General features: G+C 41.0%; 1 protein-coding gene across 1 annotated transcript; it reads left to right on the top strand.

Annotated features, from left to right (window-relative positions):
- The first annotated feature begins 29,692 nt into the window (after positions 1-29,692).
- Positions 29,693-44,547, top strand: HMGA2 (high mobility group AT-hook 2). Its single transcript, XM_077839961.1, has 4 exons — positions 29,693-29,809; positions 32,287-32,373; positions 40,859-40,909; positions 44,431-44,547. Exons 1-4 carry the CDS (start codon positions 29,693-29,695, stop codon positions 44,545-44,547), a joined length of 372 nt encoding a protein of 123 aa, XP_077696087.1.
- Positions 44,548-72,089: the final 27,542 nt, after the last annotated feature.

Raw genomic sequence — 72,089 nt, 5'->3', positions numbered from 1 at the left:
TCCCATTGGCTGGGTCAGGGCAGGGGATGAACTAACGCAGCTTGCAAGAGCTCAGCAGGCAGCTGTTGAGGGGTTGTGGCGCATGTCTCTCCCACTGCTGCCAGCCCTCTTTTCCTCCTCAGCCACAGAGGAGTGCAGCCTCAAGCTGCAGTAAGTGCCCTGCGGTGAGCCGTGGTCCATTGCCCGCACCCAGGAGTTCAAGGTATGTATCCCCGTTTCTGAGTGCTGGGAATGGGGCTGCTGGAGGGGATGGGGGGAGAACGAGATGAACCCAGCACCCGGCCCAGCCACCTCGCAGAGTCGGGGCGGGTCTGGCCCAACAGCACCGCCCCAGCACCCCCTCAGTCCCAGTAGCGCTGCCCCCCCCAGCCCAGGACAGTCCTCCGAGTCCGCCACTGGCCCCAGCAGCCACGGACTCTGGGCAACTCCCTCCCCGCAACCCTTCCCCCTATCATTGCATCCCTACCTATCCCATCCCCCCTGCACCCTCATCCCTCCACCCCCCATCATTGCAGCCGTCCCATTCCACGCTGTCCCCCCACACCTACCCATCCCAGCTCAACCAGCAGCCTGGGGCACAGAGCAGAACCCCCTCAGTGCCAGGTGGCCAGCCTTTGGCCTCTTTGCTCAGGGGCCCAATCTTCACGCCAGCCACAGCAGTACTGCAGCCCCCTGGGCGAGGGGCCTGTGCGCACAGGATGTCTCCTGCAGCTGGGGTGACCAGGTGTCCAGTTTCCATCTCCCACATTCAAACTATTGCAGCTCCTGGCCTTCTCCTGGTTCCTGTTTGGGCCTTGCAGTGAAAATGAGTACGTGAGCGAGGGAGTGGGGGATGGAGTGAGCAGGGGCGGGGCCTCAGGGACGGGGCAGGGGACAGGGTAAGGGTGTTCAGTTTTCTGGAATTACAAAGTTGGCAACCCTAACCAAGCACTTTGTATGGACAGGCTCTGAGCCAGGCCAGCAGGGAGGGGCAGGACAGAGTTGGCTGGGCAGAGGCTGCACCCCCAGAAAGACTATACTCCCCACTGAATCTCACTATACCACCAGCCCTGTATCCCCAGAATTTGAGGGACCCTGAATCTCACTGAACCCTGTCCCTGGAAAGACTCCCAACTCCAGTGAATCTCACTGTACCATTCTCAGAAGACCCTCCCCTATTTTGATGTGGATGTCAAAGGCACCTCCAAAGCATTAAACGTGGCCTGGAATGGCCCATTAAGAGCACTAAACATTGGCTCGAATACACCATTCAGGGCAGTCAGTAGGGCCCTAAATAGTACATTTGTGATACTAACCAGAGAAGCCTCGTGACCCATGATAGACAAAAGGAGTGAGAAGGGGGAAAAATAGTCGTAAAGAAAAAATAGGGCCCTTTCTGACTTCTCGATGATCCCAAGCCCAGTTCCACTGGAACCCTTTGAACTCTGCTTCACGTGGCCTTGATTGGGAATATTCTTTTCAATATTTGACCCTTTCTTCTTTGCCATTTTATTGGTGACTGTATCTTAAATCTTTGGGATACTCAACAGAAAAGAAATATGTGGACAATATGGTCCTGACTACAACACCCCTTTATTGAGCTACAGTTGTGTTGCATGAAATCATTGCAAAATAATAAAAAAATGGTTGGAAGACAAATACCATAGATACAGTCCCTAGAAACCACCACTCACTTTAATTGAGAGCAGCTGCAATATTGCAAAAGCACTGCAAAGGTTGCAGTTCATATTCTCCCTCCCTGACTTTTCTAAGGGAGCAAAAATCCATTTAGACCATATACATTCGGGACTGTTTTTGTGTGCATTTTTTTTAAATTGCTCACAATCCGTTTAGATCATAGAGGGTCTACAGCTTGAGGAGCAATGTCTCTGCCATCCTCTCTATTTTTATGCTTGCAAAATTATACATGCAGTGTTTTGTGCCTATAAAATCTCCAGTCAAATGCACAAATGGGCATCTGCCAACCCAGATCGGTGCTGTCTGTGTAACTATTCAACTTTCACAGGCAAAATGGGTGTGCACAAATTGAATATTACTATAGAAATAAAATAGACCAGAAAATGTTTATTTTCTATCTCCCTTTTTAGAGTCTTGTTTAAAAATGGATTTTAATGTTATCCCATTATTATTACCTCTGGGGAAAAAAACGTGAAATCAGACAGTTCTCTCCGTGCTCATATCTGTAGTAAAGCAATTGTTAGAGCAAGGAGAGAGTTAAAACCTGGTGTTCTTCACTCTCACCAATGCCTTGATGTGGGACTACAACATCTCCCTGTGCCGAAGTGGTCAACTGCAAAAATATTCCTGTGTGTATATCTGGAAACGTTAAACAATTACTGAGAAACAAGTATTAGACAAACAACTTAAGCAGCCCAGGTGCACAACTTACACTCATAACAATGCTAGAAAAATAAACCATTTAATTCTCCTTAAAACCCAGTCAGATGATCTTCCACTTAGCCTTTTGGACAGCAACAGAACTGGCTTTGCATACCTGGCACACCCCTAAAGACCAAATAAAAGGGGTGCAGCTCTGGGGGTGGTGGTGGAGGGTGGACTATCTAATTTTCTTTATACACACAGAAGCCCTCAGAGGAAACACCGGCCACATCCTGCCAATCGAGGGAGGTTCGGGTAGTTAGTCTGAGGCAGTTTTTCTATTGTATTTAAGTTTAAAAAAAGAGTGCAGATAGCAATTTGCAGAAGGCTATTGGCGACAGTGCAGAAGAAATATCCTATTGCGGCTTAGCTTGCAGATTGATCCCTCTAGTTTTGGGCATGGCTGTAACTACCTCATCAGACCTGTGCCAGGTTTCTCTTTTTCTTAAATAAGAAAAGGAAAAAGAAATTTCATTTTGTTTTCAAATCTAGGGCTCCTCCATCCAAGGATCGTGAAGCACTTTATAAACACGAATTAATTCTGCCTCATGCCATCCTGATAAGGGAGAGCAATAGTACTATTCCCTTTTTACAGGTGGGGAAACTGAGGCAGAGAGAAGCTAGGCAACTTGCCCAAGGCCACACAGGAACTGTGTGGCAGAGTTGGAAAAGGACCCCAGATCTCCCTGACTCTCCAAAATCATGATTGGTGTGGAGAAAGTAAATAAGGAAGTGTTATTTACTCCTTCTCATAACACAAGAACTAGGGGTCACCTAATGAAATTAATAGGCAGCAGGTTTAAAACAAACAAAAGGAGATATTTCTTCACACAATGCATAGTCAACCTGTAGCTCTCTTTGCCAGAGGATGTTGTGAAGGCCAAGACTATAACAGGGTTAAAAAAAGAACTAGATAAATTCATGGAGGATAGCTGGGAAGGGTGACAGGGGATGGATCACTTGATGATTACATGTTCTGTTCATTCCCCGTAGGGCACCTGGCATTGCCCCTGTCGGATGACAGGATATTAGATGCACTTTTGGGCCGGCCCAGTATGTCTGTTCTTATGACTCCAAGCCCTGCATTTTAGCTCTACTGTAAGTTCATCCTTCCCCTCTAATGATCCATTTCCCCTGCTAATATTTCAGAGGAGCCCTATAACATGTGGTGAAAGGGTTCATAATGAGATTTTCTTCTGTGGAATTTTTCTAGGGTTCCGCCACCTAAACATTGCTTTGGGGGTGGGGGGCAGAAGGACCCTCCCTTCACCATGTCCCACAAAAGATTCTCTGATGGAGATGGGACAACTTGGGAGGTCTGTGCAAAGAACTATATTTTGCTGCATACACTCCTGCTGTTAACAAATTGCTCCAATGGGAGGACCAACCAACTAACTCAGTTGACATACTAAAACGGATTCTCTATTTTATAGAGATGGAACCTCACAGTTAACTCATCTGCTAGACTGTGAAAAATGAGAAAAGATAGAGCACAGGCTACATGGGGGAGAGAAAACAACAGCTAATGGGAAAGATTTTTTTTTCTTCCTCTATTGCCATCGAGGGAGGTCAATACGTCTTTCTCACTGTGTGCTCATTTTTCTATATCAGTCTTCAATCTTTTCCCTCTTCACTCACTCCATATTTGGCTCTGTAACATCAATGATAACTATAATCCAACTTACTCAAACACTTCAGAGAGGGGAACAAAAAAAAAAGATACCCAGACAAGTTATTGTAGGAATCGTCAAAGGAAAGATATTTCATGCAAAATCCACAAAGGAGTACTCAAGAGAGCCCTATAGATTATTTGGATCCAAATTGCATTCTGTGAAACCTGGGCCCACTGCAGTGTTGCCACACGTGCAAGTCAAGAACTGCCTGAGCAAGCCCGCAAAAGTGGCCATAAAACGGCAGGCACTGATTTTTTGAATGCTCCCTTCAGTCAACTTTGGCAGCCTATGAAAGTTACCTAAGAAATAAGCACTCACATTGATTCCTGGAGTAGCTAGTCCATCATATAACAACCCTCTTCTCTCCCCATCCTCCACCAAAATTGTATTGCCTCTGGTAGTCAGCTGTCTGCTATGACTAGGCCTCTGTCCCACCTCTGATAGTTCAGGATTGCTCCTGACTGAGTAATTTTTGCTTTTAGGCTTGCCGCAATGTTGCCAGGTCAATGAGTTTCACATGGCCTTGGACAGCTTTTGAAAGCTGGTCACATTTTTAAAAGGAGTCATGGATAGTTCTTGTGGGAGGACTTTTTCTTACAGTGTAGCCACATTTGGCAGCTAAGTGAGGATAGGAAATAAGTCAGTCACAGCTCGTGTCTGAAATTTGGAGGTGAGACCAGGCGCAGAGGCACAGCTCTGGTGGCTAATATGCCCAGGAGGAATCCAGAAGGAAGGTCCAGCCAATGAGAGTGAACAGATTGGGACTGTTTGATAATGTTTTCCTTTTAAATTAAGGTATGTAAAATAATGAGGCTTGAAAAGATTCAAATTTTATTGGTAAATGTCAGTGAACACTGATTTCACCCCACACACCCAAACTGATGAAAAAATACTTCCATCAGTAATCAAAATTTACAAATAGGCAAAGTGAGAAAAATGCTACTTGAGAACTTTTTAGAGTTTGAGTTGAGGATATTTACTTTCTATATTTTGACCTGAGATGTTACCAATTTGTGGTTTAAGAGTTTTAAAGCTTTATCTTTTTGAACTTCAACATCTGCTGTCACTAAATAATTATTATACCCCCTTTTGTCTGATTCCCACCCAAAATTTTATGCAACTGAAAATTTAAATACATAAAAATTGGGAAAAAAACCTTTTAACCCACAATTTTGCACAACGGTGACAATTTAATTAAATAAAAATCTAAAAAATTCTTAAAATAACTATAGATATTATCCATCAAAATTATTTTAAAAAATCAAATTCTGCCAAGCCTAAAAATAATGAACAGCAGCGAGAAGATAAATAGGACACATTTGTTCACCTTTTCTCATAATACAATAACAAGGGGGCAGTCAATGAAATTAAGAGGCAGCAAAATTAAAACTAATAAAACAGTACACATGTATTCTGGGGAATTTATTGCCACAAGATGTCATTGTGGACAAGAGCTTGGCAGGATTAAAGAAAACAACTAGATATTTATATGCATAATGTCAGGAGTTAAAATAATCCACAAAAGAACAAGATTTGTGGAATAGATGTAAACCCTCCTGCTTCAGGGTATAAGTCTAATGGGAGCTACGAAGACGATTTCCCTGAGGACAGTGTATTTCATAATTGCCTAGGGCTGGGTTTCTTGCAGCTTCACGTGTTGCTGGCCACTGTTGGAGAGAGGATGCTGGATTAAATGGACCATTGATCTGATCCATTATGGCAATTCCCATGTTTGTTTTATCTGGCCCATGCTCATTAATTAGTACTGCTTTTCTGTAGCAGTTTTCAAAGCTATGCTGTGGCATATTTTTGTCAGTCTCTCAGGCGGCATTGACCAGCAGGGGCAGCATAGGTTAAAACACTGTGATTAGCTCTATGAAGAGCACAGTTACTCAAAGTAAGGGGAAAATAACCAACCCAAATCAAACTCTATGATAAGTCTCTCCCCGCCCCGCTCCTAAACAACACAAAACAAAAACAACCAGCCAGCCTCAGACCCCCTTTTCCCAAGTTTGTGGGAAACCCAATAAGCCAGGTTTGGTTTTTTGTTGTTGTAATGTGTTAGCTGTAGAAATGGTGGTTTACAAAAGTCGTTGTAAAATTGAACCCAATACACAAAATTCACAGTTAAATCACAATAGCATTTTAATTTTTCTTCATGGTCACTCTCTAAAGATAGTAAGTATTGCTCTTGAAATCTGTGAGATACGTTTTTCCCTTGTGTGGTTCTTGTCTCTGTAGCTGATGCTTGTCTGAGTCCTGTCTATCCAGTGAGTGATTCTACCTACTGCATATGATCGTCATAATGGGTTTTTTTGTTTTTTTGTCTGCTGATCCCCATTTTAGGCTGTTCTATCTTTGCTATTGTTTAGCTAGGGAGTTGTGTTGAATACCCCTGAGAAATATCACTGTACAAAATTAGTATAATATAATACAGTCTTGTCAGAATTGTATGCCCTTTCATACGAGTAAATCCAATGACAGGGCCTGATTGTGCATCTCTTATTCACAGAGATTGTTCCAGTGAAGTCAAGGAATACTCACTTATATGAGGAGGTACTCTCCACGTGAGTAAGGGATGCACAACTGGGCCCCTAAAAATTAAATCCTAAGCAAAAGATGTAGGTATTTTAAAAAACATAATATTTGAATTAATTGAGAGGTTTGAGTTGCCCTGTGGCTGTGGACTCACTCAGCAGTGCAGACCTTTGGAAAAAAAGTTACTGTTCCAACTTTCTTCTCATCTGATTTGCATTACTGTTCTAGCCACTTCATCCCCTATTTGGACAGAATGTTGAGGATTCACAAAAATACCCTGGGGTAGATTGTGACTTGGGCTACCCACCCACCCAGGGGAGCAAAGACTCTCCTTTCACTTCTACACAGGCTGCCCCAATCTGGGGTCCAGGTGCACAGGGGCAAGTGAAGCTAGATGCCCACTTGCTCCCACTTTGACTCCACTCCTGCCCTCAACTTGCCAGCCAGTGCAACTCACCCACCAGGGTGGGAAGGTAATAAGTTACTGTTGGTATATGAAAGCAGTAAATTGCTAAGCCCAGGCAGGAAGCAGGAAGGGATTCACGGCTGCTCTGGCTCAGGGAATCACAGTTCCTTCCCTGAAATGCTGTTGGGGTGACATGGCCGTGCATTCCTCCTTACAAGGGGCTTCCCTTTGTGACAAAATCTAGCCCATATCTCTTACATAGTGCACGGCTGCCCTGGGTCTCTAAGCACTTTCAAAGATAGGTAATTATTATCCCCAATTTACAGAGGGGGAAACCGATGCAGAGAAAAATACAACTTGTCACACAATAGGCAAGACAGGGACAGAACCGAGCACACACAGCTACCAGTCCAATGCCTTAAGTCCCAGCACACACTGCCTATTACTCACAAGTGAATTTGGAGAAGAGGGTCTTCCATAGCTTCTTGTTTCCAACCAAGCATAATAGGCTTTTTCTACAATATTATATATGTATGTTACAAGTTAATCAACACAATAAATCATTTATAAAACTAGGGAAAAGACAGATAAAATGCCTCGTGTCATTTAACTTAAACTTGCTATTCTCTGCAATATCCACCTCCATCTCAGAGGAGAACACGAAATAAAAAGGGTAACGGTGGAATAGAGAATACTTTGCTTCCCCTTTGAAATAGCATCTCTCAATAGGGTAATGAAATGCTTTACATCACCCTGTGTCTCTGCTCTGGGTGCCCCTGTGTGTCTGCAGGGCAGATGGGGGAAAATAGCATGCAAGGGGTATGCTCCCCAATCCCCTTGGTACACCTATTTAGGACCTAGACAGAAGGCTGATGCTAGCTCTCCCTGTGCCCCAAAGGGACATGGCCAGTACCTGTGTTCCTTGAGGGGGACTGTAAGCTGTACTTTTAGAGGAGAGCTCTGCAGAGCTCTCCCTCCACTGTTCCCTGATGCTTTCTGTCTGTGCCTGGCCTGCACAAGCAAAATACCTCAAAGCAATTCCACTTGGCTGTTTTTCCCCCTAGTGCTCTAGAGAGAAGGATCACAATGTGGACTATAGGTCTGACTGTGTATTACAATTCAAGTAAGATTTCAAAATTAATTGATAAATGGGTGAAATGGAGGGAAATATTTCATTAGGAATGCCAGTTATTGTTCCAATGTATCAATTAACTAATGAGACACTAACAAGAAAGCAGGGATGATTAAATTACATACTACTGCTTCTTCAGAGTTCAAATTACCCAAACCTTCACCCTCTTGCACCTTCACTTTTTTGAGGTTAAAAAGTTAAATAGTGACATGTGTCATCATAGTCACAGGGCTAGATTCTGCTTTTAGTTACATTGGTGTATATCTGGAGTAAATCCATTGTATGTCAGTGAGCAGAGCCCAGATTTGCTTGTGTACATGAGACCAGAATCTGGCTCATAAAATATGAAATTTCTTTTTCTTTTGATCTAATCCACAATGTAGCTGGAAACAAGAAAGCCATATGAAGCCTCAGATCATACAAGTCAGTCTTTAAATATATCAACTTTCTTTTACGATCTGGGTGGCCCTCACCATGTCTGGGAAAACATTAACCCAGTGGCCCTGGTAATGCATCACCTGCTTTTTTCCAGACTGCTGTAATCAATTTGTCTTTATGCACCACATTACCAAAAGACACTATTAAAATTCGTATCTGTGTGTTCTCCCCAGAGTATAAACCATCAGAGATCACCAGGGTTTTGGAGTTTTTTTGTGGAGATGCAAAAGTTTTAATTACATTTAAAGAGGGATCAAATTTCTTCTCTACAATCGTTTCAAATATATCTATTAGATTCATAGAGGGATATTTTGCCTTCAAAAACCTTGATTGACCCCCAAATACAGGCTTTTATTTAAATTTCCCACAGCCTCAAAACTGTTCTAGGTAGGAGAGCGTTGCCTTTAATCAGTACTTTCAAACTCCATTGGTAATGTTTGAGTTTTTCTTTTAAAGGCTTAAGATCACTTCTGCTTTAGACTCTAGGCTAGTAATTCAGGGAGCATAAGAATACATTTTGGCCTCAAGGACCTTAATTGCAATTAGGATAATTTTTAAGATACTTACAGTATTCATTAAGAGCTGAACCCTGACATCATTATCCTGGCAAAACTACTGAAGTCAATTAGTTTTTCCCAAGGAAGGAATGAGTAAGACCTGAGTAAAGCCTTTAAGATTTGGCCCCAAGATACATATTCCTTGCTATCAATCAGGGGGGAGACAATACCTTTTGATCTAGCAGAACTTGGTTTCACTGTTGCACTAACATTTCTTGGCACAGTGGTGAAGGAAGGAGACTCAGCTCTTTCTCCAGCTGCTTCTCCCTGCTAAGCACACTCCCAGAGGAGAGAAATATATCAAAACGGATGTCTTTGGATTGGGAACCTTTCCCTTTTGTACTGGAAGCCTCTTCTCTTCAAGAAGCACCTTTTGAAAAGTAAATAGCAACCTGAAAATAAAAGAAATTGATTAGAAGAGAAAGATACTGTTAAAAATAATCCCATAAAGAACATTATAGTAAACAGCCTCTGAGCAGAAGTTGCCAGTAACACAATGGCAAGTACACATATGTGTGCTTCTTCACTCACTCCATCATACCCACCACCTATGCCCAAGTGTGTATTCTGTATAAGTGGAAATCGAAGGGAACCCTGGATTACTTGTTGTGGGGAACAAAATTCTTTAGAACTCAGACCCTGTAATCCTTCTCTTTAGACATGTAAATGTGGTTTAGCTTTTCTCGTATTCCACTTTAATGACTCCAAGTATCTCCTTTTATTATTACTTGTTGTAATATTACAGTTCCTGTCTGTTCTATGTACATTGTCATAGTTCTTGATTTAATAGGGCTTTGTGTATTTACAAAGATCTAATGACAACAGCAAGAGGTACTGTCAGTAAATAGTATCGCTATAAAGGTGGTAAATTCTGTTTGCCTTATTCATACTGGACTCGTGCATTTTATTACTACTGCTGATTCTACACCCATAGCACATTTCATCTTCCAAAGACTTAAACAAGAGTTAGCCATCACAGCAATCCTGTCATGTAGGTATTATTATTGCTATATCCATTTTACAGATGGCTCTCAGCATTTTTATAAAATGTTACATGACTCATAGCAGCTTGTCCTCCCCACAGAGCAAAATTACTGACTAAATAATGACCTTGGAAGCAGTCCACCTTCCCCAAACATACTGACCCTCAGCAATCTTCCTCCATCTGCTTATTCCCCCAAAACCTGAGGAAGTAGATCAACCTTGCAGCATGCCCTGAAGGTTAATACATTTGGGCTACATCAGACCTAGGAGGGGACTGAATTCCAAAAGCAAAAGAGAGTGTCTCTCTTTTAAACCAAGGGGGCTCAAGTTTGAGCACCGTTGCTGCTTGCATCTGTGGCAGTATCTCACAAGGTGATTTATAACCTATAATAGGTCAAAACCAACACCAGGGGCGCTTTCTCACAAATTAATGTGGTTCTCTACTGATTCTGTCTTTTCAAATATGGTGAGTCCTGTAAAATAGAGCCCACAGTCCATATACACGCAGTGTTTGATTCTGCAAGGTGCTGAGCACTTTGCCCTGATCCAGCAAAGCACTGTAAGCATGTATGTAGTCCCATTGAAGAGGCTGGGACTATCTGCTTTGCTGGATCAGACCCATAGCACTTAGCACTTTGTAATATGGAGCTTTCAATGAAGATAAGATGGCTTGGTTGGACAATATCACATGTTTAGAAATACTGAATAATGCTATGTGGATTGTATTATAGCCTGGACAGCTTGGTTATTTTTCATTGGTTATTTTTATTGTTTAGCTAAAGTGATTAATTTATGAAGATTGCATTTAGGATTATTTAAATACAGGCCAACTCCAGTTCTCTGAGTGCCCCAAGCACGTCCAATCAGTTTAGATAAATGAATTTTGGATCTGAGGAACAAACATATTTTGGATCATGCAACATTCCAATAGCTGGGGTTTGGTTAATTCAGGAGTTACCTGTAATTTATACTCAAAGGATCTTATACAAAACTTGCTAAGTGTTCTCTGCAGCCCCACTGTCACAGGAGTGAGTGAGTGGGGCTGAGCGAGCAGGGCTGCAGAAGGCTCCCTGCACGACCATGCGGCTGCTGATACTGGATCCCGGCAGGCACAAGGTTTGGGGGAGGCTGCGGTCCTGGCGGAGCACAGCAAAGACCACTGGGCTAGGGCCTCAAGAAGGAGGATAAGCCCTTGGCTGCAAGAGAGAACGATCCTATGCTGAACGGTACCTGCCCAAGGATGGAACCATTCAGCAGCAAGGTGGTCTCTCCCATGGTGGGGCATGTCTTCCTCCTTGTAGCCTTGGCTCAGTGTCTCCGCTCTGCTCCACCAGGAACCCAGGCTTCCCTGCACCTTGTACCAACAAGATTTATGTGTCACTGGCCCCATGACCATGCAGGGAAACCACTGCAGCTCCGCTGTCACAGCTGTGCTCACTCGCTTACCAGCCAGGAGTGTGGGAGCTGTTCAGCAGTGGGATGACCTTCCCTGTCACTGGGGTCTCATCCACCTTCTTGCAGCCTGGCTGGAGATCTCTGCTCTACTGGGCCAGGACCACAGCCTTGCACCTGGGTGTCTTGGGCTCCTCAGCCACGCAGGGTGCCCCCTGCAGCCTCCTGTCAGTGCTTCCTTAGCCCTGAGCCCAACCCTACTGTCCCCCTTAATTTCTTGCACCTGTAAAAATAAAATTTTGATTCAAATCAAAACGAAAAATGTAAAATAAAAATAGATTGTAATCGTCAAAATTGGGGGGCAGGAGAGAATCAAATTCTGCCAAGCCTAAGGATAAGCAATCAGTGTTCCACCTGGACCAGTCTTAAGTTCAGAGTCCAGTATCTGCTTGCAAACTGTCAGGGACTGTAAAACTTTATCTCTCTGGAGAATTGAGAATCTCTCTTTTCCAGTGCTATTAGGCATTAGTTGCTAGCCTTGGTCAGTTACAAGGTAATAGACCTTAGAATGGCCACATTATTATGTACTGTAAAGTTATTTTAGGTAATATTCTGAGGTTTCTAATAAGTGTTATTACATTGTTTTTCCTTCCATTAAGGTCTGCATAGCTGAACTTATGATACTAAGGCAGCCTGACTTTAATGGTGGAGTGATATGAAAAATAGCATCAATTAAAAAAAATCTAAAGCATATCTAAAAAGAAGTTTCTGTGAAATATGTAGCACATGAGAGGGCCAATCCAGCCCTCTTTGAAATCTATAGGAATTTAGACATTTAATTATTGTGTGAGCAGACTGAATAGGAACAAGATCAGGCCCAAACAACACATGATGCTATGTTGTGGTATAAAGATTTGTATTAGCATTGTTTGGGATGACTTGCATAATACACTTGTGGATTTACTGCTCATGAGTAATGCAGTCAGCCTAAACACACACCAATGAAAATGGAGAGTTTTGCCTGAGTAAGGACTAAGAACTTTATCTATCTCTGTATTTATGTTGCCCTCCTCACAGAGGAGTAGTATCTGAGCACCTTCCAAGCATTCAAAAATAGAAATAAAAATAAGAACCTCTCTCTGTCTATAGGATAAAGAGCTTAATTTATTTCTTTTAGGGGAGGTGGGAAGGCAACTCAAATATGAGAGTTTTGCATTTTGTTCTGAATTTAGATAGTGTCTATGGCCATTCTTATCTTGCAGGAATTAATTCCACATTCTGTATCTTGATTCTTTGAAAATAATTTCTCCTATCCCCCCACCTTATTGGTTGAGAGTTTGATGGTTCCGGTGGGACATACCTGTCTTAGGAAGTCATGGTCATGATGGAGAAGTGATCTGTCAGGTAAGTAGGGCCAGTCCCAGGGAGGGCTTTGAATACGAGGACATAAACCTTGAACTGGACTCTGTGTTCAGTGGGGACCCAGCATACAGGAACTGGAGTACTGGGATGGTGAGTTCACAGTGATTGACATTGCTAGGCAGATTGGCTGTGCTGTCTTTATTTATTTATTTTTATTTAAAGAAATAGAGCATTTTCAAGACATGTGACTTTGGGTATGTCCACACTGGAATAAAACACCCGTGGCTGGCCCGCTTCAGCTGATTTGGGCTCGTGGGACTCTGGCTGTGGGGCTATAAAACTGCAGGGTGGACATTTGGGCTCAAGCTGGAGCTGGCTCTGGGACTCTCCCCCCTTCCAGGATCCCAGAGCCCAGCTCCAGCCCAATCCCACACATCTACACTGCAATTGGCCACTGGACAATCAAGGTGCTAAAAGAGCAGTCAAGGAAAACAAGGCCATTTTGGAGATGCTATATGAATTTTTTTACATCTGGCTTCACTGCAGAGGATGTGAAGGAGATCCCCACACCTGAGCCATTCTTTTTAGTTGACCTATCTGAGGAACTGTCCCAGATTGAGTTGTCAATAGAGGAGGCTTTGAAACAAATTGATAAATTAAACAGTAATAAATCACCAGGACCAGATGGTATTCACCCAAGAGTTCTGAATAAACTCAAATATGAAATTGCAGAACTACTAACTGTGGTATGTAACCTATTGCTTAAATCAGCTTCTGTATCATTTGACTAGAAGATGGCTAATGTGATGCCGATTTTTTTTTTTAAGGCTCCAGAGGCAATCCTGGTAATACAGGACAGTAAGCCTAACTTCGATACCAGGCAAACTGGTTGAATCTATACTAAATAACAGAATTATCAGGCCCATAGATGGACATGATATGTCAGGGAAGAGTCAACACGATTTTTGTAAAGGGAACTCATGCCTCCCCAATGTATCAGAATTATTTTAGTGAGTCAACAAACATGTGGACAAGGGTGATCCAGCAGAGGTAGTGCAGTTGGACTTTCAGAAAGCCTTTGACAAAGTCCCTCACCAAACGCTCTGAAGCAAACTAAACAGTCAAGGGATAAGAGGGAAGGTCATCTCATGGATCCGTAACTGGTTAAAAGGTAGGAATAAATGGTCGGTTTTCACAGTGGAGAGAGGTTAATAGCAGGGCCCTCCAAGGAACTGTATAGGGACCAGTGCTGCTCAACATATCCATATAGGATCTGGAAAAGGGGTAAACAGTGAGGTGGCAAAGTTTGCAGATGATAAAAAATTACTGAAGATATTTAAGTCCAAAGCTGACTGGGAAGAGTTACAAAGGGATCTCACAAAACTAGGGCACTCGGCAAGAAAATGGCAGATGAAAGTCAATGTTGATAAATGCAAAGTAATGTACATTGGAAAACATAAGCCCAACTATACATATAAAATGAAGGGGTCTAAATTAGCTGTTACCACTCAAGAAAGAGATCTTGGAGTCACTGTGAATAGTTCTCTGAAAACATTTGCTTGATATGCAGTGGTAGCCAAAAAAGCTAACAGCATGTTAGTAATAATTAGGAAAGAGATTGATAAGAACACAGAAAATATCATAATGCCACTATATAAATCTATGGAATGGCCACACATTGAATATGACATGCAGTTCTGGTCGCCCCATCTCAAAAAAGATATATTAGAATTGGAAAAGATACCAGAGAAGGGCAGCAAAAATGATTAGGGGGTGTATGGAACAGCTTCCATATGAGGAGAGATTAAAAAGACTCAGACTTGTCATCCTCGAAAAGAGACGACTAAGGGGTGGGATATAACAGAGGTTTATACAATTATGAATGGCCTGGAGAAAGTGAAAAAGGTAGTGTTATTTACCCTTCACATATCACAAAAGCCAGGGGTCACCCAATGAAATTAATAGGCAACACATTTAAAACAAACAAAACGAAATACTCCTTCACACAATGCAAAATGAACAAACGGAACTTGTTGCCAGAGGATGTTGTGAAGGCCAAAAGTATAAGTGGGTCCTAAAAAGAATTAGATAAATTCATGGAGGCCCATCAATTGCTATTAGCCAAGATGGTCAGGGATGTAACCTCATGCTCTGGGTGTCCCTAAATGTCTGACTGCCAGAAGCTGGGACTGGATGATAGGGGACAGATCACTCAATAAACTTCCCTGTTCTGTTCATTCCCTCTGCATCAGATGACAGGATATTGGGCTAGATGGACCACTGGTCTGACCCAATATAGCCATTCTTATGTTAAATGCTGTAGAGCAGTCTAACAGGATGAATTTTGATGTACTTCTTCTTTCTATGAACATTAGGTACTCACCTACCAGAGCAATGGGTGCTGTCTTTGTTCCTGTAAGGATGCGGGGCCTAAAACTTAGGTCTGCAGAGTCTAAGATGGCTGATGTTTCCACAATGCCACCAGGAGTGGCATTCTTTTGTATTGGTCAGCCTATTACATGGTGTAGGCTGGGCTGTAGATTTCCCTCGTCAATGGAGATATTGACAAAGTAGGGTAATGTCAACACCCTAGTAACAAAATATGATTAGCATGTGCCAGGCATTTTCTACTATCCTCTACCATCCAGGAAGGGATGGTGCAGAGTCACAGATGATGGCTCTGGTTGCCATCAGTATTCCCTTGCCTACTTGTGTGAATGGGCTGAATTCTTTGATATGTTTATGATTCTGTATTCAGCCTGCTGTTCTTCATGCTCCAGGCGGCTAACCCCATGCAGTTGATCTTCTGTGTGATATCAGATAAATTCTGCTGTGAGAGAAGCAAATTCTAGGGTTGAGTGGAAGGAGTCTCAGTTTACTATGTGATGTATGCTCCCCATTTTTCCCCAGGCAGGTTATTCACAAACAGGGGTCTGAAGACTCCACGTGTCAGCTTTCACAGAGTTTCTTTCATGGTCTTTCATCATGGAAACCAGGTTTGTCTCGCCTCACAGATGAGTCCAACTGGTTTCCTGATGTTCACTGAAAGCAAGGGGAAGCCAGGCAGAGGCCCCTTCCTCCATACAGATTCTAGACAGCATGGCTTCTTGAAAGAGCCTTGTTGCGAGGGGCTCCTCCAAAGCCAGCCACTCCAGGAGCTATCCCCCAGAGGAGAGTCTGATTAGGCGGGTAACCCACACAAGTAACTGTAGACTGTGGAGACTTGCATAGGGTGGCCCTGCATGTCTAGGTGGAGACAATCTATGGGTACAGTGAATCCTGGCATCCCAATATTCACCTCTGTGATGTAATTAGCATATATTTTGTACAAAGTATGCCTTGTGTGGTATCATTCTAAAAGTCTTGATCTGGTTGACATTATTATCTCATTGGATTGTATATGCTATTGTCATATGTGAAGTTATGAAGTTTGGCTATGTATGTGTTACTAAAACATGTTGTGAGATTGAAAACACCCACAAGCAGCCTTTTGGATACAACAGTAAAAAGGCCAAAAAATGTTCATGGCTTATTGAGGAAATGCACACAAGCACAAGGATTACCCCAGGAACTGTGTACAATAGAAACCTCTCAGAAATAGCACTACACAATGGGAACTGTTTGACCAAGGTCCCAGCAAAAGAGCTTTCCAGCAAGTGGGAAGAAGATATAAAAGGGGGGAAATGATATAATCATAGGACCTCTCTCTCCCTACAACAACACACCTGGAATCACCTGAGGAACAAAGATTGAACTGAGGGAAGTGATGGTCCCAGGCTAGAGGGATTTTTAGCCTGTGTATGAAAACCTGGGAAACCCAAGCTGAAAAGCCAAGGCAGCTTGTGCCTTAAGAATCTGCCAGTCTGTTTATCATTCAGGGTGAGAATTTGCTAATTCATATCCTACCTATCTAGTATGTTAAGCTCATCTTGCAGTTTTGTTTATCTACTAGGTAATCTGCTTTGATCTGTTTGCTATCACTTAAAATCTATCCTTTTGTAGTTAATAAACTTTATTTTATGTGTTAAGCCAAACCAGTGTGCGTTTGACTAAGGTGTCTGGGGAAAATCTCAGCTTGGTTACCACAAGTGTGCATGGTCCTCTTCACATTGAGGGAGAGGTAGACCGAATATTAAACCCATATACTGGCCACATTTGATCAGGGCAGGAGAGTACTGCTCTGGGGTCCAAGGCTGGGAGGCTGGTGGTTAGAGAGCCTGCATGTGACTGCAGCTGGGTGTGTCCCTGCCTGTGTGAATGCTGGTGAAAGTGCTGGCTTGGAAGGCTTTGTAACTTGTCACAGCAGCAGTAATTTTTCACAGTGTGAAAGGGAGCCCAGACTGATGGGTCAGAGGGCTCAGTGGTACACCAGTTCCAGGTGGCACCCTGGGGGGAACCCGTCACAGGTACACCTACACAGCAAAAGAAACCCTGTAGCAGTGAATCTCAGAGCTCTGGGTCAAATGACTTGAGTTCACTTTGTGGAGCTAGAAACAGTAGTGTGGACATTTGGGCTCAGGCTGGAGCCTGGGTTCTGAGACATGGCAAGGGGGGGAAGTCTCAGAGCCTAGGCTTCAGCACAAGCCCCAGTGTCTACAGTGCTATTTTGAATGCTAAGAACCTGAGTCAGATGACCCGGGCTCTGAGATGCACTGGCAGGTTATTTTTTTTGTTTGTTTGTTTTACTGTGTAGATGTACCCTAAAAAGGTAGGACTTCTGCCCCATTTGCAGCCCTACCCACTCACAGATCTGGAACCCTACAGAGGGGCTTCTCTGGGGCTGTGAACTAAAAAAGGGAAACATGCCTCAGAGCTGGATCTCCCCTCTTTTCTGCCTTCCCTGGGCAGATCCCGAGGCTTCAGTTCCCTTTGCTCGTGGGAGCAGAGGAAAGCATGGTGGGCTGAGTAAAGACTTCAGGATTTGGTCTAATAAATGTAAATCTGTATATTGAGCCCGATTCTCCTCTCACTAGTATAACTCCATTGCCTTAAATAGATTTGCTCCAGATTGACACCATGATAAGCAAGAGGAAATCAGTATACTATTTACAAAATATAATCATGTAAATGATTTGTAATTCTGTAGTGGTTGAATTAGAATGCAGTTTAAGAAGTATGTTAGGATGTACACCTCTGCCCCTTGAGGCATGTGTGAATATAGTAACGCAGCTTGTCATGCTGTGTTTTTAAATTTTTAAATCGAAATAACATATAACATTGCATATAATACATACCTTAAATGGCAGATGTGTAGCAAACACATATATACAGGTTTAAGCAGCAAGATATAATTAGGTGTGGTTTTGGTACAAGTTTTGCTTCAGGTTTACTTTGTTCTTTCAGCCACCCATGTTAATTATACAACTAAGCTCATGCCCTGGAGAGTTTTCATTTTTTTGTGATTATATCATGGATGCTTAGTAATATCCTTAGAAAATAATAAAAAACATGAATATTTGGAGATAGGATAGTTAGAACTTTGAATATCTAGGTTTGACCCCTTCTTACTACTTTCAGTCTCACTGAAAAACTTCAAAAAAATTTCTTTGCCTTCAGATAACTAAGCAAATTTACCTCAGTATTCTCTCTCTTGAGAACTATGGCACCCGATATCTTAATAGCTGATCATCTCATAATCTTTAATGTACTTAATCTCATGATACCCATGTTAGGTTATGTACGGAGGCACTATTATGTCCATTTTATAGATGGGAAATGGAGGCAGAGAGATCAAATGACTTGCCCAAGGTCACATAGGAAGTTTGTGTCAGAGCAGGGAACTGAATCCATGTCTCTCAAGCCCAAGGCTAGTGCCATGACAACTGTATCAGCCTTCCTAATTAAGTTGCTCATGTAAGGAATATGGAGGAAAAGCTATTTAGATAGCAAAGTTGGAAAATTTGTAAGTACAACCACTGTAGACCATTTAGGGTGAGCATAATTTTTTCTTAAAGATCATTTAAAAATAGTATCACCAGCGATGCTACTTCATTAGACTACACAGTAGTTAGGAGTGCAAGGGCAGTATAACACTATGAATTTGAGTCATGAGGCTGAAGATAAAAATCCAAGGGCAGATCTTCAACTGCTGCCAAATAGTCATTGCTCCAGCCAAACAATGACCATTGAATCCAGCTGAGGATCTGTCCCTCTGTGTACATTGTTGGCACTTGTTTCATTGAAGCTGTATTATACTAATTTGTAGTGCCTGAGTGGGCAGATCCAGAGTAATCATAGTGAAAGTTTGCATAATAGACATTAATTTGAATAGGAATGCTGACTTTTTAAGACCTTCTGAAGTATCTAGTAAGCATGTACTGCATACCAAATAATTTACTACACAATTTGTAAAACAGAGAGCAGAAAAATATCATTAGCCACTAATTTCTAAACTCTAATGGTAATATGCTTCCATGGTGTAAAATTTTTTCCAGTAAAGTGCTGAAGAGAAGCATTTTTTTCAGCTGAGCTCACTGAAAGTTCAAAGGATAAATATATCACAATGACAAATTGCAAAATGCTATTCATACATGGAGGTAAAAATTGTTCCTTCATTTGTTTGTATTTCACATAAACTGTAATATTGTTATTTCCAAAGAAAATACAGAACAAAATGAATTCTGATTAAAAATACAAGTATTGTTAATGGACCTTAGCAGAAATTTGTCTTAGCTTGAAAAGAAAAGTTAACAGAAGCTGAATGTGTTCTCTTTGGGTGAAATTCATGCCAACACAAAGGGTATACATAGGGCTGTCAGCACCACTTTATCTCTGAATCAGCTCCCTACAAGGTGGGTGACAACTGGATTGGCCAGTACAAGGGATTTCTACAGCTCCTCCATGCTGGGAGAGTGAGTGTGTGTTGTGGGGAGAGAGAGCTAGGTAAAAGGTGACATGGGCACAGATCTATTGGCTTCATCCTGTCCCCAGGTGGGCATGGGAGGGCAATTCTCAATCCAGTCCTCATGAACTGCACCAGCACATTATGGTGCTAAATGGGCAAAGTGTATTTCACTCTTTGACCTTGTTTCAGGTAAAGTTTGTTTTGTACCCCATCAAATCCTGCTTACCTTACCCACATGAATAGTCCTGGGCTTGCAGTATCTGCTTTCGTGTAAGTCCTAAAAGTCTTGACAGGATACAGATCTCTGTCTTTGATTTCTTGTGAAGAACAGGGATTTTCATCTGTCACCCGTTTCATCTTCTCGTGGTAGGTCACAATGAATCAACAAATTCTGAGGATCAAATCAGAAAGATACATTCTAAATGATTAAGTCAAAAAGCAGAGAACATGGAATTCTGAATAAGCAACATTAAATTGGATCTTTGTTTGAAAATTATACAGCAAGAAAAGGTAAGTTAATAATGTTATTAGCATAATACATATAGTACCATAATGTGCTGGGATCAGAAGCGTTAATTAGCACAAGCACAAGTTAAAACCTTAAAAATCAATACTTTCACTACTCAGGGTTTTCTCTCTTGTATTTTACTATTTTAAAAAATCACTTATGGAATTAATATACTATGATTTCTCATTCCAAATAGTTATGTCGGTCTCTCTCTCTCTCACACACACACACACACACATAGCATTCTATAACAACAGGACTATTATAGAAAATGATCTAAAACATGTGGACTGCAGCCAATATTTGGATATGGTGTAATTAATTCTGGAAGGTCTAAAAAGGAAATAATTCAACTCATTGCAGAGGAAAATGTGCTATTCTTAAATACTTTTAATTACAAAGAATCATATCAAAGTATGCAAACTCGCACTCTAAAAATTGAAAAAAGAGCTGATTCTACAGAGTTTGGGGATGGGAGCTTTTGACCAAATTTCCAAAATTGTGTGCAAAAGGACGTGTGCACTTCTGTACCTTTCATCTGGTATCTGTGGAACACCCAGTGTGTAAACTTCAGTGGTTTGCTAGATCACACACTATGCATATGCTTAAATGTTGCTGCTAAATACTATGGTCTTGTGTGACACTCATGACTGCAGAGCTCTATCATTAATTCCTGCAAGCCCAGTGGCCTGCAGCCTCTCCTGGTCACTGGGGCCTGCTGTAGCACCTGCTCTGCAGGTAACTCAAAGACCTCTCTGCACCTCTGCCTCTTCTTCCACTGCTGGATCAGAGTGGGGAAAGAGCACTTGGTGGCCGTAGTTGGGACAGAGATGAAGGGTGCTCAGTACTGGCCCCAGACAGACCCCATTCAGCTTCCTTTCACTCAGCTGGCTCCCAGCTTCCCCTTCCGGAAATCGCCAGCCACATCCAAACTTCCCACTCAGCTTCAACCCTAGACAACCCTCCCCCAGTTCCTCCCCACACAGCCACACTCCACCTTTTCCCAGCCATATCCTCACCCAGCCACTTCACCAAATAATTTCCATCTTCCCTCCAAAAAGCCCCATTCAGTACACAGCTGCCTCCCTAGCTAGCTCCTGGCACCTTTAGACATCCACCAATTTTCACCCATCAACACATCTAGTACCTGCCACTCACCCCAGCACTCTACTCCCTACCCTTAACCGCTGTTAAGTATTCTGCAGCTCCTTCTCTTTTGTCCTTCCTCCTCTGCATTACTTTGGGCTGGATGTGTTGAGCATACGCTGAAGTTTACAAAGATATGCAAATTAGCTGATTTATTGATTTGCATAAATGGTCACACATGAAGCTGCTCAAAACTTGGCAGCTGTACTTAAATGCTTTGCTGGACTGGGGCCTCAAATTGAGGTTTGTGTGGGCCTGTTTCTATGCGCTCTCACAACCCAGGCTTGTATGGCCTTTTGAAAATGTGATCATTAATGTTTGCCAGATCAGTAGTTTTATGGAAAAGGAATATTTCTACCACAATAATTCCCTGCCCAATTAGTAGGGGCAGTACAGAGCTGTCAGTCCTGCTCAGCAGGGCAGAAGACCCAGACCTTTTCAGGCATTTTCAAAGATGCATAGAAACTAATTGATGGACTGCTTCTGTCACCCTTCCTCAAACTGAGTGTACCTTACTCCACGTGAAATAAATAGCAGTATTCACAAAGTAAGGTGCTACTTAGCATGAGTGAGGGTGGCAGAATTAGGCCTTTATTTATTTATTTGCATTAAACAAACAAGAGTCTCCAGCCCAAATGCAAAGAATTAGATCTTCATATGGAAAAAACCTCTTAATTACAGGATGATTCTGGACTAACAAACATATTAATCATTGAAACGGTATTACCAGACAAGAGATCTTCCATTCTTCCTCCTCTCACATCTGCACTAGTGGAAAGTAACAAGCAATGACAATCCCAAGAACATAGATGAGAAACAAAGCTATCCAAAAGAAATCTAATAAACAGAGAATTTAAGATATTAATACAGAGACTTCCTCTTAGAGAGCCTTCTCTTTGCATCACAAAGATTGTACCAGAAATCCAGTGTATAACATTGAAACCTGGTTGCAGCTCTGCATATTTCTTGGGCTGAAGCCAATGGACTTTTGGCCCACAAGGTGGACATACTACACTTTGGGGCTGTGTTTATACAGGAGAATTTTTACCAAAAATAATAAAAATAAAATCCCACACTTGCTAATTCCAGTGCAGCTGCACCAACGTTAGCAACAATGGGATCCTTAGTGTAGACGGCTTTCCGGCTCCGGCAGACGTTTTCAGCATTGTGTCAATTAACCCTGCTTTGAGTGGGGTTAATTGACACAGCGCTGAAAATGGCTCTGGAGATGAAAACTCTTATGTGTAAGGGCTCCCAGGATTGCTAAAGACGGTGCAGCTGCACTAATATTAGTAATGGTGGGAATTTTCTGTAAAAATTCTCTGGCGTTGACAAGGCCTGAGAGTGAGCCTTAAATTTTTTTCTGGGTCTTGTTTGTCAATTTCAATTTTGCTTCCCTCATGCATTATCTCAGCCATCTGCAGATCATTAATTTTTAAGGCAGCAGTTCCTTTGATCATAGCAGGTTGGGTGGAATGAAAGAAAAGAGTGGAAGATTTGCAGTTCACTCTGGTCCCTACAATACATACTCTAAAGGTTCTTCACACATACAGTTTGTGCCCACGCTTTTCTTTCTTGTGCTTTGTATTCCTGCAGAATGAAGGGAGCCTAATCAAACAGGACCAGTGAAAATGAGAGATATGGTTAGTCATAAATGAAGGTGATATTCTCAGGAATCCAATTCTCTTCCTGGAAGGATGAGTTTTCCATGGATAGACAGTCAAGATACAAAAGATGTTGCCTCGGAAGATTATTTGGTGAGTTCCTAGAGTACCCAGTTAAGGTTCCAAGGAGGGCAAAACTGTTCCTGAAATGGATTTATGAGTTTGGCCACTCTGATGACCCACGATACGGGGAATATAGACAGAGCTGCCTCAGCTGTCTGTTCACTGGATAGGGTAGCCACTTGCACCTATAGGGCTAGATCAGTGGTTCTCAAGCTATGGGGTGGGCCTCCCAAGGGAGGTGTGAGAATGTGTCATGGGAGGTGCGAGCTGTGTGCTTTTTTTTTTTTTTTTTAAGAGCTCTGGCTCTTAGCCCCAGGTAGCTGGGGCTCATGCAGAAGAGCCAATTATTCCCTGTTTTGTAGTTGTGCATCTGATTTTTCCTTCCTAAGTGATGTACTTTCACTTCTCTTTATTGAATTTCATCTTATTGGTTTCAGAGCAATTCTCCAATTTGTTATGGTCGTTTTGAATTCTGATCCTGTCTTCCAAAGTGCTTGTAACCCCTCCCAGCTTGGTGTCATCTGTAAATTTTATAAGCATACTCTCCATTCCATTATCCAAGTCATTAATGAAAATATTGAACTAGGACTGACTCTTCCAGGATCCCACTAGATATGTTCTCCCAGTTTGACTGTGAACCATTGATAACTACTCTTTGAGTAGTCTTTCAACCAGTATTGCAACTACCTTATAGTAATTTCATCTCGGCCACATTTCTCTAGTTTGCTTATGAGCATATAATGTGGGACTGTGCCAAAACCCTCACTAAAATCAAGATATATCACGCCTACTGCTTCCCCCCAATCACTAAGCCAGTAACCCTGTCAAGGAAGAATGGTTCGGCATGATTTGTTCTTGATAAATCCATGTCGGCTATTCCTTATACCCCTGTTATCCTTTAGATGTTTACAAACTGATTGTTTATTAATTTGCTCCAGTATCTTTCCTGGTAGCAAAGTTAGGCTGACTGGTATATAATTTCCTGAGTTCCCTTTGTTCCTCGTTTTAAAGATGGATACTATATTTTCCCTTCTCCAATCCTCTGGGACCACACTTGTCCTCCATGAGTTCCCCATGATAATTGCTAATGGTTCCGAGATTGCTTCAGCTAATTCCTTAAGTATCCTGGGATGAATTTCATCAGGCCCTGATGACTTGACTACATCTAAGTAATCTAAATATTCTTTAACCTCTTCTTTCCCTATTTTGGCTTGCACTCCTTTGTCCTTGTTGTTAATATTAATCGTGTTGAGTATCTGGTCACTATTAACCTTTTTAGTGAAGACTGAAGCAAAAAGGCATTAAACACCTCAGTCTTCTTAATGTCAGTCATTAGCTCTCCTTCCCTGCTAAGTAGAGGATCTACTTTTTCCTTCATCTTTCTCTTGAACTTAATGTAATTAAATAACCTCTTCTTATTGCCTTTTATGCCCCTTGCTAAATGTAACTCATTTTGTGCATTTACCTTTCTGATTTTGTCCCTTTTATACTTGTGCTAGTCTTTTGTGTTCCTCCTTAGCAATTTGTCCATGTGTTTCTACTTTTTGTAGTATTACTTTTTGATTTTCAGGTCATTAAAGATCTCTGGATGGAGTCATGTTGGCTTCTTACTCTTCTTCCTATCTTTCTTTTGCATCTCGTGTTGTGTAATATCTCAGCAATTCAGAGCATCTGAGACCCTGGCTAACACAGGTGGGAGTTACTGGCAGTGTGTACTCAGAGAAGGGCTCTTATGTATGGGACTTGTGTGTCCCCATGGTTTAACACAGCATGAGACTGTTGACGTCAGGACATAGTTCAAATTCTGTCTGTTTTCCCAGGCTTTTGAGAAAGGGGAGGACTGAAAAAATGAGTCAGGGAAATTATTTTAAAAATGTATAATCTTACATAAATTTTAACCTATAATTTATAATGAAGACTGGAGGTCTTTTTAAAAATGTGCCCTGGCTCAACCAGAAGTATGGGGCTTGAAACTGGGTGAAATTCTATGGTATTATGGGAGAAGTCAGACTAGATGATCTAATCATCCCTTCTGGCTTTAAAATCTATGATTTTTACTGAGACTGAATAACTAAACACGTAAGCAGGAGTTAAGTAATGTATTTAATCAAATATGTCAATGTTTTAAATGTTACATAATCCAGGATATATGGCACATTTAATACAAATCTAAGTATTTAAATAAATACATCTCTAATTCTTCTCTTCCTAATGATAAGATTGTAAACTCTTTGGGCAGAGACCATGCATTCTTTTCTGAGTGTAAAATACTTATCTCATGATGGCTGCTACCGGAGTCAAATAATAATAATAATTAATTCTTGGGATCATGATCTTTGTTGATAGACTAATGCTTAAAGCTAAGCCAAAACCTTATGCAGTGTTCCCTGGAGGAAAGTAGAGTATTCCAGTCAGGCCATCATCGTTCTTCTTTATGGCTGCTCCATTTAATGAATACAATATCAAATTCAGGGATACAGGGTCTAAGTGGAACAATGATCCTTACTTGACACGATTGGTTAGCTGTTAAAAGGAATGGGTGCCTAGATATCTCCACTGACCACTAGGGTGGAAAACCAGGGACTACATGGCTACTTGGGAACTTGTTCAGCAGTAAGATTAGTGGGAAAGTGCATAAGAAAGTTGTGTAGGAGTATGTAGGCCCATTTAAGGGCCAGGGTGGAACTCATAAATAGAACAGCCTGGGGATAATGCAGAAGACTCCCCACTCTCTTCTAGTGGCCTGTTTAAACAGGAAGCAGAAGCTGAACAGGGTGGGAGGAGAATGGAAGCTGAACAGCCTGCAAAAGGGTGGTGAGATCTCTCCATCTCTAGAAGGCTAGCCTGACGAGGCACAGAGACTTTGTTTGGGAGCTCTAAACCCAGGTCCTGAGGTAATGGTCCGTGAACTGTTATTTCCAAGTGCTCCTTCCATTAAAGAAGACATACTTATTTTGACTAATTTGTTTTGGCTTATTATTAATCTGATCTGTGCAAGATAATTTATTGGTGCCAAGCTGGGGGAAAGAAAGGTGAGGATCACCTTCAATGCCACTCCTGGGCACAGGGGAATGCATAGAATGGCCTGCCTGTTACAAGTATCTTCAGCCAGGGTGGGCAGACAGCATTTGTTCCTCATACTATTGTGTCCTTTGAGAAATATTTGCTCACTTTTTGATTACAGTTTGATGCAAACATATCTGCTTATAAGCAGTTGCCTCAAAAACTTTGCAGCTTGAAATCCATTCTGTGTACTATATGTCCTCTCTGCTTCTGTGTTCAGGTATCGTGGATATGAGAGGCTTGAATTAAAACTAAGCTGTTTGATTAGTCAGAGGCAGATTTCTATTATAAATTCTTCTTTCTTTGGTCCATCAAGAATACCATGTTGATTCAAGTTGTAGCAATTTTCAGGGGATGAAGAAATACACTCAGCTACAGATGAATGATGAACTCATGGCCCTTTATATCTCAGATGGTAACACTTATTTGTTTTCTGTTGTTATTGTTATTCATTTGTATTGCCCAACCAGGATTAAAATTCTATCATGCTATGTACAGTACGAACACCAGTACAGAAAATGACAGCCCCTGCCCTGAACAGCTTTCAAAGTAAGACAATTCTAGACAGTTGTCTGATGTGAATGTTCTCTGATTATGGGATTACATTAATACCTTTGAATCATAGCATTGTCACCAGAACTGTTAAGAACTTGGTGAAGACACACATGACTATTAATAGCCCATATGGGATGAATCAATAAGAACAGTGGTTTTGGAGATAAAAGATCACAGGAATCTTATGTACCATTGTCTTACAGAGACATCACCAAGATGAATGGATGTTATAAAAATTATTTACTGCTCCACCTGAAACTATTGATTTTTATGATCTTTGTTTGAAATCTTGCTCTTTCATGCAACAGTTAAATCTTTTAATGTACTGGATGGACTTGGAGATCTTCAGATTTCTAGAGCCCTGTGTGGATACAAAATTTGTGTCCTCATCCAAACTGCGATCCGCAAACATGGTCCCTGGATATAAAGCAGATATCCACAGATTTCCAGGGCTCTAGATATAACATTTGGATCCGCATCCATCCACAATCCGCAAACATGGTCCCCGGATATCCAGAGATTTACAGGGCTCTACAGATTTCTTCACAATATGAAGAAAACTGAATATCGTTCAAAGTGGCTTTCTGTCTGTAGGATTCTTGTGATAGTCCATCTGTAAAATCTCAGGGCTATCTCTATCTTCATGGCTAGTTGCTTTGTGAGCTCTGTTTCATCGCTGCTTGGCTCCATTGTCCCTGCTGACTGTAGCTTATTTGAGGGGAAAGAGGCAGTCCTGGAGGCAGCTACATCTTAGCCTATTGAGAGCTTTGAAGATATTGACCAAGACCCTGAAGTGGATATGGAATTAGTTGAGGGGTGACAGTAGCCTATGAAGCACTAGTGTGATGCTCCCAGTGTCCTGTTTAGGGAGATAGAAGCCTTCATGAAGCCTTCACAATCAGCTCTATGTAGAGTGAGTCCACCCTTGCCAAGATAAAGGCATGAATAACTGTAGCTAGATCTGCATCTGAGAGGAAAGAATGGCAGAAGATGGGAGAAGACACTTCGGGATGCTAGCTGATGAGTTTGGTAAGATTTTTAAGCTGTGCACCTCCTAGACATTTGGAGGACACACCTTTTGACAAAGGGCTTCAATCAGTCCCTTAAAGTGTTCCTCTTTCCCATCAGTATCAACTCCACCCAATCAAGTTTCATTTTGAGCCAGCTGCACCTCATCCAGGAACTGTTTTTTCTTTCAGAGTCTAGTAGAGATGACAGGTTTCAGAGTAGCAGCCGTGTTAGTCTGTATCCGCAAAAAGAAAAGGAGGATAAATTTGTTAGTCTCTAAGGTGCCACAAGTCCTCCTTTTTTTAGTAGAGAAGAGTAACTGCACTGTCTCTTTCTTAGCAAGTGCAGCTGTAATATTGAAAATTTAGTTAGACATATAGGAGGGAAGGCAGCACCAAAAGGTCAGGACTGTTGCATGTGAGAGGTCTTGTGGAAAAGTGAACCTGGTGAGCCAGCACTTAGTGGTTAATTGTACAGAAGGCTCATGAGAGGTCTAGAAGTACTAGTGTTTGCCCTTTTCCATGGGTATAAGGAGATTATCTATCAATGCAACTAGTGCATCTCTGTGCCATATCTTGTTGTAGACATCTTACTTTTCAATTTATTCTTTGTTATTTGCATCAGAAATGTCACTTATGAATCAGATGCTATTTGCAGGATTCGTACCTTATTGTATGTCTTATACCCCTCACTTGGAGCCTTTGTGCGGAGGTTTGGAGGTTGAAGTGAATGGGGCAGGACAAAGTAAGTCACTGGAGGAAGCAAACAAGTAGCTATTAGAAAGGTTGGTTGACAAACCTTTATGCCTGACAAGCTGTAGCAGAGGAGCTAAGGTGCATTTGTACAGTGCCCAAACTTGGCTAGTTCAGGTTTGAGAGAGAGGACCAGTGGTGCGGGGACACTTTTTATAGTGGGGGTGCTGAAGATGAACACCATATATGTGGGTTATTACTACGTCAACCCCGACGTGCCGGCAGCATCCCCAGCACCCCTAGTTCCAGCGCCTATGGCAGAGGACTGGGGGCAGTGGGAATCCCCGGTCTGTCCCTTTAAACCTGCAGCAGCAAGTTGGGCATGAACGGTGCTGGACACGTGAGTTGGTCTCCGTGTGCTCTAGCCTGCCTCTGCTTCCAATGCTGCTGTATTTCTAATGTTGTATCTGGCCCCGGTCCAGCCCCCGATCCTAGGGTTTTCGCCCTGCCTCCTACTCCTCCTCGATTTTTTTTTTCACACAGCCCCCTCCTATTTTTTCCACCCACGGGCAAAGGTGTTTTTGTTTTTACTCATCCCAGTTTAATCCGTGGGCAGGACTCGCCTAATAATATTTCTAGCCCCAGCAGCTCACATCACACACACGACCACAGCTCTCGCTCGCTCGCTCTCCCTCTCTTTTTGTTTAAATGATCGCTCTTTCTCTGCCGCTCCCCAGCCCCCCATCTCCACAGTGTGCATGACTCCTGGCCGGAGGGCCGAGTCCCCCGTGCCTTTCCAATGTGTCTCCCCTTACTGGGTCCTGAGCCGGTCCCCGGGCGATAGCCACCGCTTGCTTCCCATTTTTGCAAGAAGATATTTCCCTCCCCCCCCCACTTGGTTTGCTCCTGCTCTGCTTGCCGCGGTCCCCCCTCCTGGCATTTGTAGGGCTGCAATTCACCCTCTCTCCCTCCTTCCCCACCCCCCCTCTTGAACTGCTCCGCGTTACTAGCGATCCCTGTTCCCAAAGCGTACGGGAGAGAAGAGAGGAGAGTCCCCCCCCGCGCCGCCGCCGCCGCCACCACCACCACCACCGCTACCACCATCACCTCCTCCTCCTCCCCTTCTCTCCTTTTTGGCAGCACCAGGACGTCCGGTGTGTGGTGGTGGCAGCGGGCGGCGAGCGCTCGGGTTGAATCCCCCCCCCCCCCGCCCCCCTTAGCTCTCAAGGTGCTCGGAGCGATTGTTCCCGGCTGAGCAGCAGCGGCGGCGGCGGCGGCAGGCGGCAGGATGAGCACGCGAGGGGAAGGAGCCGGCCAGCCTTCCACTTCCACCGCTGCCCAGGAGCAACCTGCAGCCACAGCGCCTCAGAAGAGAGGACGGGGCAGACCCAGGAAGCAGCCACAAGTCAGTACCCGCTCCCTGCACGGAGCGCGCGCGCGAGAGGAGACGAGCGTAGCCAGGGACGGGCTCCCGCTGCCACTGGAGTCCCGGGGACCGGACCGGGCGGCGGGGGTGAGGGGCTGCGGGGGGGGGGGGGCGGGGGGAGGCTTTGTTGCGCGCCCTTCCCGGCTGAGCGGCCCGCCGGCGGGGGGAAAGGCGCAGCGGCGGCGGCGGCGGCCGGCGGCGCGGGGTGGGCTGCCGGGCAGAGGCGCTGGCTATTGTGCGCGGCGCGCTGCTGCTGGTGGCGGCGGCGGCGGCGGCGGCGGCAGCGCTGTTCAATGGAAATGTGCGGCGCGGAGCCGGCCAACCAGCGCGCGCTGGGTCATCCCCGAGCCGAGTTTGAAATTGCGAGAGGGCGAAGGGACCGAGCTGCGCTGGCGCCCGCCTCTCGGAGCCTTTGCAAGCTCCGGGGCTGTGGGGGGTCGGGTCCCACCGCCGGCTGCTGCCGCCTCCGAGCTTGACCAGCCCAGCCCCTAGATCGTGGGGCTGGGGGGTGCGGCTGCAAAGTCGCTTGGCTTTTGGTCCCCCCACCCCACCCCCCTTCGTGTGCACGAAGGTGCCCCCCACTCCCGGCGGCGAGGGGGGAGGCTGCTGAAGGGGGGCAGCGCCGCAGTCACAACACCTTTTGCATTTCCGGAGCCCTTTGCCAGGCAGGTCGTTCTTCCACCTCCCGGGGGGGCTGTTCCGGGTTCTGGCTGCGGGCGGGGAGAGCCAGCGCTCCCCCCCTCGCCTTGCACCCCTGGTCAGTTTCAGGGACTCCAAAAAGGGCCCCTCTTCACTTGCAGGACCCGACTGGGGTTGAAGCTTGCTCGACTTGTGTCCCCCCCCCCCGCCCTTCATTTCCTGCAGTGACATTGCCACTCTGCTTCCCCGAGTCCGGCTCTTTTCACCCCCTCTGAAGCGATGTATGCTGCGGGGATTTTGCCTGCGGATGCAACCAATTAAGCTTGCAGCTTTGCAGAGGCAGCACGGGGAAGCACCGAGCTGGAGGTTTTGTTTGCCATAATTCGCAGGCTTCGGAAGTACCGATTGGAAGTGTGTGGGGATTTCTAGTGAGCTCATTTAAACTGACTTCCGCGGGCTTTAAACATGTTTACTCCATTCGTTAGTATCCCACCGCTTCCTTCAAAGCATGTCAGATGATTAGAAAATATTATGGGAGCTCTGAGGTGCAGAACATCCTCGAAAGCATTCCCCTAAACTGGGGGATATGCAGCTGCTCCTGCCCCTCCAGTGTGCTCCTGAAAAATGCACAGAAAATACTTATGGAAAATCACAAAACTGGAGCCCCACGTTTTCCCGCTCTGCCCTGTGATACTTATTCAGCTTTGCGATCTCAGCTTTATCCCCACAAACTCACTTTACACCTGGCTCCGACAACGTGGTCTTGCAACAAAACCAACCAGTAGCATTGGCTCTGCAAGTTTTGAGCATGGCCCTTTTTTTTAGCATTTGAATGGCTCGGAGAGAAAGAAAACTGCATCTCCTAAAACGTGTTCGATCCAGATGTGCACCATGTCTCTGTGGCTTGCAACTGAGAATCGTATCATTTAGTCTCCTTTCCAGACTATCTAAATGTACCAGGGAATTTAAAATCTAAAGGGTTTTAGGATGGTTTAAGTTAACATACTGCATTTAATTAATTTTACCACATCCTGTAATCTGAATGAAATGTTCAATATTTAGAACTAGAAGAGTTTTATAGTATTTATGATTCACTGAATAAATATTTGGAATCCGAACTATTAGTCATTCATATCCATTTTAATGACTAGTTAATTTACTATCAACACAGGGACCAGTTAAGAAAATTGCTAAAATAATCACTGTTCTTGTATAGATGTGTTAAACTTTTTTGTTACAGATATTTTATTTCCAAAAATATATATTGCATGCCAAAAATCTGTTGTAAAGAAATCTTTACATTTACATTTTAACAAAAGACAATTAAGTTTGGACAAATGCAAACTTCATGATAACAAAGGCAAATAAAAAAATCTATTTGTGCCCTTAAGAGAAAACTGCAGATTACTTCCCAGTTTTTCAGTATTGAGCTTTTCCAAAAAATGTTTGTGATAGAAACTACATACCATAGTTGTATACTCTTATGATGAAACGTAAATGAAATGAGTAATTAATTTTGAAAAACCATCTTTCTACAAAATTCACAGTCACCATCCCTGTTAACAATTTGTGTTTTCTGGTATGTTTTACAGTTGTTAGAATATGCAAATTTTCATTATGTTCTTACATAATTACAATTTAAATGAAGTCTCCATTTAATATGCAAACTAGAGTTCTCTACTTCATTTTAAACTTTGTATCATTCATTTACACTTCATGTTTTTAGGTAGCTCTTCAGTTGTTGTTTATACTTAAGGTCTATTTGGGTAGTGTCTTGTGGAGATTCTTGCTACAATAGCATGTTTTCCTGTGTTTAGGAACCAGCTGGAGAACCATCTCCTAAAAGACCAAGAGGAAGACCAAGAGGAAGCAAAAACAAGAGTCCCTCTAAAGCAGCTCAGAAGGTGAGATTATGAGACAGAGAGAGAGAGAGAGAGAGAGTTCTTAACAATTACTGTTAGTTTCATCAGTTACTTTCCAAATTATTCCAGTCATTCAGCCTTTGAACTGTAGAGTTTGAACCATTTTTAATAATGGAGGCCACATATTTTCCGCATTTTACCTTTGTAAGATCAGAGTTAACATTTGCTGCAGAAAGTCCCTAACACAGAACATATGAGGTCAATTTAGTTTTTGTACAGTGCATACAATATGAAATAATATGACATATTTGAGATATTGATTGAGATCTTCTGCAGCTAGCATTGTGGTCTAGAAAGAAAATCAATATTATTAATTATTATTATTATTAATATTATTTTCCAGTTTAAGATTTAAAAAGTCTTCTGTGCATAAAAATGAAAATTCATTTCCTGTACATTTATTTACATTACTACTTCAAACCAAATCTGTCTATTAAAGCTAAGTGCTTTGTCAAACATATGGTAATTAGAAGTAAATCCAATTATGTGTTGATAGAAATATTTCTTGAAATTTACAATTTTAAAATGTGATGGTAAAGTAAACTGTGAGTTACAGTAACAGTCTGCTATGTATTGTTTAGTAATCACTTTCAAAGAGGCTGTTTCTTGAAGCAATATTGGTCTTTTGAACCACTCCTACAATTTGGTGTTGCTAGCAGATACATACCATAGGGGTTCTGAATAGTTTAGCAATTGGACAGACCAGTCCAATGAAGACAATCCTTTTAGTTCATTGATTTTAAATTGCAAGTTCAACCTGAAAAACTAGCTTAATTTAAATTTGCCAATGCTGTGCATTATAAAATCTTGCTAACAAGGCTAATAATACATTTATATGTGACATTTTTTTGGTGAACATAAGAAGTAAATGGAAGTATGTAGTTTTGAAAATAAGTACAGGAGTGATGGTTCTGTGGAGGGTTCCACAGCAGTTAGCACTAATTTACGGGTACTAAGTTGAAAACAAAAGCTTACGAAATCTGGGAGTGAACTGTGGTGCTTAAGTGTATCAGTGTCATTTACTCTTTAGTAGTTATGTGGTAAAATGTGTTTTGGAAGATGGCTGTTGGCTCATCTAATTATGGTTAATTTTAAAATGTGGTTTACTTTGTGCCTGAGGGCACTGACCATGTTAAGTTTGATAGTTTTCAGTGTTATAAATTACCATAGCAACTAGTGATAAATATTAAGTTCTTTCATGTCTGTTTTAAATGTTTTGAACATTAGCTGAAGGAACATTTTTCTATAGTGTTTGAATTTCCAATTGTTTTTTAGTGTCTGAGCTGGGAAAAAACAGTATATTTAATCAATAAATGTATAAGTTGGTAAAAATTGTACTTTTTCGGTTAGATATTTAAAATGTACAAAAACCGCTTTGCTACTCTAATAAGTGTAGGTATTTAGGTTTTTTTCTTTGTATAGTTAAAAATGTACATCAGATTCAGTATTAAAACAGTTTAAATTTAATTCTTCAAAAGAGAGAAAACAAATTTTTATTAGTTTGGAAAATTGAAATTTGAGATTAAATGTTTTGAATATTACTGTTGGAAGAGTAGACATTACTGTGTGTAATATTTGTAGCAAGAATAAAATTTTAAATTAATTCTTCATGGAATTTATATATTTATATATTTAAAAGATATTTCTAGTAGAAATATTAAAACTTGTTAATAAATCTGAGTGATTTAAAATCATCATAAATTAGAAAAGACTTTTTTATTATACAAAACTATATATTATGCAGTTTAGTTATGTTCAGATCATTTTGGTGCATGTAGTTCCTTTTTAGTCTGAATTAAGAACTGAACAAGTTAATAGCACCTTTTCAATTTCCAGAGTTCACCAAGTAACTACTGTAACTAAGGCAAACTCTACAGAATGTTATGTATAATAAAATTTGACCAAGGGGCACATGTCTTATTTACTATTAAAAAATCTTTGATGTTTCCTTAAATATAAGTCTGATGGGTTTTGTTTTTTTTTAATTTTTGTGATGGAATGGTTGTTAAAATATGTATCTTGGGTAAGATGCACAAGTCTTTGTTAAATATTCCGAAGTGTAAAACAGTTGTAGAACTTTTAAAAATAAGTAAATCAATAAATAAAGTAAAAGCTTTGGGATCATGTTTCAACTAACAGTGTGTTGCCCTTTTTTAAAATAGATGTTGTAATATGACATTTGACACCTCAAAGTTTTTATTTTATACAATTTCTTTTCTGATAAATTTCCTCATAGTAAACCTGAATTGAAAAGTTTGCTCATTTAAAAACAAACAAAAACTCATGGTTCAGTTGTTGTTGGTATCACTTTTTAAAATAATGAATTACAGTTGTAACTTTCTGACATATATATTAATTGAAGGGCCTCTATATCCTTTTCCAGTTCTCAAAGCCTTGCTTGTTAACATTGCTAAGACCCTATACATGTAAACTTGGTTGCTGTACATGCAGTTGAAAATTGCTGGAATTTCTATAGAATAGTGTGTGGCCTATGGTTTTCAAAGTGAGCTCATTGAAATGTACTATAGTGTTCACAACATGTAAGATAAACGTACACCACTAGAACCCACAGAGCAGACGTGAGAAGGCACTCATGATTAATTGATCGGGTGTTCTCTTGCAGACCATTACACATAACAATTAAAAATGTATTACACAAACTGTCAGGGAGCTAAAAATACTCAGACAAGTATTGGAGCTTTGTTTTGTTATACTTTAAAAAGTAAATACCCTTAAATCAGTTGAGGCACCATTTTCCGTGTGATCATGATTCTGTGGTGTATTTAAAATTTCTTGGTGTATGGTTTTTTTTTTTTTACTTGCAGAGCTTGTGTTTGGACTTAGTAAACTGGCCTTGGGGCATTTGAAAACAAACTGTGCTTGTTAGGAAATTAGCAATGTGAAACTTGACAATGCATGCAGAATGTTGCAAGACCAATTGGACAGCTAATAATGTAGTAATTACTCTAATTTCAGGTAATACACACATAAAAACTGACTTGCCTATAATACATATCTAGGCTTGGAAAGGTAGTTTTTTATCCGTAAATGTTTGTTGGTGAACGTTGATTTCACTGTTCACACAAAAATCAATGAAAAATATTTCCATCAATAATAATCGAAATGTACATATAGGCAAAGTAAGAAAAATGCTGCTTGATAACTGGAGTTTGATTTAAGGATATTTACTTTGCATAATTTGATGTGATCACAATTTGTGTTTGAACGGTCATAAAGCTTTATCTTTTTTAATCTCAATGTCTGCTGTCATTAAATAATTATTGTCTGACCCTCTCATAATTTCCTACAACCGAGAAAGTTTAAATTGATATAATTTTTTTAAAAAGGCTTAAAACCCATGATTTTGTGCAACAGTGAAAATTTAAATAGATGAAAATAAAAAAGGCTTAGAAACAAACCAATATCAGTCAAAATTATATAAAAATAGAATTTTACCAAGTTTATACATATTTATTACATATATTTATTAGATGAATACATCAGGTAAGCCTGCAATTTACAAAAAAACACCCCATCCTCTCAGTTGCTTTAATTTTCCACCAACAGTGAATGCGAATAACATATTAACAGATGACAAGTAGGAGACAGACACAAAAGGACTCTAATCGCATTGTATTAGAGTGTTCAGAATTACTCTATCATTGGAGCTTATGTCTCTGAACAAGACCTGCTGTCATTCATTTAAACCAAAATTGGAGAATAAATGGAGGACTTCTCTTTTCTAAGGATTATATGTTTGACTTTGCAAAAAGGACAACATATTGACATCCCTCCATTATCTTCTTGGTTGCTCCATACCTATGTTTTATTTGTTAGACTGAGGTAGCACTGTTACCAGTACATCTCTATTTCCCTTATGCATTCAGGGCTTTTCTTTGGTTAAAGAACTATATTTGTGCTTGATAAAATTTCCCATATTTGGAATGAAGAAATGCGCTTTTGGAGTAAAACAATAGAAATAGTTGCTTTGTGCCATAACAGAAAACTTCAGAAATCCCAAGAAGTGCTCTTATGTGAAATTCACCTTCAATTTAAAAGTTTAGGTCCAGCTCAATAAAATAGAGTCATTTATTTTTCATTAGAATGAAATTAAATAACTCAAAAACATGAGTTGGAAAATGCACACTTTGCAAACAAAAGTTAGTGGTACTATTTGTATCTACACTTTGTCATATGCCTTCTATGAAGAGAGGTTTGTGTCTCTAAATTAAATAGTCGGGTGAAATCCTGGCCCTCTTTAAATCAGTGAGAGTTTTGCCACGGACTTCTTTGGGGCCATGATGTCACCCTAAGTTGGTTGATGAAAATCTAGTTGCCTTATGAGGAAAGGTTAAAAAAACTGGGCATGTTTAGCCTTGAGAACAGAAGATGCCGGGAGGGATAACCTGTTAACAGTCTTCAAATATATTGAAGGGCTCTTGCAAAGAGAACTGTGATCAATTGTTCTTCATGTCCACTGAAGGTAGGACAAAATAAGGGGCTTAATCTGGAGCATGGGAGATTTAGAGTAGATGTTAGGAAAAACTTTCTAACTGTAAGGGTGGTTAAGCTCTGGAGTAGCCTTCCAAGGGAGTTTGTGGGGAATCTGTATCACTGGAGGTTGTTAAGGACAGGTTAGACAAACCTGTCTGGGATGGTCTAGGTTTACTTGGTCCTGCCTCAGTGCAGGGGATTGGACTGGATGACTTCTTGAGGTCCCCTCCAGCCCTGCATTTCTATGATTCTATATGATGTATATTGTATATCTATATGAGGTCATTGCACCTAAAACATGGAGACTTCAGCCACTGAGATGTTTTCAGTAAGATGTGTCAGGCAGGACAACCTGTTTGGTGGTAAACTGGATAAATATGACATGGAAGCTGTAACAAGATTAGTCTGTTCAGTACTTCAGAGTCCTTTTATTACGGTTTTTAACAAAGTGACTTTAGTAGAGGGACACTTAATTGTGCAAGTTCTCTTGACTAGGTTTGACAACAGTGATCTTTGTTGAGAGAGCTATCAATTACTCCAGCTAACCTATGCCTCTGACACATTTTATCTTGACATCTCAACAGATCATTTTGCAAAACAGAGTTCACAAGATATGGATTCTGTTGCATTTGTGTTTCTGCTTGACAATATATGGATGCCCGAAGAACACTTTATATCCATTCAATTATTTACACTCATCTTGTCTTGTTAATTGCCTTCAACTGTACAGTTTCAGTTTCTGCTTGGCATTGCCTACCCATAGACCAAGGAGGCACTGGTGGTGGGAAAGTCACACTCCATTTTTGCTGAGCCCCATACAGTGTGAGGTTATGAAGCAGCTTCAAGTTGCCTTGTGCTACCAAAGCTTAGATGAATTGCAGACCTTTCCATTGACTCTTAACTGTCTTTAATATGAAAAGGATTGAAATGGCAATTGTGATACATGAAAAATACCATTTTCTCAGACATGTTTTGTGCTCTAAAAGCTATTTAATTCAGTTCCACTCCCAAAATGTTTTATCACAGCAATTAATTGGTTATAATATTGCACATAAAAGTGTGTTAATTTTTAAAAAAGAAAAACACCCTTAAACTGCATATATGCTAACCTTCCCTCCCCTTGCTCAGCCCTTCTCTGTTTTATGTTCAGTGTTAAATGTTGTTGTATTATGTTATATAGAGCAAAGTCATGTCTCAGCATGTTGTGTCTTGTGCTGAGATATAACCCAACACAACACACCTTACTCTACATTGCATCAGAGGATTAAAAAGAAACAGCTTCCTTTGATTAAGCAGATATAAACTGCAGTGCGTAGCTGAGATCACTTGCAAGCTGCCGTCTAAATAATACTGTTTGTTATGTTTGGGAGGTTTGGTGTTCTCTCTAGATTTGTTCCTTACTCCAGACACAACAGTGTAATGAAAGCAAACAGCTAGCAGAGTAGTTAGATATTGCTCTAAATACAGTATCTATTCAAAAGGCAAAGTAGTGCTGTTGGGTTGATGTGTTTAACTTCTTGTTAATTAAATTTTACATTATTCCGCACAATTTAATTTATTTGACAGGATCACTGCTAAATAACTAGTCATGACACCAGGTATTTATATTAAGTGACAATACTGTGCTCCCAGAGTAAACTTGTGCTTTATTTGTCAAAATATTAATATTAATAATAATTATCCAAGTGAAAAAATTGAACTATGTTTCCTAGATTCCTTGTCTTTACGATCATATTTTTATCATTATTTTCCTTCTTGTTTGTTCAAGAAGTGTTTTGTCTTTGCCTTTTAGAGTAGAGATAAAATGTCGATTATGGAAGTCTTTGTCATTCATCTTCTGCAGTTTAGTCTATGGAAACCTTCCTGTTGCTTACAGCATCTCTCTGTACCAAAACATAATGAATTGGAATGCACTGCTGTTTTCCCAGCTCACCTCTGGGAAAGATTTGGTTTTGATAAGACCTATGGAAATGTTTTTCTTCTGACATGAGGTGGAAATCATATACAGCAGTAACATAGTGCCTTTCATTACAAAGGGTCCCGAAGCACTTTACAAACTGATATACAAACTATACACAGGGAACACTATTCACTACTGAAACGTAGCCACCTCTGGGGTGAAACAGATTGTTAACAGCACTCAGCCACACTGCATGACACTTTAGGACTGGAAATGAAGATTGATTATTCAAAGAAATCTGCATGTACTCTTTCCAGTCAAGCTACTTTATATAGTCTATGTCAATTTACTGGGATTTTTTAAGTTTGATTTCAAGACCAGGTTTGCTGTAGATCTGAACAAGTTCATGTTCATTTTTTTAAGGACATTGGCAGCATGATCTTATTTTTAAGAGGGGGATTTAAAAAAAGGAGGGGGATTGTTGGTCCTTTACTAAGATGTAAAGTGTTGATTTAGAACATTTTAAACTGATCCTTTCTTAAAAATTAATGCCTCAGATAGTTCAAACAATAACTATGTGTCTATTGGACATCATATACTAAAATTAATTTCTGTTTGCACTGTCCAGGTTATAAGGACATAATAATGAAGGGTTTGAAGGGAAACAAAAACCTCTTAAATAGCTAGAGAATACAGCAAATGTACTTCTTTAAAAAGTATTCTCATAAGAGGGTTTCACCTTACATGTAACACTGGTATAAACTGTTAAAGAGCAAGTTTACTCTTTTAACAAGTCTAAGTGATAATTTTGCCCTTTAGGAATGTGAATTTTATTTTTCACACATTTCTTCTTGCTGAGATTTATTTCAAGGTCATTTTACTGCACTTATAGTGTAGGGTTTATAGGGATTGGCCCCAGTACTTTCCCAGCTCTTTTTGTGGGATTCATTTTACATGACAAGGCATTACGCACATTTTACAGAGATATACCAATAAGTGATTTATGTAATGAGACAATTGACTCCTGAGGGGAAAGTCAAACACACAAACTGCTGTGAAGAAGCAATATATGAAAACACGTATGCACCAGGTATTCAAAAAACCTTGATTCTAAGGAATGATTATGCACATAGCGTGAAATCCTGGCCCCATAGAAGGGAGTTTTGCCATTGACTTGAGTTGGGCGAGGATTTCACCTGTAGTTCACCTACCTAACTACCATTATTATTAATCAGATATTGACATATGTATGGTGGACATACTTTGTCTGTAAATAACAACATTTTATATGTAATTTTTTTATCCAAGGATTTCAAAGTTGCATTACAAAACTGGGTAAGTATATTTATCCCACAATCACCAAGCAAACTAATGACAGAGTCCTGAATAGAATCTGTGTTTTCTCTGTTTGAACTCTTTGCAGTAATTGCTAGGCCTTGCTTACATATTCTTTACATATTCTTACACGTCCTTTAAACTCTGAACATACCTTTCACCATTCCAAAATATGCCTTCATTTTAAGGGTTGAAGCAAATTCAACAGTAGGTGACCTAGAAATGGCACCTATTGTTGAAATTACTTCAACCCTTAAAATGAAAGCATATTTTGGAATGGTGAAAGGTATGTTCAGAGTTTAAAGGATGTGTTTGCACCTGAAAAGGAAAATGTTACTCAGAATCAGGAAAGTATCATTAAGTAGAAATACACACATGTTCAAGACGATATTCTTTGTCAAACATGCTGGTTTGCTTTCTGAACATTATCAATAGAGAAAAAACAGGCAGACTATTGCGAATAGTCCATCAGTTTTAAAGAAGTTTCCTTCCTTCTTGAAACAAACTATTCTTTGTACCCCACAAGAGGGGATTTTAGTATCTTTAAGTCTATGCTATGAAATGTTAGAAAAAGGAATCTCAAGATTCAAGCCATAGGGGAGAGAGAGAGAGACTTAATGACACCCATCTAATCAGTAGATACATAATTATGGATCATATTACAAGAAATATGTTCCCAGTTACAAGCACTGCTAAATAATGTTGGCTTATAAAATATGTTGTTTTTTCACTTTACAGAAAGCAGAAGCCACTGGAGAAAAACGACCCAGAGGCCGACCCAGAAAATGGGTAAGTATTCCATTTCCAACCATTTGATTTATTTTTCTGCTTTATAAAACATGTTTTAATGCCATTCTTTAGAAAAAGACTATTTCTATTTCATTTTTTTAAAAGAATGTCTCATTTCTTTCAGTTCTGTTGGGTCAACGAAAGGGTTAAGGCAGCAGACACGTTATCTCAGCTTCCTACCTTTAGACTCTGATAGTTTGCTCAAGACACTTTACTGCTAAATGTTTTCTGGCATTGAATACTCATGTGTCTCTTATCAGCATGAAAAGAGTCTCAACTCTTCCTTCAAAAAAAAAGAGTAACAATGAGATAACTTGTTCGTAATTGAGTAACAAAGGTTAAAGGAGGTATTATCAGGCATCAGAAAGTGATTATGAAAGGTGATAAAATTCAAATGCAGTGTGTACAAGATAAAGTTAAAAAAACAAAACCCCTTTGTCTCTTTAGTAATGGTTCACAGTCCCTGGGAAACAGAGTACATTTTCCCCCCAAAATCCTTAAAAGGAACAAAAATAAATGTTGGGTAACTTGCACCAAATGTTTTCCCTGTCTGGGCCAGCTGTATACCTCACATAGAATAGGTGATTTGTTATATTTTTCATTTGTCTTGCTATTAAATTTTAAAATATTGCTCTTTCACACTGCTATTGGCTCCTTGGATGTTGATGTCAGAGACAAATGCATTTTTGGAAAGTGCCCTTGATCTTCTTGTCATACAGATTTCTGGTCGCTTGGAGTCTAGAAATTCAGTGTTCAGTTGTTGAGTACTTCTTGTATGCATCCTTTTTTACTTCTCTCCCTTTCAAAAAGAAAGTGATGAGAATGTCACCTGAAAAGCATCTATAGGTGTTAATGGGAGAAATTGAAGGTGTAACCATATGTTCCATAATAAATTCTCTATCTAGTTTTCCTTCTCCCATTACCTTTAACTTCTACACTTCTGTCCTCTGTTTTTTTCTATACTTTTTCCTACCTCATCTCTTCTTCATTCCTTTATTATGTTCCTTCTTCTCTTCCCTCATCTTCATGTTGTCATTTCCCCTCCATTAGCTCATCCTTTCCCTTTCCAATATATATTAAGACTGTTGTCAAGACATCCAGGCTTCCTAGAGCTAAAACAGCACCACCGGAAGCTTATAACTACAACTGACGTTCCCCAAAGTGTCAGCAGCTAAGCGCAAGAGAGGAGGGATGGCTGTAACATACACTATAAAAATAGTCCTATTGTGGTCCAGTGATAAAAGTGCCTGAGGATCTTCCTCTAATATTGTGGAGAAAATCAGACAGTCATATACAGTATATACTATACATGTCTACAGTATTTAGACTAGGCAAATTCTTTGTATACAGAGAAGAAGCCCATTGGCATTAGGAGATTAGATGGTTTATAAAAACTTACATGAATTGGTAACCTTCTCAAAGGTGGCTTGCATAAGACAAACACTAAATAGCTCAGTAAAACGTTTAGCGATTACTGTCAGTTTCCTTATAAGGTTGTCTAGAGTTTACTAGGGCCTGAGATTGTATATGTGGATGCTAACTGAACTTGTCTAATCCTCATATTGGGTGCAGTCCCCAGGGAGGCAAAATGAATGGCTGTTTTACAAGAATAATTTATAACATGCAAGCCATCTATATAGGTTTGGTATATGTGGTTGTAGGCAGAAGGTTGTTAACTCCGTGGGAATGGAAAGTGTCACAGTCTGTGGTGCTAAGAGGTGCACCATCCCAGGCATTGTATCTGGAGATTAAGAGGTTTCTTCTCTGAAAAGAAAAAAAGGGGTATTTTTGTTATAGTCGGCATATTACACTTTGGTTTGTGTAGCTTATGCTGGCAAGAGCGAGCAGGCAGTAGCAACAAAGAAATAAATACAGTACAGTTGTTTGGGTGAAAAAATTGAACTGCAGAAATAAATTCTTGACTATCCCATAGAGGCAGTCTTCACTTTGCAACAGTTTAATGCTTTCCAACAATGTCACTCATTTCCTTGAAATTATGGAGTATTTTAAAGCCCTGCAGTATTTTCTTATTGCAAATATCAGAAACGGAATCCTTTACCCATTCACTACTGTACTGGATGGTTGTTTTTTTAGTGAATTTTAGAAATAATATATGAGCTTGCACCTAACAATGGGATAAAGTTGTAGACATTGGGAAATATAAGTGCCATTTTCTCTCTCCTGCTTTTCTTTTTTCCAGCATGAGTCAGGCTTGTGGGCTCCTCTTTACATGTGGTAAAATGGAGAGTCATATCACATTTTATACATGAAAAAATATTGTTAAATTATTAGGAGCCATTATCATACCAACAATTTTTAAACAGTATATGCGGTGGAAATCAGTGAGGGATTCTACCTAAAAACAGAGGGTCATGGCATAATAGGGCCCACTGTGTTTTAACATCTAGCTCAGTAGGTCTCAAACTTTTTTACTGATGACCGCTTTCATATCACTAGCCTCTGAGTGTGACCCCCCCCCCCCAATAAATTAAACACACTTTTTAATATATTTAACACCATTATAAATGCTGGAGGCAAGCGGGGTTTGGGGCGGAGGTTGACAGCACACAACCCCCTATGTAATGACCTCGTGACCCCCTGAGAGGTCTCGATCCCCAGTTTGAGAATACCTGATCTAGCTTCTGTTTAGAAAACACCCCTTTTTATCACATGAATTTAATTTGGGTTTTTAAAGTACATTAGTGGTTATTTTCTTTGTTAATCTAGTACGTTTGTAGCAAGCATTACTTTAAACAGTTATGTATCAATTAAAATAAGGAATGCGTAGATTTCCTTTGTGTTTGTGGGGGGGCAAGAAATTGTATAGGACGGATATTTTTCTAAGTTTGTAACCTATTTTTGTGAGTTTAGAGGATTTGTGTCATATGTTGTTCATCAAATTGTAAAGTATTATTTCTGCTGTTTCCTTCAATATGCACATCCAGAAACAAACTAGCTAACAGCCTTCTGTAGAATTCTGGTAGCCAATCTTTCTGCCAGTTCAAATTAAGTATTTAATATTTGTGACTCACAATTTTTTTTAGAAGAGGGACTAAATCTAGTTGACTATGAATGTATAAAACCTGGAGAAAAAAGCTGAAGTGAAGAGAGTGGAAACCTGATTTACCAGAAGTGTACAATAAAGCAAGTTATATTTTTAATAAAATAATGTGTATTTGAAAAATAGTCCAAGAAGATAAGATCGTTGTCTGTTGAACAAACTATAAAGAGTGAGTGGCTCTATAGGAAATATATATTTGGTTATAAAGAAAAGCCACCCACATTTAGAATTAATTGATTAAAAGCACTGAAGATAATAAAGAAGAAACAGATGGGAACCATCATATTTGGAATCAGAAATTCAGTTTCAGTTGTAGTAGACCCCATCTGTCACCACAAGTTGCTGGACATATGTATATAGTACAATAACATTTTTGGGGGGAGAAAATCCTATTATTTTACTGATGAAAAAAATTTCTTTGTGTACTTGTTACTCTTTAATTTTAGAAATTTTGATACAGGGATATGATCTAGGTTCTTTGATGCCAGTGGAATATGCAGATGAAGCAATCTGGCTTTTTATTAGGAGAATGACTATTGTATGTGTCATAGATGTTCACAGCAATTTACAGAGATAATAAAGACATAAGGCCCCATTGAAGTTTGCCATGGTCTTCAGTGGGGCCAGGATTTCATCTGTGTAGCCTAATCCTACTCACACTGGAGTCAGTGAGAAACAGGAGTAGGTCTCCATTGCCATGTCCCAAGGAGCTTACACTTTAAACTTCCACATTTTTTACATTTGTGTAAGGCTAGTAACCTGACTGAAGTACTGTGTTGGGGCAGGAGCGGAACGGAGACTGAATAAGCAGTTATAATACAATTCATTCCAATGGATCATATTGAAAAGTCCTGGAAATTTCGCAGACTTCTGGTGCTCTCAAACTTCAGTTTAATGGCGAAACCTGAAACCTCATTCTGATGATGATGCTTTAAAAGGGTATTTAGGTTTGTCTTTCTTTTTTTCCTTTCCAGATTGCTTTTTAGCATTGTCTGATTTCACCCCCATGTTGTTTAAACGGAAACACAACTTTTCAAAAGCACATAAAATAGCCAGGCATATTCCAAAGCTCAATATGCAGATGTTATAACTTTGTAAGGGGTCTGGAGTTGATGTGGGTAAGTGACTGACATAATGATATAATAGTATGAAACTATCTGGTAATGGATTGTGCAGAGGAGGGACAAAACTCCAACTATAGCTTGCTTACAACAACAGAGGGGGAGTAGTTAATTTCTAAGCACAGTACGTGCGCAAACACACACACACACAACCATTGAAACACAAATTGGTAGCGATAAAACAAACAGAACTAAACTCCATTTTCCTATGCAAGGGTTTAAGCTAATTTTAACATGCTTAGTGGACAAATCTATGTTTCTGAAGTTTAAGGGTGTAATCCTACGCCCAGTGAAGTCAATGGAAGTTATGCCATTGACTTCAGTAGGGCCAGGATTTCTTAAATGCTGAAAATTAGAGTAAGAGGTACAAAACTGTTTTAAAAAAAGTGAAGAAAATGATTTCTAGCTGATAACTTTTTCTCCAAATTGTACAAATACATTAGAAGCAAGAGGAAGACCAAGGACAGAGTAGGCCCATTAATGAATGAGAGGGGAAAAACAGTAACAGAATATGTGGAAATGGCAGAAGGGATAAATGACTTTTTTGTTTCCATTTTCATTAAAAAGTTTTGTAGCAATTGGACATCTAACTTAATGAATGCCAGTGAAAATGAGGTAGGATCAGAGGCTAAAATAGGGAAAGAACAAGTTAAAAATTACTTAAACTTAGTTAGATGTCTTCAAGTCACCAGGTCCTGATGAAATACATCCTAGAATACTCAAGGAGCTGACTGAGGAGATAGCTGAGCCATTAGCGATTATCTTCAAAAAGTCATGGAAGACAGGAGAGATTCCAGAGGACTGGAAAAGGGCAAATATAGTGCCCATCTATAAAAAGGGGAATAAAGACAACCCAAGGAATTACAGACCAGTTAGCTTAATTTCAGTACCCAGAAAGATAATGGGGAAAATAATTAAGCAATCAATTTGCAAACACCTAGAAGATAATAAGGTGATAAGTAACAGTGACCAGGGATTTGTCAAGAATAAATCATGTCAAACGAACCTTATAGCTTTCTGTGACAGGGTAACAAGCTGTGTGGATGAGGAGAAGCAGTAGATGTGGTAATACCATCTCACATGACCTTCTCATAAACAAACTAGGGAAATACAGCCTAGATAAAGCTACTATACAGTGGGTGCATAACTGATTGGCAAACTGTTCCAAGAGAGTAGTTACCAGTGGTTCACAGTCAAGCTGGAAGGGCATATCAAGGGAGGTCCTGCAGAGATCTGTTCTGGGTCTGGTTCTGTTTAATATCTTCATCAGTGATTTAGATCAATGGTGGGCAACATTTGAGCCGCACGTGGCCTGTCAGGGTAATCTACTAGAGGGCAACGAGACAGTTTGCTTACATTGACTGTCCATGGGCATGGCTGCCCGCAGCTCCAAGTGGCCACAGTTCACTGTTCCTGGCCAATGGGAGCTGCAAGAAGCGGCAGCCAGCATGTCCCTGCGGCCTGCACCCCTTCCCACAGCTCCCATTGGCCGAGAACAGCGAACGTCTATGTAAATAAACTGTCTCGCAGCCCACCAGTGGGCCTGCGTGCCCTGACGGGCCGCGTGCTGCCCGCATGCTGCAGATTGCCTACCACTGATTTGGATAATGGAATAGAGTGTACACTTATACAGTTTGCAGATGATACCAAGCTGGGAGGGGTTGCAAGTGCTTTGGAGGACAGGATTAAAATTCAAAATGATCTAGACAAACTGGAGAAATGGTCTGAAGTAACTAGGATGAAATTCAATAAGGGCAAATGCAAAGTACTCCACTTAGGAAGGAACAATCTGTTGCACATATAAAAAATGGGAAATGACTCTCCTAGGAAGGAGTACTGTGGAAAGGGCTCTGGGGCTCACAAGCTAAATATGAGTCAACAGTGTAACACTGTTGAAAAAAAAAGCAAACATCATTCTGGGATGTATCAGCAGGAGCACTGTAAGCAAGACATGAGAAGTAATTCTTCCGCTCTACTCCATGCTGATTGCGCCTCAACTGGAGTACTGTGTCCAGTTCTGGGGGCCACATTTCAGGAAAGATGTGGACAAATTGGAGAAAGTGTAGAGAAGAGCATTTTGCCAAAAATGATTAAAGGTCTAGAAAACATGACCTATGAGGGAAGATTGAAAAAACTGGGTTTGTTTAGCCTGGAGAAGAGAAGACTGAGGGGGGACATGATAACAAAGTTTTCAAGTACATAAAAGGTTATTACAAGGAGGAAGGAGAAAAAGTGTTCTCATTAACTTCTGAGGATAGGACAAGAAGCAATGGGCTTAAATTGTAGTAAGGACGGTTTATGCTGACCATTAGGAAAATATTCCTAACTGTCAGGGTGGTTAAGCACTGGAATAAATTGCCTAGGGAGGCTGTGGAATCTCTGTCATTGGAGATTCTTAAGAGCAGGTTAGACAAGCACCTGTCAGGGATGGTCTAGATCAGGAATCTCAAACTCAAATCATCATGAGGGCCACATGAGGACTAGTACATTGGCCCGAGGGCCGCACCACTGACACTTTTTCATATAAAGATACAAAAGCCCCCTCCTCTGATCCGGACACTCCACCCCTTCCATGAGGCCCCGCCCCTACCCTGCCTTTTCCCATCGCTTCCCCACCCCCATTCCAACTCCTTCCCCAAATCCCTGCCTCTGCCCCGCCTCTTCTGTGCCTCCTCCCCTGAGCACGCGGCTCCCCGCTTCTCCCCCCTCCCTCCTGGAAAGTGCTAAGTGCTGCCAAACAGCTGTTTGGCGGCAGGAAGCACCTGTACATAGGCAGAGGAGCAGGGATGGGGCGCGCTGGGGGGTGGGGGAAGGGGGCTGGCGGGTGAGGGGAGCTTGGTGGACACAGGAAATAACTCTGGGGGTTTGGTGGGGCGAGCTTGGCGGGCTGCAGCAAATAACTCCGCGGGCCTTGAGTTTGAGATCCCTGGTCTAGAAAAATAATACTTAGTCCTGCCTTGAGTGCATCAGACTCAACTAGAAGGCCTCTCGAGTTCCCTTCCAGTCCTCTACTTCTAGGATTCTCCAGATTCCATCACAGTGCAGTTTGAAGTGGCTGAGATATCAAACATTAACCTTGAGATTTATTAGTAGTAAGATTTATTATTTATTATTATAGTAGTATTTGTATTAGTATTAATGTAATTCCAGAGTTCCCGAACAGGATCAGGGTCCCATTGCTCTAGACACTGTAGAAATACATATGAAAATACAATCTAACGGAAACATTAGATCAGCCATTAGTGTAGTTGAGCTGCTATAATAACTAGGGTCTCTCTAAACCATAATTTAAGCAGAACTTCTGTCTTGGTCTGGTCTTGTTGAGCAGGGGTGGGCAAACTTTTTGGCTCGAGGGCCACATCTGGGAATAGAAATTGTATGGCAGGCCATGAATACTCACAAAATTGGGGGTGGGGTGCGGGAGGGGATGATGGCTCTGGTTGGGGGTGCGGGCTCCGGAGTGGGGCCAGAAATGAGGAGTTCAGGATGCGGGAGGCGGCTCCAAGCTAGGGCGGGGGAGTGGGCTGTTTGGGGGGAGTGAGGGCTCTGGCTCGGGATGCAGGCTCTGGGGTGGGGCTGGGGATGAGGGGTTTGAGGTGCAAAAGGGTGCTCTGGGCTGGGACCGAGGGGTTCAGAGGGCGGGAGGGGGATCAGGGCTGGGGCATGGGATTGGGGTGCAGGGAGAGTCTCGGGGGTGCAGGCTCCAGGCGGCGCTTACCTCAAGCGGCTACCGGAAACAACGGCATGTCCCTTCTCCGGTTCCTATGTGAGGCAAGGCGCGGCCTGGCGGCTCTGCACGCTGCCCCGTCCACAGGCAAGGCCCCTGCAGCTCCCATTGGCTGTGGTTCCTGGAAAATGGGAGCTGCAGGGGGTGGGATGCAGAGTGGAGGCCCCTGGCTGCACCTGCGCATAGGAGCTGGAGGCATTGCTTCTGGGAGCCATGTGGTGCAGCCCCCGACCCTGCTCCCTGGCTGGAGTGCCAGAGGGGGCCATGCTGCTGCTTCTGGGAGCCGCGTGGAGCAGCCCTTGACCCTGCTTCCCAGCTGGAGCACCTGAGTGGGTCAAGCCCCAGACCCTGCTTCCCAGTGTGAGCTCAAGGGCAGGATTAAAACAGCTGGCAGGCTGGATCTGGCCTGTGGGCCATAGTTTGCCCACTCCTGTTGTCGAGCCTTATGAATGAATCAGTGCAGGCAAGACTACTGCCTGTGGACGGTCATCATTTTAGTCACCTAAAGATCTTGGATGGGCTTTTAGAGCTATAGTGGTCAGACTAATTACCACTGTCCTCACAATTCCTAAACTGAAAGTGTAGACAAATGACATGAAGTCAAGTTACATGAAGAACAAGTTAAAAGTCTTAGAAAGCATCATATTTATTTCTGTCGTTTCCAAACAGGATGATCTGCAAAAAGTATAATCTCTCAAAAGGCTAGAATCATTGCAAAAGCAAGTTATCCAGCAACCTTTAAGATTATCTCTAATTACTGGTGAATTTTTAAAGATTCATAATTTTGCCATTTAATTATTTTCTTTCCATTTGACATTCTGGAGAAGGAAAAGAACTTCTCCATGCTGGAAGCCAATGAATGGAAAACATGCCTTAAAAACATGTTCATTCTGCCTTGGATACATTTAGAGAGGTGTATGCGTCTTCATTTCTGTACAAGCTTTGGCTTGGTCTAAGATAAGGTTCAAGTAAAGGATTTTGTATGGAGCCAAATTCTTGCCAGTATAAGTGGGTGTAACTCTATGGATGGCAATGGAGTTCTGCCCATTTATACCAGTAGAGAATTTGATCCTAGATCTTTATGTCCTACAGTTAGGGCATGTCTACACTTAAAATGCTGCTTCAGCGCAGCTGCATCATGCATTGGCGCAGCTGCACCACTCTAGCGCCAACATAGTGCTGTCTACACGGAGGGTTAGGTTGGTATTTTTCACATCCTGAGCGACGCAGTTGTAGCGATATAGGTCTGTAGCGTAGACCAGACCTTAACAAGGGCTTTGATTTATATTATCAAAAGGGTAGTTCACTGTTGCCCTCTATGCCAGAATGGGGTAACACAAGATGTCCAAGTTAGCCAAAGAGCAAAACTTTGTATTTCTATAGCATCTTCTATCTGAGCTTCTCAAAGCATTCACAGTCATTAAAGGGAAACTGCCAACTCAGATTGGCCCCAAACAGCAAATATTCATGGTTGAAAGTGAGGGAAATGCAATATGTAAGGAAACAGTATCAATAGTGAAAAGTAAATTGACATTTTAAATATTTATTTTTTATAATCTCAGGTATTATTAGTAGCATAGGTAAGAAAGTGTATTTAAAGATGATTTTTCATTTGACAGGATCCCTTAATTTTCATAGTACTTCCTGTCAGGGGCGTAAGTATTCCTGCATCCCCTTTTTATATGTGGGAAAACAAATTCAGGAGCTACATTGCCAAAAGGCTAGCGCACTTTTTCTGCGGGCATTTTGTGCCTGCAGTATGTGCAGCCACAGTTCAGCTGAAGGTACAGTTCTAACTGCTTGTGTCTCTAAGGACCTGACTGTACAGATCAGCTAGGTAGAGGTACAAGCACTCAGATTTGCTCCTGCAGTTCAGTTTTTTGCCGTGAAAATTTTGTGGGTATAAAAGGAGCTGTTGAGCCTTAGCCCATTGAAAATGCATTCCATAGAGGCTAGGAGCCCAGATTTTAAAAGACATTTAGGTATCTAACTTCCATTGAAATAAATGGGAGTTATGCAGCTAAATACCTTTAGAAATTTGGCCCTAAGTGTCTTGCCCAGGGTCACATAGGAAATCTTTGGAAGAGACAGGAATAGAACTCTGATTTCCTGACACTTGCCTTGTATCATAGGAAGGTTGTCCTTTCCTGGTAGCTTTCACTTGGCTACAGGTTAGTTGATGGAGGGAAGCACACATTCGAATTGTTTCCCAAACCAATGCATCTGCTTGTTTCCAATTCCTATAGGCTAACGATGCACCCAGCACATGTCTAGCTGTCAGGACAATGACGTAGGGAGGACTTGGAAGGGCCTTGCATACTCTTTATGTACAAGATGGATGAGGGAGTGTCAGGAACAGCGTGAGTTTCTATAACTGGGCTCTATTTTCTATTTTTCTATTTTCTAGTTTCTTTCTGACAGAAGTGTGAATCCTAGTGAACTTATCTCCTTCTTACGTCTTCATTGCATATATAACTCCTTCATTTGTCTTTTAAAATAAGAAATACAATCATCAAATCTAACTGCATAATTCATTAAATGTTTTGAATGTAAGTAATCTATTTTGTTGAGACATAAGCTGATTTTTGCTACAGACACTGGACATGTCCAGTTAAAGGCCTCCCACCAGAGCTGGCGCTAGGCATAAGCAGACTATGCAATTGTTTAGGGGTCCTGAGCAGCTCAAGGGGGCCCCCTGTTTGCTTTTTTAAATATTATTTTCATAAGAACTTGCCTGTGTTAGTATTTTACTCATTTTAAAAACTATATGTTTTCAAAAAGATCCGAAAATAAACACTCCAGGATCAGCTTAGTTTATTAATATATGTTGGGGACATGACGGGAAATATTCCTGATTAAGACCCCCAATGGGCTAGCACCTCCACTGCCTCCCACTTCAGAAATAAAAAAGTCAACACCTTACACCCTTGAGTATATGGGGGTTGGGGGGAAACCTGACACAATGAATGGAATACCATGTGTAAAAGTGTCATCTGATGGTTAGGCTGAGAGTCAGGACTCCTGGATTCTCTTCCAGTTATATTACTCTCTATGTGGTATGGGGGAAGCCACTTAATTCCTCTGTGCCCAGTGCTCATTTACACTATGGCCTCTTGCGGTAATGATAATTTCCTCCCATTTTATACTGCTAGAGTGTTGATGCTTAGTGTAAATGAAAATAAAGCCTTCTGTGCTTAAATTCACCCATCTGAAATAAGGAGTTTGATAATACTTATTAACTGTGATGCTTTAGGCCTGATTCTGCGTTCTTTACTACCCAAATAGGAGATCTGGATGCAATGCAGGTTTGAGTCTCTTCCGATGGTTTTGGGATACTTAATGTTTGGAAAATGGTTTGAGGTCCTTGAATGAAATCATTGCATGCCGTAAGTGCAAGAATTATTATTATTTCCTTTCCCTTAATCATAGGACAAAGCTTTGCTTCATATTGAAATTCAGCATTATATTTTAGTTCCAGTACAGGATTTTCAACAAGAAAGGGGGCTGCTCTCATTAAATACAAGCACCTGATTCAGGAAAACCACTTTTTATACCAACAATAATGTACTTCATATGTGTCTTTAGTAGGCATTGCCCATTTATATTCACGTCTACACTCAAATTTGGTACAGGTTCAAATTAAAAAAGTGTGAGGAACCCAGCACATTTACAATAGAGTGATTATTTTTCCTTTTTTCAACCTATGTGCAATGTTCTTTAGATCTTAAAAGAAAAATAAAATATTGGGACAAAACCTGCCAATTGAATCTGAAAACACTAACATCACAGAAAGATGAATCCAGATCTTTACCATTTAAAGAGTTAATTAAGGTATATAATTTAGCAATTTCAGATGCATCAGTGACATTGTCAATAAAGGAACAGGATATCTGCTAAGGTCCTGGAGAATCCAAATATTTTCATTCTTCAGGGAGACTTAGACTTAGGAGACTTTGGACCTTAGGCAATTTAATACACGTATTGTGTAATTTGACATATATTGGGGAAGAAGATTCCAAGATAGTAATTCTTGTCAAAGCAATTTTTGGAAGCTAGTAGTGTATAATGTGCTCTTTTGTTTTGTTTGTTACAGTAAAACCTCAGAGTTACGAACACCTTGTGAATGGAAGTTTTTTGTAACTCTTAAATGTTCATAACTCTGAACAAAATGTTATGGTTGTTCTTTCAAAAGTTTACAGCTGAACATTGACTTAATAAAGCTTTGAAAGTTTACTCTGCAGAAGAAAAATGCTGCTTTTAGCCATCTTAATTTAAATGAAACAAGTACAGAAACAGTTTTCTTACCTTGTCAAATCTTTTTTTAAAGATTTAAAATCTTTTCCTCTTTTTTTAAGCGATTTATGTTTAACACAGTACTGTACTGTATTTGCGGTTTTTTGTTTTTTTTTTGGTCTCTGTTGCTGCTTGATTGAGTACTTCCAGTTCCAAATGAGGTGTGTGGTTGACCAGTCAGTTCATAACTCTGGTATTCTTAACTTTGAGGTTCTACTGTACATTCTATTTGGACATATCATCATAAGTTTATTCTTTTCTAGACTGCCAGTCTAAGTGTCTGTAAATTGTAGGGTCAAATTCTGTTCCTAGTTACAGTGATGTACATAATAATATGAATAAGCTAAACTTGCAGTAACCGCATTAATTTTAATGGATTTACACCAGTGTAAATGACAGTTGTATCTGGCCCATAGAGGTCTGTATGCTTTGGTGTACCAATGGGCATAGTCTACATTTTGGAGCCATTAAAATTATTAATGAATCAGCCAGGTTTAGAATTTTATGTTTTACATCCTCTCTGTTTAGAATAACTGCTTAGCACTTAAAATTCATTAAAACTGGTAGTTCCAGTATTCAGGAAGAATGGCAACTTTATCCAATATTTTACCTTAATCCATCTTGACTGTTACATCAATTATCCTAATAGAGATCAACTGGGAGCTTTTACTAGTTGTAATACAAACACATATCTGAGCTTTGCTATTATGATCTTATCAAAGTTGCACTGTGCTAACATATTCCTGGGGTTTCCTTAGTAGTCACACACAACTCGTTCGTACTCTGCCCATTCATACTGCATTGTTTCCTGTTAACGATGCTTTGAGAAATCTGCTCAGGAACCTTTTTCCATCATTTGTTTGATACAGTGCTTGGCTTACAGCATTAAAAATTCAGAGCAAAAAAACCAGACTCTTGTGGGGTGCAGGCCTAGGTGTAGAAACAGTTTATGCCATCATTAGATGCAACAGAGGTCTGTCTCCCTGGACTGTATTGGCCTGATTTTGAAAACACTTCATTCAGAGAATTCATGTTGAAGTCACTGGAAGTTTTCCAAGCATGAAACAGCTGTAGTATCAGGCCTTATATGTGAGGTAAAGATTGTTTCAGTAAATACTTCAGGTGGCTATGGTCAATTAGGTTGAGCAGGGATCCAGGCTGTGATCCAGGAGACATAGGGTGAAATCTTCGTCCCATTGAAGTCAACGGTCCTTTTAAATTCATCCCTGGATTCTAGTTCTTAGTCTACCACTGACTTGGTGTGTGACCTTATGCAAGTCATTTAGCTATCTATAAAATGGGGGATTATTATCATGCTAACATAAAACTGTGAGATCTGTTGATGACAAAGAGTGACATAAGTGCCAAATATTCATCTGCTGCACAGATTTAAAATGTTCTTTGTGTTTTGTTCAATGTTGAGTAATTGTGAACATATATCATAATAACAGTTGAATCTCAGTAAGTTTGGTACACATCTTACTTAAGTAGTGGTGTTTTGGTTAGAGGAAGGTGGAAGCACCTCCTACAGACAATACAACATTAATAAAGGATTGATTAGAGTTGTACAGAAATTTAGGATGGGAACCACAAAGGGACTTAGGCGTTGCAACACTGAGTATCATAGTGCCCAACATTTAGGCACCTAAAAATCACAGGAACAACACTGCGATCCACAAAGACGAGTTAGGCACTTAGTTTCCCTATACAATGAATGGGGAGAGGTGGGTGCCCAAGCTAACCAGTGGGATATTCCAAAGAGAGAGGTGAGTGCTAAACTTCCTCCTTTCTCAGAGACAGGATCCTAAGTCTAAGCTGCAGAGAGGCACCTATCTCTGCTAGCGATTCATGAATGGGAACCCTTTGCCTGGAGTCAGGCAGCTTAAGAAGCTAAGGTGTTTCTTGTGGGAATGAATTAAGTGCCTGCCTCGCTCCATAGAAAATAGGGTGTGGGATAGAAGAGCCCACCTTATAACTTCTAGGCCAGTGCTTAGGGTGCTCATGTGGGATGTAGGAGACCCAGGTTCAATTCCCTCAAATGAATAGGTGTCTCCCACGTCTCAGGAAAGTGCTCTAACCATAGGACTACGGGATATTCTGATTTATGTGGCGGGGGTGGGGGGGGGGAATCCCTCTATCTCTCCTGTTGAAGCTGTTCAGCTGTGGCTATGTAATGAAAGAGTGGTTGGAGCAGTGGGACTGGACACAGAGTCTCCCACCACTCTACTACAGATTCATTCATTCTCTCTCTCTCTCTGACCCAATGGCTGATCCACTGTTGATAAATTCTTAGTCATTATAGTTCTATGGTTAAATCACCCCCCTGAGAGTTGAGAGATCCCTGTTCAAATCCTTTCTCCCCACCCTCTGGCAGAGAGCATGGAATGAACCTGGGTGTCCCACATCCCAGGTGAGTGCTCCAGCCACTGAGCTAAAAGTTATAAAGTAGACGACTCCACCACTTTCTCATCCAGCTGGATTTTGAATGGGACCTGATCCAGAGAGCATGTCTACAGGATCAGGCCTCAGACACAACTTAGGTGGCAGAAAACCTATCTTCTCCCAATTTGTGGAGTGCTCTGGGGCTTAGGTAAGAGATGGGCATCCAGCTGCCTAAAGGGATATAGGAATGTACATACCCAGAGGCAAAAACCTAGGCATCTAGGGAACTTTTACCATGAAAACTTAGGTGCCAAGTGAGTTTAGGTGCCTACAGGATTCGGTGAGAATTTATATTAGAACTAATATTTAGTCTCCTCTAAGTTACACTAACACAATGTCATTGACTTCAGCTTTTGTAAAGAGAACTTGTCCCTGAATCTGTAAACTCTCTTGGGAGAGAAGGTTTTTCTTCGATTACTGGTCCCTATATTTATCCCCCCATCTGTGTGCATGCACTTCATGTTCCTGAGACTGGAAGAGTCTTGCTAGTAATGTCTGTTGGTGTCATAAATATAAAGGGAAGGGGAAACCCCTTTAAAATCCCTCCTGACCAGAGGAAAAATCCTCTCACCTGTAAAGGGTTAAGAAGCTAAAGGTAACCTCGCTGGCACCTGACCAAAATGACCAATGAGGAGACAAGATACTTTCAAAAGCTGGGAGGAGGGAGAAAAACAAAGGGTCTGTGTCTGTCTGTGTGATGCTTTTGCCGGAGACAGACCAGGAATGGAGTCTTAGAACTTAGTAAGTAATCTAGCTAGGTATGTGTTAGATTGTGATTTCTTTAAATGGCTGAGAAAATAGCTGTGCTGTATAGAATGAATATTCCTGTCTGTGTGTCTTTTTTGTAACTTAAGGTTTTGCCTAGAGGGATTCTCTATGTTTTGAATCTAATTACCCTGTAAGGTATCTACCATCCTGATTTTACAGAGGTGATTCTTTTCTACTTATATTAAAAGTCTTCTTGTAAGAAAACTGAATGCTTTTTCATTGTTCTAAGATCCAAGAGTTTGGGTCTGTGGTCACCTATGCAAATTGTTGAGGATTTTTACCAAACATTCCCCAGGAAGTGGGGTGCAAGGGTTGGGGAGGATTTTGGGGGGAAAGACGTGTCCAAACTATGTTTTTTCAGGAGCCCAGATAAAGTTTGGTGGTGGCATTGGAAGTCCAAGGGTAAAATAGTTTGTACCTTGGGGAAGTTTTAACCTAAGCTGGTACAAGTAAGCTTAGGAGGTTTTCATGCAGGTCCCCACATCTGTACCCTAGAGTTCAGAGTGGGGAAGGAACCTTGACAGTTGGTCTTTGCCTGCGCTTTTTCGCTTCTCGTGCTCGGATCTGAGAGTAAAAGGGGTGGTGCAGACCATCTACCTCTCCAGTTCCTCCATATCACAGCTTGGTCTGAAATGGAACCCTTCCAGTGTCCATGGAGCTGATCCTCCTATGTTGAACCTATAAATAGAATAAACTAAACATTGTATAAAGCAAAAATTTGTAGTTAATTTAGTTAATTTATTAGATATTTAGATTTTGCCCACTCTCTTTCATTTCTCGGATATAGGAGTTTAATTATGCCCATGATTCTGGGCTTCAAGAACTGTGTCTCCTGCCCCGCTCCTTCCCAATCAGCAATGACTAGCAGAGGTGCCTCTACTGCCTCAGAGAAGTTCATATCTCCACACAGTGCAGTATCTGTACAGAGGGCTGAGGCATGGAGGAGTGCACCACCCAGCACTACCACTTTGGACACAGGAACAGGCAAAAGTAAAGCCAAGGACTCCTCTTCTCAGGCTCACCGTGAGGACAAGAAATCCTCTTTAAAACCTAGAGAAAAATCCCCCTTTAGATCCACTTTTGAGGGAGGGGCTGAATCTCTGGCATCCCTAGAGGTCAAGTGATTCTCTGCAGCCAGTGCAGGAAAGCTCAAAAACCCATCAAGGCCATGGTATTTACCTGCAGGCTGCAAAGATTAAGAGTACCTCCACTTCAGCACCATTGACAGAAGAGGGACTGTTGGTATTGAGTAAAGAGAAGCATCCGAATCGGGAGCCACTTCACCTCATGGCCCGGTATTTGGATGGGCGTCAAACCTAGTGCAAAAGTGTCTGATGGCTGTTAAAGCCACAATTTAACAATAGCAGAAAAGAATCCACGAGAAGGTGTTACTTAGCTAAGTGTAGGGTGACCAGATGTCCCAATTTTATAGGGACAGTCCCAGTATTTTGGGTTTTGTCTTATATAGATGCCTATTACCTCTACCTCCTGTCCCGATTTTTCACACTTGCTATCTGGTCACCCTAGCTAAGTGGAAAAGAGTCGTTGTTTGGTTTCAGCATCATGAAATCTCCCCAATGGAAACTGTGATTGCTACTATTTTAGACTGTCTACTTGCCTTGAAAACCTTTGGTCTTTCCCTTAGCTCCCTACAGATTCATTTAACAGCGATTAGTGCCTGTCACCCTCTTATTGATGACTACCCCATCTTCACCTATCCAGTGACTAGGTGATTTCTGAAAGGCTTGCTCAGAACCTTCCCTCCACTAGCCAGATCTGCTCCAGCATGGAATCTTAACTTTTAGGTAGTAACTAAACCACCATATGAACCACAAGTGACATGTTTGCTGTCCTGTTTATCTCTGAAGGTCATCTTCCTGGTAGCCATCACTTTGGCTAGAAGGATAGAAGAACTAGGGAAACACAGATAGCTGACCATATTTCATAAGGATAAGATTTCATTGAGACTGCACCCAAAGTTCATCTCCAGAGTAATCTTAGACTTCCACATGAATCAGACAATAACTTAATCATATGTTTTTCCTTAAGCCTCATATCACCAATGAGGGTAGAGATTCCCTTCTCTGGATCTACGTTTGGCACTCATGTTATATCTTCCAAGAACAAAGCCCTTTAGGAGATGGCCTAGGCTCTTTGGGCCCTAGCAGAACATAAGAAAGGACAAGCGTTATTTTCACAAAGACTGTCCAAGTGGATTTTGGGCTATATTTTGCTCTCTTGCCGATTATCTGATGCACCTTCACCTTACAGAGTGAAGGCCCACTCCATCAGTGCAAAGGCCACTTCAGTAGCCTGGCTTTGATGTATATAAAGCAGCCATGTGGAGTTCTAGTCATATCTTCACAAGGCACAAGCCCTGGTACACACCTCCTCAGCTGATGCATCATTTGGGTCAATATGACATTCCAAGGTGCAGTCCAGACTAATAAGGGGATGTGTCACCATCTGCTCTACAAACTTTGGTGCCTCATAATGCTTTGCTGCTGAAACTTCCAACTTGGGCACCTCACAAACAACCAAACAGCATGCAGATCACATCATGAGTGTCTGTTTATAGCCCCAGCCCTGGTCTAGCAACTCTGACCCTAGCAATCTGTCCCCATGCCTTGTGTCCTGCATTCTTTTGCACCTGAACTCCCATTTACTTCAGTGGGAATAATGCAATACGCAAGGAGATGCTTAAAATGATTCATTTATTTATTTGCTTCTTTGCTTTTGGTTAAAACCTGTTAGTTTGTGTTAAAAAGGCTCTCATAAAAGGTATATTATAAGAAACGCAGGGCCTGATTCTCTCAAGCATCACACCTTGTATCTTCATTTCCACCTGTGCAAAGGGGATTTTACTCCCACACTGTGTTCAAGTCTGACACAAGCTGCAAGGCAGGGAAGAATCATATCCACATTCTTTCTCTTTCTTCTCCTCCAGTTCAGTATTTGAATCCCCCTTTTCCTCATTCAGGAGTACATAAATGTCATGGGTACGAGCCTTGAAAAATGTCTGGTTTGTAGTAATCTGAGCATAAAGCATCTGAAAAATTGAAAAGGACATTTATTTAATTAAAAAATGTCTGAGTGGATTTATTTGGAAACTATCCAAGAAAATATATATCTAGAAATTTCAGGTAACCGTTGAGAAAGTCATACAGCAAGTGGCAGAAAATAGGCATTTAGAATGAACACACTCTCTGAATCTTAACTACAGAGCTAATCCTGTAGCATAGCCTATATCGTGTGTAAGCAGAATTAGAGCAGGCAACTGGGAATCAGCATGGCTGGGTTCTTGTCTTGGCTCTCCTTGTAACCAGATGGGAGCCAGATTGTACCCTTCTGTTCTGATATAGTGTTTTCAAAGTAGGGAAGGAGAGTGCAAAGGTGCCCTGTCCCTTATTTTTCACAGCAGTGAGGCACAGTGGCAGTCCCTGTGTTTCCTAGAGTGCAGGAATTGATACCTCAGCAGACTGCCTGAAGTGCAAAGCATCCTAGAGGGGCAGGGAGGAGGTGGTGCCAGAGCACGCCATGCACTGATCTGCATTTATTTATTTGTATTGCCAAGGTAGTTTGGAGCCCCAGTCATGGACACCTCGTTCACCTGCACATCTACCAATGTGATATATGCTATCATGTGCCAGCAATGCCCCTCTGCCATGTACATTGGTCAAACTGGACAGTCTCTACGTAAAAGAATAAATGGACACAAATCAGATGTCAAGAATTTTAACATTCATAAACCAGTCGGAGAACACTTCAATCTCTCTGGTCACTCAATTTCTGACCTAAAAGTGGCTATTCTTCAACAAAAAAACTTCAAAAACAGACTCCAACGAGAGACTGCTGAATTGGAATTAATTTGCAAATTGGATACAATTAACTTAGGCTTGAATAGAGACTGGGAGTGGTTGAGTCATTACACAAAGTAAAACTATTTCCCCTTGTTTATTCCCCCCCCACCCCACCACCACTGTTCCTCAGACGTTCTCGTTAACTGCTGGAAATGGCCCACCTTGATTATCACTACAAAAGGTTTTCTCCCCCCTCCCCACTCTCCTGCTGGTAATAGCTCATCTTAAGTGATCACTCTCCTTACAGTGTGCATGATAAACAACCATTTTTTCATGTTCTGTGTGTATATAAATCTCCTCACTGTATTTTCCACTGAATGGATCCGATGAAGTGAGCTGTAGCTCACGAAAACTTATGCTCAAATAAATTGGTTAGTCTGTAAGGTGCCACAAGTACTCCTTTTCTTTTTAGTCATGGACTAGGATCCCCATTGTGCTAGGCACTGTAGAAACAGAAAAAACTATGGTCCCTGCCCCAAAACATTGGTCTGGCACATCTGGGAAATATGTTGCACCTCTGAGGGTTTTAGTAGCAGACAAGTCCCTCCTGTGTGCTAGGGAACACCGGGAGGAATTTCCTAAGCTTAATTTCCTTCTCGAAGTCCCTTGGGGAGGTTGCACACTGCTCCTTAAAGGCACAGCTGAGCCCTCCAGAACCTTTTGGCCAATCATTTAACATCTCTGCCTCCATTTTCCCAACTGTTAAATAGGGGATAATAATATCTACCTCACAGGGCTGCTGTACAGTTTAACGTTTGAAATGCACTTCCAGATCCTTGGATGAATGGAGCTATATATGTGCACAGTATTATTTTTACTATATACTGTATATAGAAAGCAGTGAAAACAAGATAAGCTCTAGCAATAGTGACTGGAAATATAGTGGAGATCTACTGACCTGAAGGTTTAAAAAGGAATGCACTCTCCGGTATAATACTCAAAGAATTAGTGTCCTCTGGACAACAGATTATTATCCCAAATGGAAATAATTTTCCCTACAGACTAAAACCTTTAGCAAACCCCTCAACTGCCCTGTCAAAGTCCCAAGATATTTTCTACCAAATGCAGTATTTTTCTCCATAAGATGGAGAAGTGGGTTCCTAACAGTAACTGTACCTGGGACCGACTGTGGAGAATCTCCTTTCACAACCCAAGTACTTGGGGTGTGTGTTTGCTCCCATCTGATTGTGGTGACACCCATCAGCCTTTGGAAAAGATATCCCCTTCCACTGCTTCAGCACAAAAATGTGGGTGCCCTGATGGTGTTTGTGCCACAGAGGCTGGCCATACTGTGTGATCTTGATCATTGCATCCCTATGATGGACAGCTGCAGAGTGTTTAAAGGAACACACACACTTACACACATCATTCTTGCTTATTTCTGTGGATAGTGATAGTTGTTGGAAGGAGAATCCTTTTCTGCAATCTGAGCACTGGCACAATCCATTGCTCTCCTTGACTGTGACAATGTTAGCATCAAGTGATAGAACTTCACCACAGCAATAATGACTAGAGCCCTGCAGAATCAGTGGATATCTGCTTTATATTCACAGATATCTACATCCGTGGATCATTTTTGTGGTGTGCGGATCGGATGCAGATACAAATATTTCCACACAGGACTCTAATAGTGATGTCTTCAGGCAGGGTGTGTGTTTCACTGTCTGCACCCAGGATGTTGGTGTGCAGGTCTGCTTTGGAGAGCTCTCTTGACTATGGTTCTGTTTTGATCTCTAACAAACCAATACAAATAACTTGAGCCCCAATTTTCAGGAAAATGAGGGGTGTGTAATTAGAGGTGACTAATTAGCATTCAGTTGAGTACCAAGGCACTGGAAATGGTATTTGTCCAAAGGCAAATATTGCTGAGAGCAATAATGATAAAGTTATGTTCACTTTAACTGATTATTGCAGGAAGATACTTGTAATAAAAACGAATACTGTTAGTCAGCCCGATTACCATACAAAACACAACATAACAGACAATTATTTTCCTGCTACATTTTTGTTATTAATTTACTGTTGCCATCAAAGGACTAAATGGTGACTTTTTTCCAAGCACCCCAAGCAAGAGGCAGCCCATTTTTGCGGGGGCAAACCAGGAGCCTCAGAGTCACAGGCCATGCCTACACTATGGACACTACATCGGCACAGCTATAGCACCATAGAGCTATGCTGTTGCAGTGCCAGAGTATAGATGCAGGTTTCAGAGTAGCAGCTGTGTTACAAGTATTCCTGTTCTTTTTAGAGTATAGATGTACACTACAGTGAAAGAAGGGGTTTTCCCATCACTGTAAATAAGTAATGCCACCTCCCCGAGCGACAATCACTAGGTCATCAGAAGCATTCTTCCATTGACCTACCCTCACCAAAACCAGGGGTTTAAGTGGACATAGCTGCAGAGTTCAGGGGTGTTGATTTTCCACACCCCTGAGTGCCACACCTATATTGACCTACCTTTTAAATGTAGACCAGGCCACAGCCTACCTCCAGTGTGCCCCATGCTAGGGTGGGGAAATACACTGTGCCATGTCAATGCCTGGTGCAGCATACCTCCTTCAGAGCACCAGCACTGCTGAGTTGGCAGGCATAGTAGGGGGCTGAGTGGGTGATTGGAGCCAAGGTAGTGTCCATTCTCTGCCCTTTCTAGAAGATTCCCACCTACGTGTGAGGGAGGAAATGTAGTGACCGGCAGTGGTTGCTTTCCCTCCCCACAGCTACTTATGACACAGGAGATAAAAGGAGCGCATTACACCCTTTTACTCCTCTGTGCAGCCATACAAGCTGGGCCATGATTTCACCCATAACAGACATTGTTTATTTTATAAAGGAAAAAGTGCATCTAGACCATCACTTTTTGGTCAAAGAGGTGCAGTGGCATCTCAGTGCATCCTGAATCATAATGAAAGGCTTTTTATCTACATTTACTATAAACAGAGTCTGGAAATTAAAGGTGTTCTGAAAACAGTTACTGTTAATTTCTTTCTTTCTCAGAAACCAAAGTGTCCAAAGACCTTGAAAGCCCATGTGCTTGTAGCAGTGACATAAGGGTTAGGATTGGCGGGCTAAGACTGCATGGTGATCATTTTAGCTGCCTCTTTTAAGTAACATTAGTTGATAGTGGAAAAATTGTAGTTTTGATATTTAGATCAGAGGGCCAGATCCATCTGATACTTTCTGCTCTGGCAGCATAGAGCAAGTGGAAAGCTGAGGATCTCCAGGTGGCACAGCGCTATTAGCTGGTTCTACAGCTTCTTCCTACTCTGTCATAGAGAGTGTGAGTGGAGCACAGCGCTGCTTTTATTTATGCTAAGAGCTATGGTAGCCTATGGAGTAGGCCAGAATCTGGGAGGCACAGTTGTGGCCCTCACACTCTTTCCTAAGCTGCACAGTTTGTGATGTGTTTCTTGAGAGGTGCAGCACAGAATCGGGCCCATAGTGTGTGATTTTTAAAACACTGTTTACACTGAATTTGGCCCAAACATCACTAACACAAAGTCTGAATTTGGTCTCTCTGGGTGGAAAAATATAAGTACTGGATAATGGTTGAATTGTGAATGAAATTGATACCTTCATGGAGCATTTTCACACTTGAAGAAAATGGAAAGTGAGACTATTATTTCTGCAGATGGAAATATACATGACTAGTAATATTCAGTGTTATCTTTGCTACATTTGAAGATATTTACATTTAAATGTGGGTTTTCTCCCTCAGATATGGTTCTTCTGTTTGGGTCTTCAGTGAAGTCATAATCCTGTGATTGACATCACAATGTGTAATTATAGAAATTATTGTGATCTCACAGCTTTATAACAATCCCAGAAGGATGGGGGATATAGCTGCAAGGAAGGAAGTTGCTGTTTAAACTCAAATATCTTTGGTAATTATCAGAAATAGTTAGATAAAGTATTAATGTACAGTTCCATAGGACCAAATTCATCCCTGCTGTCACACTATTGAACTAAGTGGAGTTACAACAGAGAGGAACTTATCCTTTTGTGTCTGGAAGGGCTGATGGCAAACATGTGAAGGGGAAGTGAATTTATGCTTCAATGTAATATATTGGAAAGTTTACCTTTGTATGAAAGTCTTCCTTTATCTCTGAATTTCCTGGCTCTTTTGGATTTATATTAGGTCCTTAATGTTATTTCAGTGTATTTGTTGGTGTTTGATGTCCTCTATGCTGATTTTATTGGGGAGAAAGAGATACTTAATAATAATAAAAACAAGCTTTCATTGAGGATCGCTCAGTGTTTTCATGAACAGTGCACAGATTCCAAGTGGAAGACCTCCACACAAATGTATTAGAACAGCTATGACATTCATTTCAAGGCAATAAGGTTTAAACAGATCTTACTGAGCATTTCAGCATCTACTTTCCAAAGTTAAATATTATTGCCATTTTTAATTTTTTTTTTTGAATGTACTAAGGTCCAGATCCACAAAGGTATTTGGGCCCCTATCTCCCATTGAAATCAGTGGGAGTTAAGCACCTAATTCCTTTGAGGCTCTTAAAATTAAAGACCTGCAGTACTAATATCTCATAGAAGACTTTCAAATGAAGGATTCTCATTCCTGGCGGGTGTAAACAGGTGGAGTAAATAGTTATATTTCTGCAAGTTGGGCACTCTGGTTTGATTTCCCACTAAAGTCATTTATTTCTGTGTAAAGTGTGCGGAAAACACTACCAGATCAGAATTCTCCCCTCACACTTTACACCTGCTACCACTACTTTGTATATATGTGAATGATTACACAAAATGGAGACTCGGGCCTCTTAGGGATTAAGTATGTGGAAGGTGTCACTTGCACACTGTTGTAACGCACTAGTTATGAAAATAGGCCTCACCCGCCTCTCACGCCATTTTTTCACTGGTGCTATTCCATTGAATTCAATGGGATTATTCCTGATTTAGACTGACAGACCTGTAAATAGAGTCAGGCCCAGTGTGTATTAGATCTCTTTAGTGATTGGAAATGTGTATGTAGGTTTAGAATAGGACATAATCTGGGACACAGAGGGACTAATTATACTTGGACATACTCCAGTGGCACATGGGTGTAATTAAGTAGATCTGAGTCTCAGTTACACAAAAGCCCCTGTGGTGGCATAAAGGAGGTGGCAGTGGGCCTCTGAGAATACCTCTGCTCAATGGGCCTTCTCAGCTGGCATAGAGCTGGCAAAAGGGCTTTGTGACAGCTTTGCTCTTGGGCCCTGGTGTAAGGGATAAATTTGTGGGGGAGGGACTGGCACTGTGCTTTGGCTATTCTCTGGTTTCACCCAGAGCTGGGCAACCTTCTGGCTGCCCTAGAATACAAGTGCAAAGGAAACATAAAACTTGTGCCAAGTGCAAGAATGGGGTAACTGATAATGAGGCCTGCTGACTTCACTGGAGTTACTCCTGATTTACAGTGATGTAAATGAGAGTGGACTCAGGTTCAGAACCTGTACAGTCTTATTAGTGTGGTGCAGTTATGCCTAGGGGTGACAAGCTGAGGTGAAACTATTCCCATCCTTACATTGTGTATCTTCATGCTCAGGAGCAAGCAAAGTGGGGTACTTCTGGCCTTCCAGATGCTGGTGGCTGCTAGATGATGTTCCTGCAGCAAACTGTGCTATGGGTCTAACAAGGAGTTGTTGGTTCCCCTGCATTTCTTTATCCTCCTGCACCTTCAGGTGCATAGGGCATCCACCAGTTTCTGCCATTTATTTTGGTCTTCTACTGGTCTGTTTAGGCCTCTGAGTGTCATGCTGGTAGATTTGGCTTTGTTCTCCATTGTTCTGCACAGTGTTTTTCTACATCACCCTCTATTTATCTTTCAAAGTGGTGCCCATATTATCATTTGCTATAGAAATCGTGTTGGTGGCATCCTTAAATCTTGTCCTACATATATCCATTGTTGTCTGCTCACCATATTTGATGCTTTAGATCAGTGGTTCCCAAACATTAACAACCTTTGAACCCCGTTCACTAAAATGTCAAGTCTCGCGAACCCCCTCCTAAAACTGACTATTTCCAGGGATTTTCTCCTTTACCTGAGTATAAATTATAAAAGCGGTGCTCTTGGAAATATAAAATTTGTTTTTATGACATGCTTATTACACACTATTTATTATTAGTTATCATTTATCATTACAGTATTTTTATTACATTATGAAAATGGCAACACTCTTCCAAGATCTCACTTTCATAGCTTTTATCACTTTGAATAAGCCTGTTATAAGACAGGCTCCTATGTTTCATCAAGGAGTATCAGATGTGAAACAGCATGAAGGTATTTAAGAAGCCAACTCAAAGAGTTACTCCTACACAAGCATTCAGGTCTTGAGCAGTCCAGGCAAACAACGCACATTACAAGAAAGCTTAAACATGTTCTTCATAATAATTTTAAAAACGATACTAGCTGCCTGTTTAATTTTAAAACAGCAAAAAATATCCACCTCCCTTTCCATTTCTTATAAAGAGTCTTGAAGTTTAAATCTCCTCAGTGTGATAGATATGCTTCCTTTGATTTGCTTAGCTCTTGGAAGTCCAGGGGCTCCAGGCTGCTGGCCCCGTGCTGGGTAGGGTCCGTAGGGACAGCTCTGTCTGCCATTAGGGATTTTTTTCCTGAGAACCCCCTGTAACATTTTGTGACCCTCCAGGGGTTCACGAACCCCAGTTTGGGAACCACTGCTTTAGATTGATTTGTTCTCCTTAGAATTTCTGCTGTTGCAAGAAACTCTTTCCAATGGACTCTGAAGATATTCCACGGCCATTTACTTTGGAATGAGTTGGTCTTTTTATCAATTTCTGTTGTAGATTTCCATGACTCTGCTCCATAAAAGGAGGATAGACATGATACTGGTGTTAAAAATTCATATTTTTGAATCAGGGCTGATTATGCTACTTTTCCAAATCTTTTCAAATGTATTAAAGTTGTTCATTGCTTTTGATATTTGTTGTATGACATCTAGCTTGCGATCACCAACTTTGCACATCTCACTCCCTAGATTGGTAAAATGACTTACTACTTCTAGTATTTTTCGTCCACTCTGATGGTTATTTTTGGGACATTGCTAACCATGTATTTTGTCTTCCCTTGTTGATGTGGTATCTGCCAAAAGCTGGGTCTTCCCTTTCCTTAAGCAATGTGTTGAACTAAGTAGAATAATGTCATCAGCAAAGTCAAGGTCATCCAATTGTGCTTCATTATTGGTCCATAAAATTCCTCAGTTGGCTTCTGTGGTTACTTTCTTCATGACCTAGTCAGTGCCCAGTGAAAACAATAATGGAGATATAATACACGCTTGCCTTACTCCAGTTGTCACTGCAAACCATTGGTTGATTTCACAGTGTTTGATTTCAAATTCAGCAATATCATAATTCTAATTATTTTTACTGGTATTCCACAGTATCCCATAATTTTCAAAGATTGTCTCCGTGTATGCTATCAAAAGCCTTCTGGAAATCTATGACATTTATCATAAGAGATGGTTGCCTCTCCACGCTTTGTTCTATACTATGTCTGAGAACAACAGTATGGTCAAAAGCCTGCTTGTTCCTCTCTTGGTTGAAGGTCTATTTGTTTGTTGATATGTTCCAGGATGATGTTACATGTGATTTTCCCAGGCACTAAGAGTAATGTGATTCGTCTCCAGACACTGCAGTTTGTAAGGTCACTCTTCTTTAGCAATTTTACTATAAGGCCTCACTTCCACTGTGTTGGGTTCTTTTCTTCATTCCATATTCTATCCAAAAATCTAAGGAAAGTCTTGAGAGCTGTTTTGTCACTTGCTTTAGCATCTGTCCAGTAATGTTATCCTTTCCAGCTGCTTTCCCATTTTTGAGTTTACTGATGGCTTTTCTAACGTCTTCCATGGTAATATCTCCTAAATCAATATCAAGCTCTAATGGTGGGTCTTCATTACATAGTTCTAGTAGTTCACTTGGACCTGGTTTATTTTAAACAGCCTGAAAATGTTCTGCCCATCTTTTCCTTTGTTCTTCTCCTATACTAAGAATCTTTCCATTTGCATCTTTAATAGGGCCTCCAGTACTGCTGAAGTTTCCTGTTAGCTGTTAACTGCTGGAAATGGCCCACCTTGATTATCACTACAAAAGGTTTTCTCATTTTTTCATGTTCTGTGTGTATATAAATCTCCTCACTGTATTTTCCACTGAATGCATCCGTTGAAGTGAGCTGTAGTTCACAACAGCTTATGCTCAAATAAATTTGTTAGTCTCTAAGGTGCAACAAGTACTCCTTTTCTTTTTGCGAATACAGACTAACATGGCTGCTACTCTGAAACCTGTTAGCTGTTTGATTGTCTTATACAAGGCTGTAAGGTCACTGCTTTATCTAATATCTTTAGCATCTTGACATTTTCTATCAATATGTGCCCTTTTATCTCTTCTAGCACTCCTTTTTAGCTCTCTATTTGAGGTCTGTATTTTTTTTTTTTTTTTGGCCACTTGTTTATTCTCTTCACATATCTTGGTATTCAGGAGTGTTTGCTTTAGCCTTCTTTTCTTTCCCATTGCTGCTCAAGTAGCATTGATAATCCATTTTTCCCTTTTGGATTTCACTGTTATTAGAACTGTATTTGCACTTTCTAGACAGCAATCTCAGATGTCTTCCCACAGGTATGAGTGTCTTGGTTTTCCTCAGTTAACTCCATTAGAACACTCAATTTGTTTTTCAGTTCAAGCCGAAAAGCACTTTTAGTGTTTGGATCTTTTAATTGTGCACTGTTGATGTGTGGACTTTTAACTGTCTTAATCGTCTTTAACTTAATCTTCAATTTAGCAATACATAGGTTATGATCACTATCCATACCTGCTTCCCTGTATGTATGTACATTTGCCAGTGAGCTCCAAAACATTCTTGAAATGCAGAGGTGAGCTCTCTGGTTCTTTGTAGTACCATCTGGGAAGTTCCATGTCACTTTCTGGATTTCTTGATGAGGAAATATTGTTACACATATCACTTGGTTGTTCATACTGCAAATTTCTACTAATCGTTCACCATTTTGGTGCGTGTCCAAACCCCTGCCACACATCCCATAACTTTATCCAACCCATCCTGGTTACTTCCAGCATTTTGTGTTAAAATCACCCATAGTCACTCTGATACCATGTTTTGGGACCTTCATTAACATATCATGTAACAAATCATAAAATCATCTTTTTCCTCATTTGGCTTTTCGTTGGCTGGTGCATAGCACTGTGTGACTGCTAGTTGAAAGAATCTAGTCTGAAAGCCAACTCTAAAAATTCTTTCATTGACTGATTCCCACTCAGTCAGTGCCTGCTTTGCTTCATTCAACGTTAGGATTGCTATGCCAGCTTCATGTCTACCATCCACATTCCGAGAGTAGACTGATGCTCTTATTTGTTTCTCTTAAGTGCATTTGGTTCGAACTAAACTAACACACACTAAAAAGCAAATTCCACAACCCTCTTACCCCTTGTGTAGAGAATCTGATACTCTTTTCCTAAGACAAACAAACAAAGATAAAAGGCAATAAGGCCCAAGTCCACAAAGGTATTTATTCTCCTAACTTTCATTGAAGTCAATGGAAGTTAGAAGCCTAAATACCTTTCTAGATCTGGGCCTTAATGTGTCCTTTTGTTTGTGCTTTCAGAGTATAGAGCTGGGGGAAGGGGGCGGGGGGGGGGGGGGGAAATGGGACTAGAACAAACCTTTCAAAGGGCCTCACTGCTTGTCCTACAAGAAGCAAGGTGGTTTGCAGGACAGAGTGGTTTGTTAATATCTGCAGCAGCTAAGTAGTGCCTCTGAGTGTTTGGAGGGGAAGCGTTTGGGGGCAGTGCATAAGGTGTGAGGCACAGGCAAGCTACAGAGGTTTTGAGAGCAAAAATATGTGCATCTGGTGGAAACAGGCAGAGAAACACCAAATGCCTTTTATTGCTCTTGTTCTTCTGTTGCCGCTTGCTACCCAGAACCCCCAAATGCATGTGGAGGCAGTCTACACAAATCCTATTCCCGACTCTGTGTGGAGTGTGCTTACTAGGAAGACATGGGGGACTGGGAATCAGGACTCCTGGACTTAGTTATTATATTGCGTTAATATGAGCACCTTTGTAGAACCCAGATACTCTCATACAAGTTGTTGTTCTCTCATCTACCACAACATTAAGAGGATTTGGTGGCAGATGTTCATGATTCTATCACCTGATGGCACAGAAAAGAGAACCAAACACAGGCTTCAAGTACTCCCACTCATTTGTTCTGGTACCAGGCAGTGAGTTTGATTTATCGAGTTGCCATCTTATGCTTCAGTGTTATACTGTACATATTTTCCTGAGAGTAAGGAACAATAGCCCTGTGCAAGCCACAAAATATTTTGTGCTACATTTCTACCCCTGGAGGGCAGAAAAGAAGCACAATGATAATCTTAATGGTATTTGAAGGGCCTAGGTCCTGCCATGGCTAGAAGCATTTTGTCAGCTCATTATAAGTACTTTCATAAACTGTTCGAAGCACTAGTTTTGGACCAGCAATCACGAAGGAAAGTGTTCAGTCCCTGATCTAGGAACAGCACTTGCATTACTTTATGGCTTTCAACAGGTTTTGGGGAAATTTTTGCTTCCTTTATTACTAATTAGTTATTTTTATTATTATTATTATTTTATTTATTTATTATTGCTGGGAACATTTGTAGGAAAACAGGATCTAAGTGTTCATCTGCTCAACTTGTTTATTCTCTATGTACAGTATCACTAATCCTCTCTTTGTGACATCACAATCATTTACACAGCAACAGACTGTGATGTTGCAAACAAAGTATTATGATTCAGGTGCCGAATAAGCAGATGAACTCTTAAGAAATAAGTTTTCAGGTAAATGCCCCTATTAAACAATGCAGTGGAGGGGGAAAAAAAGAAAACATATGAGGTACATTATCAAGAGTTGTCTCAAATAAAATGCTTTTCAAAATTTCCCATGAGGTCATAACATTGTTTTAGCTGAAGGCAATAAAAACAAATTTTACGAATCCCCCAGAAACTAATTTTTGACATCAGTATCTCTTAGAAATGCCTGAAGTTGCCAATTAAAGCTGCCATATGTTTGTCGGAAACAAGTTTCATTCCGACAACTTGAGTGCTGAGTTTCAAGAAAATGCAATTTTAAACATCAAAGTTATATATCATTAAAAAATCACAAGGAAGTCACAATATGCATTCAAGATAACTGTAAGTAGATTTAGAAACTGGTCCTTCATTATAGCAGTAGAGTACCTTGTTATAGTTCATTGAAAAGTAGCTGGAACTTTTTAGATTAGAAGACAGGACTACATCTTTCCATGTGTTTGGGAAGTGCTTGAGCACATTTTGGACACTAGTACAATCTAAATCATAAATACAAATAACTTTCCAGGACGTTTGTGTTTCTAGAAAATAAAAACCCATAAGACAATACAGGACTCCCCCCAACCCCTCAAACACATTTTCATAAGAGTTCCTGTTGCTTTTCAATGGTATATTAGCAGATGTATTGTTTTTGGTAAAATAATACATAATCAGGGGAGACTGAATGATTTGAGTAACTACTAATAAGGTATCATCAGTCCTTTACATTCTACAGTATGTCATTGATTTGAATTTGGCTCAGATCAATAGTGAACAAAAATTGTTACTATCTGAGGCAATCTGAAAGAAATAACTTAGTGGTTTCAGTTCAGTGCCTAGAAGACAGGTGTTCATACCATTAAAAAAACTCCAGTAGTACGATTTGCTGAACTATCCTTGATATTAGAGACTATCACCGATGATGCAACTGCACCATTGCTAGAGGTTCTGTAATTTTTACAATTATATTATGAAAACCTACTTTGAATACTAGTAAAAATGCCTGAGCTTCAACTTGACTATCACCTTACTACAAATGCAGCTATACCATTGC

The sequence above is a fragment of the Eretmochelys imbricata genome, chromosome 1 (assembly GCF_965152235.1).
Source record: "Eretmochelys imbricata isolate rEreImb1 chromosome 1, rEreImb1.hap1, whole genome shotgun sequence".
Lineage (NCBI taxonomy): Eukaryota > Metazoa > Chordata > Testudines > Cheloniidae > Eretmochelys > Eretmochelys imbricata.
The sequence above is the reverse complement of the archived record's forward strand: the minus strand, read 5'-3'. Positions and strand labels throughout refer to the sequence as shown.

Bases quoted from the DNA above. Each gene is read 5' to 3' on its own strand.
- HMGA2 (XM_077839961.1), top strand. From the start codon at position 29,693: ATGAGCACGCGAGGGGAAGGAGCCGGCCAGCCTTCCACTTCCACCGCT. The intron at 32,374-40,858 runs GTGAGATTATGA...TTCACTTTACAG, and splicing joins CCTCTAAAGCAGCTCAGAAG to AAAGCAGAAGCCACTGGAGA. The intron at 40,910-44,430 runs GTAAGTATTCCA...ATTTTGATACAG, and splicing joins GAGGCCGACCCAGAAAATGG to GGATATGATCTAGGTTCTTT.